The sequence below is a fragment of the Liolophura sinensis genome, chromosome 11, assembly GCF_032854445.1.
Source record: "Liolophura sinensis isolate JHLJ2023 chromosome 11, CUHK_Ljap_v2, whole genome shotgun sequence".
Lineage (NCBI taxonomy): Eukaryota > Metazoa > Mollusca > Polyplacophora > Chitonida > Chitonidae > Liolophura > Liolophura sinensis.
The window spans coordinates 22925784-22997872 of record NC_088305.1 but is presented as its reverse complement, the minus strand read 5'-3'; the positions used below and the strand labels follow the sequence as shown (position 1 = coordinate 22997872).

Sequence of the window (72089 nt, the reverse complement as noted above, 5' to 3'; positions counted from 1 at the left end):
TTATCGGTAGTTCTGTGACTTTTAGGGTATAAAGTATTTTTTTGCTCCCAGGCGTCCATTTTTGGTGTACAGGTGCATGCTTGGTATTAATATGCTGGAAACTGTCTAAACTTTGAGGAGGTATGAGCTTTATTGATGAAAGTTTGAAATTCTGGGTGAGAGGACACAAGGTGTGAGGTAGTGATGAGGCTGCGAGTGACGTCCCCTTGGCGTTGGTAGGCACCCCTCCCAGCTGCCAGCATAGAAAGGTCCAGATTTTGACGGTCAACCTATGTCAAGATTTTTATGGCTTGTTTCTCACATGCTGGGCCAGGTATGCACCAGAGCTTATTGGCCACATTGTCGCTGATGGAAAATTAATGGGGGTCTCAGGCCACATGCTTTGTGGATGTGTGGGCTAATCGAAACGTACACTAGTGACCGTCACACCACTTATCTCCCTTGCCGATGCCAGCCTCGGCGACCATGATCGCATTTCACCACGGTCGACTTCGTTCCGGGTAGGATTAAAGTACTGAAATTGATGGTTAATAACAGTAATACAGTATGTTTCGAAAGCTTAGATACCTGGGTACTGCTGTTCCGGGTTTTCTTGTATTGATGGTTTTCATTCCCGTCCCGTCCCCAACCTAAAGGTTTTACTGTGACTGGGATAAGTGACAAAATACCCTAGGCCCAAAAAACCACCCACTACATAAAAAATGGACAAAACGCCGACATCCATAATCAAGTCCATCCAAAATTGTTTTAGAGAGATATATGATGATGTCTAAACTTGATAAATAAATTAATGACTAAACAGAGTCGGTATAGGTAAATTTAGCATCAATATTGACAATGTTTATTCGTTTTTTTCAGAGTATCTTTTTATTACACCTGTGATAAACACCTACCTATATGTAATAGCTACTCCAGCTTAGCTGAATTTTGGATGTCTTTCTTTTATGACAGAATCATAAATTATTTTATTTAAGAAAAATCATCTTACATTATTTTTTTCTATAATATAAATTAGCCTTTTAGAATATAAAAATGGCCTATACTGTAATATTGAAAGCGAAAGAAAAACAATTTCAAAGAAAGCAAGCAAACGTATTACTTTGTTGAAAATTTGCTAAACGGATGTCATGACCAGTTCCATGGAGATATTCTTGTCTTCCGTTCCGCTGTAACATCTAATCACAGTTTTTCAACAGTTGGTGCAAGTCTGTGGTGGCACACTGTACCCTTTTTGCTAGGCGAGATCCAATGGCATTATTGGCAAGATGTGTTGTAATTACACATAAATCCTTTTGGATTTTTTCGATTACGCCCAATATAACCATTAAAAACTTGTTTTAAACACTTAGGAGAAAAATATTATTTTTTCTCTTTCTGCTTAAAATTTGTCACAGATTATATGTATGTTATCAGAAATTTGTTAATATCATCGAAAAGGTATATTTTTCAGAAATTAAGAGCGATCACAACACTTTCAGCCTTTTTTTTTTTGTTTTTTTTTACTCACATTTATACAATTATCAAAAAACGAATACAACTTCTATTTATTCAGTAGCGATATTTCGGTATAGGGAACTAATACCGTCATTAATTACAATGGTCAATTGGTTGCAGGCTTGGGTATTTAAGGCAACGCTAAGTTGTTGATTGCAGGATATGGACAAAGAGGAAACATACAACAAACTGACAAGAAGTGTATTTGAAGTTCCAACAAAAGAAGTCCTGTCTGTTATACCTGACCATTAATTAACACTTTCCCCTCCACCCAGTGAGGGGCAGTTTTGATTGGTTTTAAAACAACGGAACATGACACATTTCACACTTTCTCCAGGCCAACACAATGTGCTTTGTACCTTGCATTTTTTAATCTTAACTTAAATGCACTATAAGCAAGGGGAAATAATACAAAATAGATCCCCAAACATAACTGTCAAAAACGGATTTTCATTCTACACTGATATTAACAAGTGAAGATGTTATTAATGTAATAATTTTAAACATGACATAGTTTAACTAGAAATACGAAATTCTCCTGCCTTTGGGTACAAGTCTAAATCCTAACACATAACACTGAATATCGGAATCCCGATGAGATTGCATGTATATCAGAGCAGATATAATATGGCGTAGAATTATGTTCAGTTTTACAGCTTTTATGGGGTTTCCACATCCGATTTTTGGGCTTTTGCTTTAGTATAGATCTATTTTATAATGAAAGCAGTTGAGACTTCCATACTTAGTTGTAACGTTTACACTGGCAGTGGTTAATTCCTGAAGACAAAAAGCCATGAACACACAAAGAAATGAATGAAATAAATCATGCATGACCGCATTTAAAAATGAACAACCAACCATACAAAACTTCAAATATGAGTAAGTTGGGAGGCATATGGTTATAAGTTTTTCTTGTCATTTTCATTGGCATGTATTCAGGAGCATTTATTTCTGTATACTGAGATGTAGGCAAGTTTTTGAAATGTTTAAAATGTGGAATCCTTTAATCCCTCGACAACTTTCTCTTTCCACATACATGTATTAGAACTCTACAGTTCCCTTAATCATGCAGAAACCTCCATACCGGTACGTGGTTGTAAGTAGGGACTTTGACAATGGCTTTGGTGCAGTCGTCCTTTCTTACTGTGGTGAAAGATACATATGATGAAAATATAATACAATTTACACAAAATTAATCATGAGAAAAAAAAAAAATATATATATATATATATATATCAATTGTATTATATTTTTATCATATATATATATATTATATATATATATATATATATATATATATATATATATATATATATATATATATATAATTTAATTCAATACAAATAGATTTAAATCTGTTACCAGATAGGTTATGAAAATTACTTAAGATATTTCACCGATTTTTTTGTAAAACAAATAAGTACTTCATCTAATTACATTTGGACCCTCTTTTTAACTATTGATAGCAATAATTTGATCTGTAAATTTAATTTATATTTGCACATGTCACTTAGATTTTTCATGCAAGGCACTTTACAATGGGTTGCTTAGAATGTAAACCAGGATATAACACGTTACCACCAATGGAACGACCATTGCGCATGTCAGAAAATCATTACAGTTTAATGCTGGTAATCTTATAGATAATTGATATCTAATAGTATTCATACGTGATGTACATGATTAAAATAGAAATAGAGATATTTTACACGAGGTGAATTACCAATAAATGGTAATACCTTTGAATGTCATGAAATATAATAGCTTGTATTCAGTAATAGTACAATAAAGTATTGGAAAAACATTCATGGCAATGTTTTGCTTAATTTATTAAAACATTAGGTCAATTAACTAAAATTGCTGAAAATAGTTTATGAGAATCATTTAGTATGTCTTTTAGATTTTTAAATACATACCGCTAAGAAAATTTACTATTTATAGCAAAAGTATTATTTCGAAATTTAATTGTATTTTGGTTCAACAGATATTTTCGATCTTAAGGCTTTTTGTAAGCCCGGACAACAGCATGCTGGGCATTTATTTTAAACACACTACGATTTTAGAAATTTTGGACGGCCCTCATGACTGGGTATGCTGAATATATGAGACATACACTGGTTATCGTCACACCAGCTATCTTCCCTGCCTAAACCAGCTTGGGTGACCGTGATGGCATTTCAGTATAGTCGACCCTCTTCTGGGTTCTTCTTTAAAGCACTATAACCGATGGTTAATGACACAAATATAGTATGTCTAGAAAGCTTAGAGACGGGTCTTTCTACATCTGTTTAGTTTGGTACAATACAAGCAGACAAAAAATCTGGAAAATATATGAAAGAAATTATCACTTTGTATATGAATATAACTATTAAATTTTGCCTTAACTTGGCAACTAAAATTATTTTTAAAGTTATATTACATGAAAACAGTTTTAATCATTCCTTAAAATGAGTTATAATTACTTCTACATTATTTTGCCACATTATTCATTTAATAAATTAAGAATGTTCAACACTTGAAACTCATTTGGAAATATACAGGGAAATATTCAAATCAGTGTTCAAAATACCAGCACTCATAAACATTTTGTGCACGCCACAGTACAAGGGTATGTTAATTTAAGATAAAGCAAATAATTCTAATCAGACAAACCATTACATAAAGCAAGGTAATCCTTCTTATCATAACTGGACATGAGCACCTTAAGTGGCGGCTGAATTATACTCAGTTTTGTCCTACATTTTCCTTTCTTGAACAAAAAAGGCGCAGGTACTGACTTTATTTGCTCAAGTGCTTGAATACGAGCATGTGACGTGGATCTAAAATACCACTGAGAAGTCATATCATTTAGTTTTTCTACGGACTGTTGATTTATACATCTGCAAAAATTTCGTAAAATGATTAGCTGTTACATGCTTGTAAGATGTCACATCAGTTGAAAGGAAGGTTTGACTGTACATCTTTTTTTTTTCCCATGCAAATTTCTTTGAACATGAAATTTAAACCTTGTATTCCCAATTCTTCTACAAAATTGTCTGAATGACAATCAGTAAGGATGAGTGTGTAAATTGTTTAGAAGTACAATTCCATGTTCATGTAGCTTCTATAGTAGCTCCAGTGTATGAGAGGAAAGGCATTAAATAGAACCCCTCAATTCAGCTAAGTTATTTAAGAGTGAGCCAAAGATTTTATTATGATTATTATTATTTTAATAATAATAATCATCATAATGACTGGAGACTGCGTCTACACTGAGATAAAAATTTGGGTCAAGTGTCGAAGAATTGAGCTAAATCAACTGAGAAACTGAGTCATGAAAGGTTTCTGTGGGTTCTCCGAATGAGTCAACAATATAACCAGATGAGTTTCAAGGTTCAGCTGACTTGGACATTTGACTCTGAGTTTTCTGAGTTGAATTAGCTCAATTGTTACCTCAGATGATTGAGTCAGTTAACCCAAAATTTTCTCTCAGTGTAGTTTACTTTTGGTGGTTTCTGTGATAACAACTTGAAATGTGGGCTACCATTGTTACGCATGACACACGTTGGACAGGTGAGATTGTTTGTTGTACAGCGAAAATTCATTAATACAAATTCCTTTCAGTGAAGGTGAAACGGAAACATATTATTAAAAGAAAGCATATGTCCATAAATCCTCAGTATTTGTAAAACTAACGGCCGTGGGGGGTACTAACTATGTATACCAACTATTGTTGGGGCCACCAATCTTTCCAGGTGGTGGTAACCTAGACCTAATATATGTACTATATTTGATATATCTCAGGTATTAAATAAACCCACAAGATAAGTATTTTATAAATATGTTTGTGGATTCATTCTTTACCACATGTAGACTACAGTTCTGGTACCAAATCTGACTTCAGTGGTGATCATTGGCATATGTGTTTAGAATCAACAACAAAACTAAAAACTTCTATTTGTTAATTTAATTACTATTTAAGACCATACTCAAGAATTTTCCACTTATACGATGGCGACATTTTCCTGGGTAAACCACCGGCCCTTGGCTCGTTACTGATTTACAATACATGAAAAAATTCTCTAGACCAAAATTTCATTGAACAACGGAGGATTGAAGAGAGATCCTGTTTCAGGTTGCTTTAGCATGACGTATCTTACGACCACGTAAGAATCCCTAATTAAAAGTTGATTTACGGAGTTAGTCCCACCAAGCATGTCAAAAATAATTGTCTGTCAACAAATACGTCTATTTCCACCCCTGCTCAGAAGTAATTATGGTTTTATCTTGCGCGATTTCTTAACTCAGAATTGTTAATGTTTGGTCGCTCCGTTATTTGGTCGGACGCGTCTGTACCAAAATCTGTGTTGTCGAATTGACCAGATACTTCTAACAGTGTACCTGCTTTATTGATTCTTCATATATTATTTCTCACAAGTTCATTCGGAGACTGGTGTTTTAGGTTGTTTTGGACATAGATTTGGAAATCACCGATTTAAGACACTCATTTATGGCTTCCTCGTGGTATATGAATGTCAGATCCGACCCTTGCATTGAAGCAAATTTGACTACATTAAATTGAATGTAATTGTAGTCTTCACGCATTTGAACTAAACAATAACAATTACACAATGCAAATATGGCCCACCTTTACTGGCCACGCGTCCTCTGAGAAGCGAATATGGTTACAGTGCACACTGGTCAGGCTGTTGAACGAAAGCGGCTTTCGTGGCCTTTTTGAGCATTATCTACAGAAAAAAACTGTGTAGATTGACTGATATGTGTATCAGTCGTACATAGTTTGTGTACCTTCAACATTAAAAATACACAGATTGCCTTCCGCTGATACATAAATTGTGTGAATATGCATTTTTGCCACAACATTGTGTACAGCACTCGAACACAATTGTTTTCGTTAAAGTTAAACAGTTTGTTAAAGATTCGAACATCCGATTCGGCAAGTGGATAGGGTTGGAGATATTAACAAAGGTCTACCGTCAATATCCGGAGCCTTGGAATCCATCTTTCCCTCTAGCCACTTCCTAATTCAATTAAACCAGCCATCATTCTGGTCATGACAAGCATGTAGCTCCACTTATTCTGTGTTAATATGACAAGTCTCATTGTGACCTCGTCTGCACCTTCTTGCACATGCGCAGTATAGACACGCATGTCCCTCGCCATTCAGCAATTTACACTTGTCCAAAAGCTTTGTATAACTGAGTAAATCAATAGATTTTTCACCGATAAAACTCTGTCTCGGCTATTCGACTATCGATCATTTGAAACAGCCACATCAACTCATTTCATTTTAAACATGGCAAACGGCCATATGTGAATGTCTATGGCAAATCACAGCTAGCGGCATTTTTGCATTTATACACAGATCTGGCCCGGCCCAGCCCATATTACCTCATTTCACTGTGTTTCGTATCTCTAGTCAACAAGACACTCTAGCTAAGGTTTAAACCGAAAACACTTCATGTAACCTACATATATGTATGGAAGTCGCTAGAAGACATCTCGCTGCCTCGAACTTTCTAATACAGGGTGAGACAGGGAGGTGACCAGATAGCGAAGCGAGGTGACATATGCCTCGTCCTGTGTTAGAAAGGTCGAGGTAGCGAGGCAGCGAGATGTCCTATGTGATGTATAGCGGTACATACATACATACAAAAGAAAACAGCATCACTACTTACCCGGTAGTAATTTCTTTTATGTCTGTCGCAAAATGCATTTAATATTCATTTCAAAAATATATAAAACACATAGATCGTGCTAGTTACCCCTACTCCATCAGTTGGTTTTCATGTACATATAAATCCCTCATGCCCCAACCTTTTTCTAAAATTGTTTGGCTAGGGTCTGCGATAGCCACGCAGAGTGTTAGCTTTATTGATCCAACGGCTACATTTATAATGACACATAAACTGTGCGTAAAATGTGTACGGTACTTTGGGTACGGTACAATTAATAACCTATATTGTCCATAAATGAGTATTTCAATAATTATTAACGTTTTACGACTGACACATGTTCGTACATTTTCATTCCATACATGTAATTTTATTATAATTAATAAATACACAGGGGATAAACACCTTTGCATTCTGAATGCATTTAAAGCGATGAACACACTAGGCGGACTTTGGCTTGTTGGGGCGAACATGAATAGGCTGACAATCTAGGCGGATTTTTCCGTTGATCGTGGTCATTAGGTAATGTCATGTGACCTAGTAAACCATGTGACAGCTCAGCACAATTCCGTGTTGTTTGATTGGCCAGCTCGATCGCTGAAATTCGCTGGAGCGGAAACACCTCGCGGAGTGAATCGCCGGCGTATTTGTTCGTTGGTATCTGGACACAGACCCCCATTACAACTTCCGTTTTTCGGTAGGGACGATTGTAGTTCTGTGTATTTTAGGGTGTAAAGTCTTTTTTTGCTGCCAGCCTGCCGTTTTTGGTGTACAAGTGCATGCTTGGTATCAAAATGATGGAAATTGTCTAAGCTTTGGGCAGGTATGAGTTTTAATGGTGAAAGTTTGAAATTCTGGGCGGCGAGAGGACACAAGGAGACAGGTGGTGATGAGGCTGCGAGTGACGTCCCCTTGGCGTTGCTAGGCACCCCTCCCAGCTGCCGGCATGTAAAGGTCCAGATTTTGATGGTCAACCTATGTCAAGATTTTTACAGCTTCTTTCTCTCAGGCTGGGCCAGGTATGCACCAAAGCTTATTGGCCTCGGAATGTTTGGGACTAAGCTACAGCGCTAAACGTTAACATTGTCGCTTATGGAAAACTAATGGGGGTCTGTGGCCTGATCTGTCCAATTGTGCCAAAACATGTAATATGTCACTGTGTGCTCAGATTTCGCAGCAGCCTGATAATATTTGGTGGGTACATCTGCGATGTGGTTTGCATTGACATGGAACTTGATTGAGCAGTTTTAAGGCTTTTTAATTCTATATTTTCCCCACATATCCATTTTGTCTAAAAATCGGCTAAAACGCTCTGTGGTCAAGGGTAGTACAGGAGTATAAACAGACTGGAACAAACACAGACAATGTTTCATTGTTCCTGGTTTTTAAAATGTCTCTTTTGGGGCTGACATTTGATAAATAATGCAAAATTTGAGTGCTGCGAGTGAAATTGGAGTGTGTGGCTGATAGATAGGGTGGTGTGATTAAGGATGGTCAATAAGTCCTTGCATCACATATAAGGGCCCAGCCTCACACAGGTGGATAAAAACACATCAGCAGATTAATTTACTTGGCTAGAGTAGTAGAGAGGGCCAGTGTGCATTTAATTTACAAACCAAGTCAGGTTCCTCCCATGTGTGCCACCACACACTAGGTAAATGTGCTTCAAATCATCCTGCAGGTCACAAAACATTAAAAACAGGCATCTCTGCTGGAACACTGTCTGCTGTTTTGGGCATAGACTTGAAGTGGACAAGGTAAATTTTCCTCTTTAAACTTAAAAATAAACCACTGTAGGCATGTAGTTTTCATTGCATGTGTATATTCATTCCTCTGACAAGTTACATGTGCACTCACACAGTATGTGTGGCGTTGGAACAAAAATGATCAATTTCAAGTTTCTAGCATACATGTGAGTGTGATCTGTTGGAATATTGCCCTTGTGAAAATGAGTCTCTGCCCCACCAGGTGTCTGTTTTTCCACCAGAACATAGTATGCTGTTCCTGCGACATCTCAAGGAGTTTTTGTTTTAGTATCTGGCCCAGTGTGGCATCCACCTCCCTGGGCAACTGGGATTTTTTTTATGTTTCCAATGTCCTCACACACAAGTTAGAAATTAGACAGCTACATATGGCTTTCACATCCTAGTTTAATACCTATTGAGCTTTTGTCTTGGTTTCCCTCTTTAGATCTTGTCTCCCAAACATGGCGTCAATGAACTTTGCCTGGTTTATGCATATATTGAACTGGGATCTACCTAGGTGAGTGGGGTCTGCTAGCCGTTCAGCTTCCTCAAAGGCCTGACCATTCGGATGCAGTCTTCCACTCCCTTGGCCGACCTAGAATCCCCGTCATTGGTCCGGTACTACACCATGACACATACCCCTCCCCCTTCAACCGGGGAAACGTCACAGGTTTCTCATATATGTACGGACAGTTTGAATGTCCATTCCTCATGCCCACCCAGGAACACCCAGTGTGGAACCTGATTACGGATGTAATTTCTCACTGATTATTTAAGGATTTCTGTGTTGTTACAGGTTAAAAAGTATAGCTTTTCCCCTCTTCTTGGGTCCCTTCAACATGTCTTGGGAGGTTGCCTTGCTGACTGTCTGAATGACAATTCCAACAAAAGAAGTCCTGTCTGTTATACCTGACCATTAATAACACTTTCCCCTCCACCCAGTGAGGGGCAGTTTTGATTGGTTTAAAACAACGGAACATGACACATTTCACACTTTTCTCCAGGCCAACACAATGTGCTTTGTATCTTGCATTTTTTAATCTTAACTTAAATGCCACTATAAGCAAGGGGAAATAATACAAATTCGCCCCCTCCACCCACCCTTCAAAAAGAGGCCAACTCTGTCTAGATCCCCAAAACATAACTGTCAAAAACGGATTTTCATTCTACAGTGATATGAACAAGTGAATATGTTATTAATGTAAATAATTTTCAACACCACATAGTTTAACTAGAAATACGAAATTCTCCTGCCTTTGGGTACAAGTCTAAATCCTAACACATAACACTGGCATATCGGAATCCCGATGAGATTGCATGTATGTCAGAGCAGATATAATATGGCGTAGAATTATGTTCAGTTTGCAGCTTTTATGGGGTTTCCACATCCGATTTTGGGCTTTTGCTTTAGTGTAGATCCATTTTAGGATGAAAGCAGTTGAGACTATCCATACTTAGTTGTAACGTTTTACACTGGCAGTGGTTAATTCCTGAAGACAAAAAGCCATGAACACACAAAGAAATGAATAAATTAAAGTCATGCATGACCGCATTTAAAAATGAACAACCAACCATACAAACTTCAAATATGAGTAAGTTGGGAGGCATATGGTTATAAGTTTTTCTTGTCATTTTCATTGGGATGTATTCAGGAGCATTTATTTCTGTATACTGAGATGAAGGCAAGTTTTTGAAATGTTTAAAATGTGGAATCCTTTAATCCCTCGACAACTTCCTTTTTCCACATACATGTATTAGAACTCTACAGTTCCCTTAACCATGCAGAAACCTCCATACCGGTACGTGGTTGTAAGTAGGGACTTTGACAATGGCTTTGGTGCAGTCGTCCTTTCTTACTGTGGTGAAAGATACATATGATGAAAATATAATACAATTTACACAAAATTAATCATGAGAAAAAAAAAAATATATATATATATATATATATATATCAATTGTATTATATTTTATCATATATATATATATATATATATATATATATATATATATATATATATATATATATATATATATATATATATATATAATTTAATTCAATACAAATAGATTTAAATCTGTTACCAGATAGGTTATGAAAATTACTTAAGATATTTCACCGATTTTTTTGTAAAAACAAATGAGTACTTCATCTAATTACATTTGGACCCTCTTTTAAACTATTTATAGCAATAATTTGATCTGTAAATTTAATTTATATTTGCACATGTCACTTAGATTTTTCATGCAAGGCACTTTACAATGGGTTGCTTAGAATGTAAACCAGGATATAACCCGTTACCACCAATGGAACGACCATTGCGCAATGTCAGAAAATCATTACAGTTTAATGCTGGTAATCTTATAGATAATTGATATCTAATAGTATTCATACGTGATGTACATGATTAAATAGAAATAGAGATATTTTACACGAGGTGAATTACCAATAAATGGTAATACCTTTGAATGTCATGAAATATAATAGCTTGTATTCAGTAATAGTGCAATAAAGTATTGGAAAAACATTCATGGCAATGTTTTGCTTAATTATTAAAACATTAAGTAAATTAACTAAAATTTCTGAAAATAGTTTATGAGAATCATTTAGTATGTCTTTTAGATTTTTAAATAACATTACCGCTAAGAAAATTTACTATTTATAGCAAAAGTATTATTTCGAAATTTAATTGTATTTTGGTTCAACAGATATTTTCGATCTTAAGGCTTTTTGTAAGCCGGACAACAGCATGCTGGGCATTTATTTTAAACACACTACGATTTTAGAAATTTGGACGGCCCTCATGACTGGGTATGCTGAATATATGAGACATACACTGGTTATCGTCACACCAGCTATCTTCCCTGCCTAAACCAGCTTGGGTGACCGTGATCGCATTTCAGTATAGTCGACCCTCTTCTGGGTTCTTCTTTAAAGCACTATAACCGATGGTTAATGACACAAATATAGTATGTCTAGAAAGCTTGGAGACGGGTCTTTCTACATCTGTTTAGTTCGGCATAATACAAGCAGACAAAAAATCTGGAAAATATATGAATGAAATTATCACTTTGTATATGAATATAACTATTAAATTTTGCCTTAACTTGGCAACTAAAATTATTTCAAAGTTATATTACATGAAAACAGTTTTAATCATTCCTTAAAATGAGTTATAATTACTTCTACACTATTTTGCCACATTATTCATTTAATAAATTAAGAATGTTTAACACTTGAAACTCATTTGGAAATATACAGGGAAATATTCAAATCAGTGTTCAAAATACAAGCACTCATAAACATTTTGTGCACGCCACAGTACAAGGGTATGTTATTTTAAGATAAAGCAAATAATTCTTATCAGACAAACCATTACATAAAGCAAAGTAATCCTTCTTATCATAACTGGACATGAGCACCTTAAGTGGTGGCTGAATTATACTCAGTTTTGGCCTACATTTTCCTTTCTTGAACAAAAAAGGCACAGGTACTGACTTTATTTGCTCAAGTGCTTGAATACGAGCATGTGACGTGGATCTAAAATACCACTGAGAAGTCATATCATTTAGTTTTTCTACGGACTGTTGATTTATACATCTGCAAAAATTTCGTAAAATGATTAGCTGTTACATGCTTGTAAGATGTCACATCAGTTGAAAGGAAGGTTTGACTGTACATCTTTTTTTTTTCCATGCAAATTTCTTTGAACATGAAATTTAAACCATGTATTCCCAATTCGTCTACAAAATTGTCTGAATGACAATCAGTAAGGATGAGTGTGTAACTTGTTTAGAACTACAATTCCATGTTCATGTAGCTTCTTTAGTAGCTCCAGTGTATGAGAGAAAAGGCATTAAATAGAACCCCTCAATTCAGCTAAGTTATTTAAGAGTGAGCCAAAGATTTTATTAAGATTATTATTATTTTAATAATAATAATCATCACAATGATTGGAGACTGCGTCTACACTGAGATAAAAATTTGGGTCAAGTGTCGAAGAATTGAGCTAAATCAACTGAGAAACTGAGTCATGAAAGGTTTCTGTGGGTTCTCCGAATGAGTCAACAATATAACCAGATGAGTTTCAAGGTTCAGCTGACCTGGACATTTGACTCTGAGTTTTCTGAGTTGAATTAGCTCAATTGTTACCTCAGATGTTTGAGTCAGTTAACCCAAAATTTTCTCTCAGTGTAGTTTACTTTTGGTGGTTTCTGTGATAACAACTTGAAATACGGGCTACCATTGTTACGCAGGACACACGTTAGACAGGTGAGATTGTTTGATGTACAGCGAAAATTCATTAATACAACTTCCTTTCAGTGAAGGTGAAACGGAAACATATAATTAAAACAAAGCATATGTCCATAAAACTAACGGCCGAGGGGGGTGCTAATTATGTATACCAACTATTGTTGGGGCCACCAATCTTTCCAGGTGGTGGTAACCTAGACCTAATATATGTACTATACCTGCATTTGATATATCTCAGGTATTAAATAAACCCACAAGATAAGTATTTTATAAATATGTTTGTGGATTCATTCTATACCACATGTAGACTACAGTTCTGGTACCAAATCTGACTTCAGTGGTGACCATTGGCATATGTGTTTAGAATCAACAACAAAACTAAAAACTTCTATTTGTTAATTTAATTACTGTTTAAGACCATACTCAAGAATGTTCCACTTATACGATGGCGACATTTTCCTGGGTAAACCACCGGCCCTTGGCTCGTTACTGATTTACAATACATGAAAAAAATTCTCTAGACCAAAATTTCATTGAACAACGGAGGATTGAAGAGAGATCCTGTTTCAGGTTGCTTTAACATGACGTATCATGTTACGGAGTTAGTCCCACCAAGCATGTCAAAAAAATTGTCTGTCAACAAATACGTCTATTTCCACCCCTGCTCAGAAGTAATTATGGTTTTATCTTGCGCGATTTCTTAACTCAGAATTGTTAATGTTTGGTCGCTCCGTTATTTGGTCGGACGCGTCTATACCAAAATCTGTGTGGTCGAATTGACCAGATACTTCTAACAGTGTACCTGCTTTATTGACTCTTCATATATTATTTCTCACAAGTTCATTCGGGGACTGGTGTTTTAGGTTGTTTTGGACATAGATTTGGAAATCACCGATTTAAGACACTCATTTATGGCTTCCTCGTGGTATATGAATGTCAGATCCGACCCTTGCATTGAAGCAAATTTGACTGCATTAAATTGAATGTAATTTTAGTTTTCGTGCATTTTAACTAAACAAGAACAATTACACAATGCAAAAATGGTCGACCTTACTGGCCACGCTTCCTCTGAGAAGCGAATATGGTTACAGTGCACAATGGTCAGGCTGTTGAACGAAAGCGGCCTACGTGACCTTTTTGAGCATTATCTACAGAAAAGACTATGTAGATTGACTGATATGTGTATCAGTGGTACATAATTTGTGTACCTTCAACATTAAAAATACACAGATTGCCTTCCGCTGATACATAAGTTGTGTGAATATGCATTTTTGCCACAACATTGTGTACAGCACTCGTACACAATTGTTTTCGCTAAAGTTAAACAGTTTGTTAAAGATTCGAACATCCGATTCGGCAAGTGGATAGGGTTAGAGATATAAACATAGCCTACCGTCAATATCCGAAGCCTTGGGATCCATCTTTCCCTCTGGCCACTTCCTAATTCACTGAAACCAGCCATCATTCTGGTCATGACAAACATGTAGCTCCAATTATTCTGTATAAAAATGACAGTTCTCATTGTGACGTCGTCTGCAAACTTCTCGCACATGCGCAGTATAGACCCCCATATCCCTCGCCTGTCAGGTAGTTACACTTGTCCAAAAGTTTTGTGACAGATTGTTCATCCGTTAAACTCTGTTTCGGCTATTCGGTTATCGATCATTTGAAACAGCCACTTCAACTTATTTCATTTTAAACATGGCAAACGGCCATATGTGAATGTCTATGGCAAATCACAGCTAGCGGCATTTTCGCATTTATACACAGATCTGGCCCAGCCCCACCCATATTACCTCATTTCACCCTATTTTAGCCAACAAGACACTGTAGCTAAGGTTAAAACCGAAAACACTTCATGTAACCTACATATATGTATGGAAGTCGCTAGAAGACATCTCGCTGCCTCGAACTTTCTAATACAGGGTGAGACAGCGAGGTGATCAGATAGCGAAACGAGGTAACATATGCCTCGTCCTGTGTTAGAAAGGTCGAGGTAGCGAGGCAGCGAGATGTCCTATGTGATGTATAGCGGTACATACATACATACATACAAAAAAAAAAACAGCACCGCTACTTACCCGGTAGTAATTTCTTTTATGTCTGTCGCAAAATGCATTTAATATTCATTTCAAAAATAAATAAAACGCACAGATCGTGCTAGTTACCCCTACTCCATCAGTTGGTTTTCATGTATATATAAATCCCTTATGCACCACCCTTTTTCTAAAATTGTTTGGCTAGAGTCTGCAATAACCACGCAGGGTCTTAGCTTCATTGATCCAACGCCTAAATTTGTAATGACACATAACCTGTGCGTAAAATGTGTACGGTACTTCGGGTACGGTACAATTAATAACCTATATTGTCCATAAATGAATATTTCAATAATTATTAACGTTTTACGACTGACATATGTTCGTACATTTTCATTCCATACATGTAATTTTATTATAATTAATAAATACACAGGGGATAAACTCCTTTGAATTTTGAATGCCTTTAAAGCCATGAACACACAAGGCGGACCTTGTTGGGGCGAACATAAATATGCTGACACTCTAGGCGGATTTTTCCGTTGATCGTGGTCTTTAGGTAATGTCATGTGATCTAGTAAACCATGTGACATAAACAAAAGTTCACAGCTCAGCACAATTCCGTGTTGTTTGATTGGCCAGCTCAATCGCTGAAATTCGCTGGAGCGTATACACCTCGCGGAGTGAATCCTCGGCGTATTTCTTCGTTGGTATCTGACATGTTTGAAACAAGCGAATTTCGAGCAGACAAGATCGGCGCGGACACAACTGGCGGATTTTTAGAAATTTACAAAAAAGGGCTGTACGAGCGAAAAAAAGAGCGCCTAGTGTGTCCCCGGCTTTATCCTGTGAGGTGTAAGATGATATAAGATGCAAAGCATTGAGCGGACTCAGTGGATTATTTTTGCTTTTCATAATACCAATATTGATGGTATTCAACCATCTTTTGTAGTATTCTACATGTGTTCATAACTTTTATGTTGACATGAAAAAAATTGCTTGGTGATAGCTGAATACAATAAATATTGCTTTAATAAGAGCAAAAAAAGATAATTCATTACACATGAAGTATCGCACGGGTTGTCATTTCCACATTCACAAGAACAATATTAACGGTATTCAGCCTTTGCTGTGTTATATGCTCTACTAGTATATATACTTTTCATTTTGATAATATCATGATGTCTGTAAAGACGTATATATGACATAGTGTTTGTTTGAGGTGCCAGCGCATTGTTTTCTTGTTGTTCAGTGCTCTTGTTGCGACCATTTCCAACATATGTTTCGTGCTGAAAGCTCAGTTTACCTCACTCCTCACGCTGCAGTAACCTCATCTTTAAAATTCCCAATAATTTTTCTCTCCATGCTCTCTCCTTAATTTGTACACCTGCTGTTCGAACATTTTGAAAAGATTAATAATGTAGATAAAATAGTAGACTATCCCAATGAAATAATTTCAGTATAATGATTTATTTATTTAGTTGATTGTTGTTTCACGCCGTACACAAGAATATTTTACTTATATGACAGCGGCCAGCGTTATGGTGGGAAGTAACTGGGGAAAGCCCGGGGGAAACCCACGACCATCCGCAGGTTGCTGGGAGACCTTCCCACGTACTTCATTATGATGAATTATGACGTGTATTATCATCATTTATATAATAATAATAATAATAATAATAATAATAATAATAATTATTATTAATATTGTTGTTCTTGTTGTTGTTATTGTTGTTGTTATTATTTTTATTATTATTATTTTTTTGTAATTGTTTTTTACTGGACGTGGATAATCGCTTTTTTGTTCTGTCTCATAGTAAAAACAAAGGGAAAATCTTGCCAAAGTCGCAGTAGCTATACCTCAACATTTAGCTGCTGAAGCGAAGAAGAAACCCCTTGAAAAAGCGATTCATGAAGTGGTCAGACGCCAGGAAACGGTCAGGCGCCAGGAAACGATTAGACGCCCGGAAACGAAACTGGATAACATAAAGGAGGCAATACAGGACTGTTATGTATGACTATTTAACGTTTTCATGTACTGTTAGTCTGCGGACCTTTGTGAACGCATAACAGGCCCTGTTATATGTGTACAGCGCGGACCGGATCAAAAGCACCTTGTTCAATGCTTCGTTTATTTCATTGGCTGTTAATTCTGTGTTTAAGAATAGTTGAATCCACCTGGAACGTATATAAGCCGTGTTTTCTGTGCAGAGGGGAGGAATTTTTGCTGCATCCACTGGGAGCCAGGAGAGTGTGCGACGCTCTCGTATCGAGTCCATTATATTGATATGAGCTGGTGATGCCAGTTTCGTTTGGGAAGACAGATTTCTATGCCGGCACCGTTTGTGTACCACAGTTGTACTGATGTCTGGTTTAAGTGAATTTCTGCGGAAGTCACGTTTATTGGTGTTCGGATCTTTATTATGATTATACAGTGTTGACTGTGTAATTTGTTTAACACGCTGAACTCACCTGACCGACAAGGTCGTCACGGACTCTAATCTGAAGTTTTCAGTTTTGCAAAGGACGTTCGTTCTGCCACAAGGTGACGTTACTCTACGTCTCTGAACGGCTCGTTTGTGAGTTTCTGCGGGAGCTGTGACTGTTCTACAGTGGATTATACCTCCATGCCTGGATTTACCCTGTGTTGTGCTCTGCGGGTGTGATGTCATTCAAAGGCTTGACTGTTCCAGTTCTGTGTAACCTGTGTACTGTGTTCGCGTTCGCTAACCTAGCGAAATACCTGACTGGGACAGTTTGTGACTTGTGTGTTTATCCCATGGTCTTTACGTTGGATCTCCTGGAATACATTCCTTGGGATGCAAAGGTGAACTGGAAACTTTTAAAGACCGGTAATACTGATGTGTATGTTTTTTATGTTGTTGTTGTTGAACTGTCTGTAAAACTGTACGTCTCATTTTATATATATAAAGCATTGTTTAAATTGTAATATTGAGTCACTGAGTCTGTTTTCTGTTGCTGTTTTTAAGACCGTAAGAAGGACTAAAACAGTCTTTTGCAGAAAATTGAAACGACGCCCAGAGCACAGACCGAAAGTTCAACTGTGGAGACACAGAGTGACACCAGTTTTTGAACCAAAGCCTTGTCTGGACCTTCCGATTCTTGTCCATCACACAGTGAAGATGATTTGGAAATTACTATGTAGCAGAAGAAGAAACCTGCCCCAAAACTCTTATTCTGTTTTTGAAGACACTTTGGTGGAGAGTGAATTTTACAACAATTTTAACTGAGACTGTCCACTAAATGTCAGAACAAGTTTGATGCATTATAGTAATAATAGGGGTACTTTACAACTCTTATGATTATGCAAACGTATTACGAAATATATGACATAATTTATTACATATGAATATAAAGCAAGGCATGACGCAACATATTAGAACATCATTATGGCGATATGTAAATATATGAATGTTATGATCGCGTAATAAGTTCCAATCGCATACTGCAAGGGGAGATAACTACTATCGCAGAGCGTGCCAAAAAAAAGTTTGGGTCACGTGATCTTGAACCGGGCGAAAAGTTTGGGTCACGCGATTCGGAACGGGCCAAAAAGTTTGGGTCACGTGGTTTGGAATGTCCAATCGGAGCGAGCTCTCCTACTTCCCGCGTTCCCGAAGCCGACAACTTCCCACTTTCCAGATTTAGACTTATAGCGTGAAATAAATATGACGGTCGTGACGTGGAGTGTTGTTCAACGTATTGCACAACGCATTACACAACGTATTACGGATGTTGTTACCGACATCATTCGACCAATCACCGCTTGTTATGAATTTACCCAGCCAATCAGAGGTGGCGTCTTAGAGCTAACCGTGTGTATAAAAGTCCCAACATATTCAAAGTTCGGCGGTTGTTCGCGGTATTTTTCTACCTAGGACGACCCTGCGTACTATTTCCTAGAACCATAGTGTTCTTTAAATTGTATGCAGCATTTCACCGATCCAGACACTTAACATATCTCCATTCATGTTAGTCTTCCTGGAAGTGAGGACTCCTTTAAACTGGTGAGTAGGCCGTTAACTTTATTCCTTTTATTAGACGGTTTAGACCATCTTTGTTGCTGATTATAGATGATTTAACTCTATTTTAGTTAATACATAGCCACCTTTGAGACTGACTACTTCTCTGCGATGGACAAACGTTGCTCGTTAACAATGTGTAAGTTAGCGTCATGTATTAGTGAAGAAAAAATACGAAGTAAATGTTTTCTGTGGTCTAGTTTTCAAGATAGCTCGTTTTTAGAGGTTTTGCCCATGGTATGCTTTCAGATTTGCATATGCATACATATACACATGCATACATCCCGTACTAAATAAAAGAATATCACTATATAGATAGACATTATAGGTAGTCATGAGATTTACATAGGTAGATGGATAGGTATAAAGATTGTCGAAAATAACTCGGTTGTTTTTTTTTTGTTTTTTTTTCACAGCAGAGCAACACATCGCAAAAGCACCAAGGGTAAAGGAAAAGCAAAACGCTCGGCGATAGCGCAACAGAAGGCACATCGGAACATCGCATACAGACAGGGAGTGGTGATAGTATCGGGGAGCAGAGCGTATTGGGGGGTGTGGGCATGAGTGGGTTGGGTGGTGCTAAGCCAAAATGATTTCAACATTCATGAAAAATGAATATCTTTAGGAAGAAATATGGAACCTCCGAAGTTATATACTCCTTAAAACTTTCGTCTGATGTTAATAATAGTACAGGTATATCTAATATGAAGCTGTTAACGAATGCTCTGGAGGCTGTATTAAGTAGATCTTTAGACGGTGTACACGATGACGATCTGGCCCGCATTTACATTTTTCACAAAGGTATGGACACCCCACTGGTTTTGAGTTTAAGAGCGGAGAAAGACATTTCACCTCGTGATTTGTTAGATCTCATAGAGAAAATGTTGCAGTCTAATGAAACACTGGTTTTTAACGAAAGTTTTGAAATACACGTGGGTGTTATTAGACTCATTAGAGGAGGCATGAGAAAAAAAATTACCAATATCACGGAGGCAAAATGCGTGAAGAAAAGTGTAGTACAGGTGGCTAATAAGGATAACATGTGTGCAGCCAGAGCGATCGTCATAGCTAGGGCTTATATGTTGAATGACCCAGATAAGAAAAGAATAGCTTTCTCGAACAAAGCCCTCCAAAAGAAATTGAGCTTTGTCAAAAGGCTGAGGTAGATCCGACAGTGCAGATTGGGTTAGATAAGATGCATTTATTCGAAAATGCGACCCATACTCAGATAGTAGTGGTCGACGCTAATGCGGCCAATGCTATTGTGTATCGGGGAATAGTCGTGCGACCCAATAAGATCTACTTACTACACCACAACGGGCATTTTGATATTATCACTAGAATGCAGGCCTTTTTGATCGGTCATGCTACTGCGAATCATATAACACACTGTCTGTGCATAGATGCAATGTCATATGTAGTATGTGTTACAGTAGAAACTGCCACGTTACGATACTTGTAGATTGCGATGTGTGCAATAGGTGCTTCCATAGTGAATCCTGTTATGAGAAGCACTTGGAACGTGCTTGAAAAAAAATGCTGCGAAGAAAGAATATAATTCCATATGCAAGACTTACTGGTCTTGTACTAAGTGTCGCCGGCTTCTCCGGCGCGACATTAGACCGCCTTGTAAGCATAGTTGTGATGAGAAATATTGTACCAGGTGTTTAGTGTATCATATGGGTGACCATAGGTGTTACATGAAGCCATTACTGGTGAAAGAAAGCAAAAGTTTATACATCTTCTGTGATTTTGAAACAACGGTAGAATCATTGACGACATGTCTAAAAGTGACCTAGACCAGTTCGTGAGCTGCTACAACGGACTGAAGTAAAAGAATTACGTGTTTGATTTCCTAAAAGAAATGTTGGACTATTGCCGTTTTGACGTGACCATTCTCAGGCGGTGTTGTTTGAAGTTTAGGGAACTGATTATGGATATCACCACCCCCGAGCCCACAGCGATAGACGAGGAGAGTGTGTTTGGCATTGATCTATTAAAGAGCATTACTATCGCGGGTCTTTGTTTTGAGATTTTCAAAGCCCGCTTTCTAAAACCGTGGGAGGTGGCATTAGTACTCGCAGAGGGCATTGTTGAGAGAGACCAGTTCTCACGCCAGTCCATTCAATGGCTGGAATGATTAATGCACAAGGATAGGCAGAATGGGGGGGGGGGCAGTTGGACATCCAGCATGCATTGAATAAGGGTGAGCATAGGATAGGGAAAATCAAACTCGATGGTTACGATTCCTGAATTTTTAGGATGCGTAGTACATTCTTGTGTTCCATGTATTGATAAGGACGCTATTAACCCCATAAACAAGAGAAATAACGAGAGTGTGTACAACGATACAATGGCTGGCATTCGTAAGCGGGAAGAACTGGGTCTCAACTGTATCTACGTTTGGGAACACGAGTTTAGAGAGGAAATGGAAACTAACCATGAGCTTAAGGAATTTGTAGCGTCTCTGGATGTGGTGAGTAGGTTAGATCCTAGAGATGCGTTTTTCGGTGGTCGGACAAACTGTACAAAGTTACTTTACGAAGCAAAGGGCGACACGAGTGTCAATTACGTGGATTTCACGTCACTCTATCCTTATATATTAACAAATACGCCGAATATCCTGTTGGCTATCCCACCATCATCACCCGTGACTTTGGTGATATGCATAAGTTTGTGGGTTTCATTAAATGTAAGGTTGTCCCCCCTAGAAACCTGTACCATCCGGTTCTCCCGCAGTCATAACAGGCTTATGTTCCCCCTGTGCAAGACATGTTGTGACAACCTTATCCAGACTTGTAAACACACGGATGAACAGCGTGCTATCACGGGTACAGGAGTGTCATTTGAAGTACAAAAGGCCTTGCAGAAAGGTTACAGGCTAGTCAATGTATATGAGGTGTATCACTTTCCTAGAACAACTAAATATAACGGTAAGGATGACGCTACAGGGTTGTTCACCGGCTGTATTAACACATTTTTGAAAATTAAGCAGGAATCATCGGGATGGCCTGCATGGGTTAAATCAGAGGCCGATAAGGACGCTTATATCGAGCGGTATGAGGCCCACCAAGGCATAAGGCTGGATAAAAACAAAATCCAGAAAAATGCCGACCTGAGATCAGTGGCGAAGCTAGCCTTAAATTCACTTTGGGGTAAATTCGAACAGCGCAATGGTCTTAGCCAAAACTGTTTTATTAGCACGCCAGCAGAATTTTATCAACTGCTCAATGATCCGGAGAATGACGTGAGTGATTTTCACGACGTCAACGAAGAAATCCTGTTATTAGACTTGGAAGAGTGCAAAAGAATACATCCCTACTGGGTCTTCTTCCAATATATATATATCGCCACTTTTACCACTTGTTTTAGCCTTTCGAAATTATAAGAAGTGCTGGAAAAGCTAGATTCCCGTTGCATATACCATGGCACCGACAGCGCCATCTATATTACTGAACCGGGGCAATCCGATCTTCCATTAGGTGATATGTTAGGTGATTTGACATCTGAATTTGCCCCTGGAGATTCAATCAAAATTTTTGCTAGCGGAGGGCCTAAAAACTACACGTACAAGACTAGGCTGGGTGAGACAGTCGCCAAGGTACGTGGTTTTACCCTCAACGCCAAAAACTCTAGAGTAATCAATTTTGATACTCTATGCGATATGGTGAAAAAATGTGATGAAGCGATGTCCCTGCTCTGGAACTGGTGGGGTTTGTGAATTATGCAGAAAGACCGTGTTTAACGAGCGGAAAATCACGAGTGACAAAACACGTGTCAGAATTCTCAACAAGCCTGAGAAAAAGGACTATGAAATCAACTATATTAAGCGGGTGATAAAGCCCTCGTTTAACACTGTCCCGTACGGGTATTGAACACAAGACCACCACCACCCCTCCCTACCGCCCCCTCTCGTATGACACATCTGACATCTACATTTCGTGTGACTAGTATCATATACACGATGTGCAGCCGTGGGCTAGAAACCCAAAGTTTTTTACAGAACTAGAAATTGGGGGTAATTAAGACATTATGATCTTACATTCGATTTGAATGTATAAGTATATTTATATATGTATATGGAGATATATCTATATGTGTATGTAGCGTTTATGGGTTATACCGCTTAAACTTTGTGTTATGCTGTACATATGTGTATATGTGAAAAAATGTATCGAGTGATGGAAACGAATAAAACACATAATTGCCTGTTTAGAATCATCTGACTCTCTAAAACACGGAGCTATAATCGTAAATAGGCATTTAAGTGTTTAACGAACGACTATAAACTGAACTAGAAGCGGATGTTGGATTTTTTACATATGATATTGTAGCGGTTCAGATGTTGTTGGTATTTGTCTTATGTGCTTTTGTTTCTTATGATGTCTTCTCAAGCATGCAGGTACCTATGAGTGCGACACCATTCAATCACTTTAATCCTGTTTGATATTTAACGTGCCGAGCGAAGCTTGTTAAATGAACAAACGAATCAGGATTCTTTCCCCTGAACTCGGAGACGCCGCTACTATTTGGATCCGATTTCATAACATTCCCTGAACTCGGGCTATTATCCAGTATGAGTTACGCATGAGATTTGAAATTCCTCTACGAAATGAAAGTTCTCCAACAACAGATTTTCAGTGAATCAGATGATGAATGTTTATTATGACGAGGGAGGAACCAGCAGTTGACACAAGTACCAAACAGTTGAGTATCATATGATACAGAGTCTCAGTTAAGTGTCATATGGTACAGAGTCTCAGTTAAGTGTCATATGGGACAGAGTCCCAGATGAGTGTCATATGAGGCAAAGTCTCACAAGACTCTTGTCTCAAATTATGATGCCAAAGTTCAGTTGATTTATTCTGGTATATAGTCCACTGTGGTCCACTTTTGATATCTCAGATAATTCCTACTTGCATGGCACTGGAGCTGGATTCCCAGGTTTCGTGAGACTGGAGGGTCCCAGAATTTTGGGACTGGGAAAAGTCTCATGAGACTCCTGCTTCAAATTATCGTACCAAAGTTCAGTTGATTTACTCTGGTATATAGTCTCTGTGGTCCACTTTTGATATCTCAGACAAGTTCCACTTGTTTGAGCCTGGAGCTGGATTCTTAGGTATCGTGAGACTGTAGAGTCCCAGAATTTTGGGACTGGGAAAATTCCCAGATTTTTGACACTATTCCCAGATTCCTGGGACTGATTCCCACCAAGTGTCAACTGTCTCTGAATTCCCGAACTGGATCACAAATCACTTTTCCTGACACTGGGACTATTTCCCAATTCACGGTACAAGAATTTTCCCACTCTTAATAAAATAGCTACTTACTGCGAATACTTATCAGCAATTTGGTGACTACTCTCGGCAAATTCCAAGGCCATCTGCAGACGCTGAAAAATCCGCCTATTTATACATTTCCACATGGTGTGGGAGGAGCCATGAACCGAATCAGGAGACTCTGATTGGTCACAAGAGACATTTTTGACAGTTTGTAAACACAGATGACACGATGACGTCATCGCGATCGCAACCAAGAACTCCAAAATAATGGCTTTGTTTTGAAGCCAAAATGTAAATGTCAGTGTCTGAAAAGTCTATATTTTTATCCATATTACTCAAAAAGTATAAGCAATTTCCACACAAGGGTATTAAATGATAAATTCCTTTTCAAACTGTGGTGGGAAAATCCTGGTCCGCTTTCTAAAAGCCTGTAAGTGCGGGTTCTACAGACACCCGAATGACCATAAATGTACAAAAATGGCGGCAACACAAACTTCTGCTTTCGAGGTTGAACTGAGGACAATGCATATCATATTTTATGTGTGAAACAGGAACGAAAATAGAAGGTAAATACTTTGCAGATAAGACAATGGCATAGAATTTCGTAACTTCTACATTAGCATCATTACATTGCTGAGAAATACTTATAATTATCCCAAATATGTAGGAACGCCGATACTACAACAACAACAACAACATCACTCGTCCATGAAACAGATAAACGTAAGTTTAAAACTTCCTACGAGAATAAATGAACGCTATATTGTCAAAATATTGACTTTGTAAATTAATTAGTATGGCCTCAGATAACGATCTTAACAAAACTTCCGTGAAAATTCATTACTTCCTTAAATTCCGCTACATTATCCCCCTCTTTCTAATTATTCGCCCTCGAATAATATAAGATACAAGTGCAACTGCAAATATGAAACTGTAACTTTCATGAAACTGGAACTTTTGTAAAACAGTAACTCAAGGAATGAAAACTTCAGACAAATATCATTATACCTACTACATACATGTAACTACGATACCCTATGGATATAGACTACAAGTAGACATATATACATGTTTCTCCAAAATATTTCAAACTCTAACAGCAGACCAAATTCTAAAATACTCACTGTTTATCATTGTATTACATATATTAAGAAATCATCAAATGGTATGGTATCACAAAATGTCCTAATGATTTTCCTTTATAAGAAATGTAAATGTATAATTATCAAAAAAAAAAAATTTATTTGTTACACAGCTCACAAGCACATTTACTCTTAATTACCTCTTGTTTTACAACCCGTCCATCAGGATACGTTGTAGTTGTTATACTATGGATGTGATTGAACAAAAACCTCGGTGTGGTCTGAGTGCCAGTCGAGAATTTAGGCTTGACGGCACTGATGGGAGATAACACATTGGTGATGGTGGCGTTAGATGAAAACACATTGGTGGTACTGGATGATGACGCAGTGGTGGTTTTGGACCCAGAACCGGAGCAGCACACAGGCAGAGAAACAGGACATGACTCGACAGGGATCGAATCAAAAAGGGCTGATAGGGAAGACACGGAAGCAGATGATGACTGACTGATATCTTCTGGTAACATAACTTCTCCAAACAGGTCCGCTACTTCTGCCCTCATCTTAAATGGTGAAGCTGGCTGGGAAAGGGGTGCCACAACAAGAGGTGATGTGGTCACAATATTCGCAACCGGTGTGCATGTGACATTGGTATGTGCAGCTTTTGATGAACTTTCATCCAGAAGAGGGGTTCCAGGACTTAAAACCTTCACTCCTGAATCCCTCAAGGTGGCCTCCAAGGGCTTGATGAAGGGCTTTGGTGCTTTACTTGCCTTCTGCACAGGGCAAGTGGGTTGTCTCACCCATGGGGCCTTAGCACAGGACTCAAAGTGCTTGTACAATTTAACTTGGTTCTGGAAATGACTATTACAGAAATGGCACCTCTCTCCTCTTCTGGAACCACACACCTGCTTGTGTCTGTACAGACTTGACTTAGACCGGTAGCTCGTTCCACAGTTACAAGCAAATCCAGGAAAATCACCGGAATTCATCATGTTGATCATGGAACTGTAGACTTGAGACTGGAATAAAACACACATATACGTACATGTAAGTAAGTAAAGTCAGTTATCATTGTCTGTTCACTTCATTATTGTGGGTTTGGTGATTTACAAGGAATAATCCAACGTTTGAATTCTGTTCCCTCATAGTACTTCAGTCTATCTGTATGAGCCAATTTAGGTTTTGAATTGCGAGTTTGTTGTAAACGATAAACCATGTCATCTAATTTCCCTGTTATTTGATATGGCCCAGTCCAGCTACAAGACAATTTCGGTGTCAAGCCTTTCTTGCGTGAGTTGTCATATAACCAAACTGCATCTCCAATGTTGAAAAGTTTCACTGAACTTCACTGAATTTAGGCTTTAAGGTGACTTCTCTTGTAATAATACTGTTTATTGTCTTGACTGTGTAACCCATTTTAGTACACCAGTTACAGGTAATTCTAGAAAGAGCATCTGCGTTCCCATGCTGCTTTCCAGGACGATGAATAATGTCAAAGTCAAAGGTGCTTAACAGTCCCAACCATCTGGCCATTTGACCTTCAGGTTCTTTGAAATTCAGAAACCATCTCAGGGCACTATGATCCGTACGAATAGTGAAATGACGACCATGTAAGTAATGTTGAAAATTTTTTACATAAGTTACTACAGCAAGTAACTCTCTTCGAGTAACGCAGTAATTCCTTTCTGCTTTACTCAATGTTCTGCTGGCATATGCTATGACTTTTTCCTCCCCTCCCTGCATTTGGGATAAAACTGCTCCAATGACATTTCCACTAGCGTCAGTGTCCAGAATAAAATCACCATGTGAACTGGGAAAAGCTAGGATTGGTGCACTACACAATTTTTGTTGCAAAGTTCTGAATGCAGTTTCACACTCTTCAGTCCATTTGAAATCTTTATCACGTTCAGTTAGCTTATGAAGTGGTCTACAAATAGATCCAAAGTTTTTAATGTAACGTCTGTAATAAGATGCTAGTCCAATGAAACTTCTAACATCAGTGACACAAGTTGGAGTTGGCCAGTCTTTAATAGCTTGAACTTTCTCAGGATCTGTTGAAACCCCAGCCTTGGAGACAACATGCCCCAAATAATTCACTTGATTTTGGAATAAGTGACACTTTTTCGGTTTCAACTTTAGATTTGCCTCCTTTAATCTATCAAACACTTTCCGAAGATTCTCAACGGCGTCATCAAAACACTTCCCAAAAACTATAATGTCATCAATGTATATGAGACATATTTGCCATTGATATCCATCAAGGACTAATTCCATCAAACGCTCAAAGGTGGAGGGTCCATTACAGACCCCAAACGGTAAAACTTTAAATTGCCAGAGACCACTCCTTGTAATGAAAGCAGTTTTCTCTTTTGATGACTCATCTAACTCAACCTGCCAATATCCACTGGCCAAGTCCAGTGTCGAAAAACAAGTGGCACCATGTAAAGAATCCAGGGAATCATCTATACGTGGCAACGGGTATGCATCTTTAACTGTCACACTATTTAGTCTTCGAAAATCGATGCAAAACCGTGTACTACCGTCTTTCTTTGTAACCAGAACTATAGGTGATGCCCAAGGGCTGATTGACTTCTCAATTATTCCTTTCTCATACATGTCTTTAATTTGTTTATCTGCTTCTTCCTGTTTAGTTGGAGACAATCGCCTGGCTGGTTGTCTCAGAGGTGGAGCATTGCCAGTGTTTATTGAATGTCGAATGTCCTTCGCCCTGCCCAAGTCAAAATCTGATTCAGCAAAAACTTCTTGATAATCTATCAACAATTTCTCCACTTTGGCTTTATCTTCAGTACCTAAATCCTTGGTACTCCGTTCAAACATGGGAACTAAAAAGTCCGGTAAATCCCTCTGCTCCAAGCAGACCTTAACACTGTTCACAGTGTTAAATACCTGGTCATCACATGACCTATTCTCAAAGTGTTCACATCCCCAGTTCGAAAATTCAACAGTGTCCAACACTGGACTCAACATAGCCAAAGTTGTCCCTTTATAGATTATCTCAGTTTCTTTCCCAGCATTCAAAATGGTTACAGGAAAAACATCATTCTCAGTGTCCACTAAAGTTTTACCAACTAATAATTGCGGATGTTTTTCATGGTTGAAATAGGGTTCACAAATAGCCCATTTCCCAACAGTTTCCTGACCAGTATTTGACTTAAGCGGTACAACAATCTGTTCTCCAGGGGGAAGACTGATAACGCTATCAGTAATCAGTCGACAACTCATAGTAGACCTCCACAATTTTTCACAGAAAATTTGCTGACCACAACAGGTAAGACATCCTCTTTTGGGATGAATTCTACAGTCAAATTTTGATAAGAAGTCGATTCCAAGAATCGCATCACTCTCTATGTTCACCACAGCAACCTCTATCATAGTAGGTTGAGACAAGATACCAATATCAAGTTCAGCTGTGCCAAGAATCCTCAGAGATGACTTATCTGCACTATACAATGTGAGACCTGTGGGTTTCAATGATGGTCTGTCTTTGACTGGCAAATTGAAATAAACATGTTCAGAAATTAAAGTTACACATGAGCCAGTGTCAACGAGAAATAAAACTTTACTATTGCCAACATGTCCAGAAACATACATTCCACTGTCCACATTTTCCAACCCTACTTCAGTAATAGACGAAACTACATTGTCTACACCTACTGGTTGGTTCATAGTGTCATCTGTAAGGTGTGATATGCTTCCATCAGAATTTAAAACTGTAATTTCCTGCGGTTGTCGGGACTGATTGTTTACAACCGACCCCCGTCCCTTTGGCTCGGCTGCACACCGTTTCCCGATTGCTGAACTCCATTCCCATTCCTGTTTAATGGACAGTTCCGTTTGTAATGTCCAGTTTTATGACACAGGAAGCATTCCATGTCCTTTAGATTGTGTTTCCCAGATCGGGAATAATTCCCACTCCTCTGAGCATAATGACGATTTGACATCTCTGCTAATTTTCTCTCTAGTTCATCAATTCGTGACTGTAATTTTTCATCACTGTCCCTGGCAGAAATTTCTCTCACATTTCTACGACGTGAAACATAGTTTTCCCGATGTTCTTCAATTTTCCAATAACCCTCAATTTCTAATGCCAGTGTCACTGCATCTTGTAAAGTATTGGGTTTACTCTGTTGAACCTGCATTCTCATTTTATAATCTTCCAGCGCATCAATGAAGTGAATTTTAGCCAGTCTATCCTGGTGCTCAGGCGACATACCAGGATATGCCATAGTGGAGAGTTTACGGATGGCCTGCCCTAACTCTCGGAGACCCTCCCTTTCACCACGCCGCCTTCCCCTTAATTCGGCTAAATACAGTTCAGCTTGACCTCTGGGACCAAATCTGTCATCCAGAGCAGTGACTAAGCTATCACAATCACGTTGCTTCCTTTCAGATAAAGTACAAGCCAATTGTCTGGCTGCTCCTGTTAAATGGGAAAACAAATAATCAGCCTGTTCATCTTTACTCCAACAGTTAATTCTGGATATGGTCTTGAATACTTTCAGGTATTCTTCCCAGTTAGAATCACCACTAAAAACCTCAGGTTTCAGGTGCTGACGATTTCGGCGATACATGTGGGGTGCATCGCCATTACCAACCCCACATGGAGATGACCTTGGATGCCTATCATTAATGGTTTCAGCTCGACGGCGAAATGATATGTCATCATCACTGTCCGGGTATACATAAAGATCTGTATCACGTTCCATGACACTGATCCAAAGAGTTCCAGATAATTTATACAACTGTAACAGGTTTGTTCTCTGAGTATGAGTCGAGAAAAATCCAGACCGCTGCCACCAGTTGTAGCGGTTCAGATGTTGTTGGTATTTGTCTTATGTGCTTTTGTTTCTTATGATGTCTTCTCAAGCATGCAGGTACCTATGAGTGCGACACCATTCAATCACTTTAATCCTGTTTGATATTTAACGTGCCGAGCGAAGCTTGTTAAATGAACAAACGAATCAGGATTCTTTCCCCTGAACTCGGAGACGCCGCTACTATTTGGATCCGATTTCATAACATTCCCTGAACTCGGGCTATTATCCAGTATGAGTTACGCATGAGATTTGAAATTCCTCTACGAAATGAAAGTTCTCCAACAACAGATTTTCAGTGAATCAGATGATGAATGTTTATTATGACGAGGGAGGAACCAGCAGTTGACACAAGTACCAAACAGTTGAGTATCATATGATACAGAGTCTCAGTTAAGTGTCATATGGTACAGAGTCTCAGTTAAGTGTCATATGGGACAGAGTCCCAGATGAGTGTCATATGAGGCAAAGTCTCACAAGACTCTTGTCTCAAATTATGATGCCAAAGTTCAGTTGATTTATTCTGGTATATAGTCCACTGTGGTCCACTTTTGATATCTCAGATAATTCCTACTTGCATGGCACTGGAGCTGGATTCCCAGGTTTCGTGAGACTGGAGGGTCCCAGAATTTTGGGACTGGGAAAAGTCTCATGAGACTCCTGCTTCAAATTATCGTACCAAAGTTCAGTTGATTTACTCTGGTATATAGTCTCTGTGGTCCACTTTTGATATCTCAGACAAGTTCCACTTGTTTGAGCCTGGAGCTGGATTCTTAGGTATCGTGAGACTGTAGAGTCCCAGAATTTTGGGACTGGGAAAATTCCCAGATTTTTGACACTATTCCCAGATTCCTGGGACTGATTCCCACCAAGTGTCAACTGTCTCTGAATTCCCGAACTGGATCACAAATCACTTTTCCTGACACTGGGACTATTTCCCAATTCACGGTACAAGAATTTTCCCACTCTTAATAAAATAGCTACTTACTGCGAATACTTATCAGCAATTTGGTGACTACTCTCGGCAAATTCCAAGGCCATCTGCAGACGCTGAAAAATCCGCCTATTTATACATTTCCACATGGTGTGGGAGGAGCCATGAACCGAATCAGGAGACTCTGATTGGTCACAAGAGACATTTTTGACAGTTTGTAAACACAGATGACACGATGACGTCATCGCGATCGCAACCAAGAACTCCAAAATAATGGCTTTGTTTTGAAGCCAAAATGTAAATGTCAGTGTCTGAAAAGTCTATATTTTTATCCATATTACTCAAAAAGTATAAGCAATTTCCACACAAGGGTATTAAATGATAAATTCCTTTTCAAACTGTGGTGGGAAAATCCTGGTCCGCTTTCTAAAAGCCTGTAAGTGCGGGTTCTACAGACACCCGAATGACCATAAATGTACAAAAATGGCGGCAACACAAACTTCTGCTTTCGAGGTTGAACTGAGGACAATGCATATCATATTTTATGTGTGAAACAGGAACGAAAATAGAAGGTAAATACTTTGCAGATAAGACAATGGCATAGAATTTCGTAACTTCTACATTAGCATCATTACATTGCTGAGAAATACTTATAATTATCCCAAATATGTAGGAACGCCGATACTACAACAACAACAACAACATCACTCGTCCATGAAACAGATAAACGTAAGTTTAAAACTTCCTACGAGAATAAATGAACGCTATATTGTCAAAATATTGACTTTGTAAATTAATTAGTATGGCCTCAGATAACGATCTTAACAAAACTTCCGTGAAAATTCATTACTTCCTTAAATTCCGCTACAATATTTATTAACTAGATTATACATAGACATATTCGGTTAGGACCATTTACCACCCGATCGTCAGATCTGTTGAAATCTGTCTCGGGTTGTATTCAACGGATTTGAGACACAGGGCTCTGATGTGAAGCTTTTCCTAGGTAATTCGTCCTTTACAAAACTATATAGCGTAGGGGAAGTTGTAAATATCATTTTTATCGGCGAAGTAATCAAATATCTGAACATCATTATCGTCACAGTCTCCATCGAATTCGGCTACTATGGTTTCCATAAGCTTACCTCTAAGGGACTGTAAGATAAAGTAGACGCAGTACTGACCACATACTGTGGAATGGAAGCTTTGTACACGTTTATCGTTAAATGTCCATGGTCTTGTGTTGTTATTCATAAACTCGTGAAACTCATAGTGTATCTGCCATATGGGTCGAAGGAAAATCCTTTGTCTTTTGAGTCAATGTACATGCCCCCCCCCCCCCCCCAGTGTTCACCAGGTGCGTTATCCGGGTCTGTGTTACATACATAAGCCCTCTTTCCATTGTTCTGTTTCTCGGGCAGTGTATTGCGTGAATAGACACCTTGAAAGTAGCCTTTAGTGTAATTATCACTCCTCAGTATGTTCTCTATCTGGTAGTTGTTCATTATAATGAATAGTCAAAAAGCACATTTCGACTTTTATCTATGTTGTCTATGTTATCGAATTCTGCGTACACTATAACGTTAACGGTACTAGGCAATGGCACGGCGAAACGCATTTTTAACCTGATATTACCTTTCTTTATGAGATCAAAGTGATCACCGTCATTAAGTTCCGGTGACAAGTCAAATGCGAACAATGTGTACCCTCTACTGTAATCGGTTCTCGAAATGTTATTGCCTTCATCTCTGCCTAACTGTCCCGTGGCGGCAAACAAGCCGTGGTAAGCTCTCAGATAGTCATGTCGCTTAAAGTTTAAGGTGTACACAGGTGTCGGAACCTGCTTTTCATTCACGTATAAACAGAAAAATGATGTGTAATAGTGCCCGAATAGAAATGGGTTTTTAGCGTATTCACCGTTAAAACCACCTGAATCCACCATACCTATGATAATGCGCTTAGGTAACTGTCCTATATAGAGATTCTCCTGATTAACGGATAGATTACCTCTGGGAACACTAAACACCTTACAATCCACACGATTGATTGGGTATCGGGCTGGGGATCGTTCCAGCGCTTTCATATGCGCTATCTGGACGTGTGGATTTATTTTCACTTTACGTACAAAAAATGGTATTTTCTGTATGGCTATCTTAAATGTGGGATTATCATCATTCGTGATGATGCAAATTGCGTCATTACTTCTTACCAGTTTAAGTTTCCCATCGACACCATTTATCAATAGCTTTGACTGGTGTAACATACTCAAGTGTGGCCGACGAATCATGTCAAAGATACGACTGTGGTTGGTAAACTGGTGGCGAAGTGTCAGTCCGTCATTAGCATTCACGCTGTTTAGCTGTCCAGCGGTGTTTTTGTAAAACAATCCGCACGTCAGCTGCAACTCTTTAGCTTCTCGGCCGTAACTCATAAGGGCTTCTATCATTGCCCTGTAGGGATATGTGTTTGTAGGCATTGACAAAATAGCGTCATTTAGGGAAAGCTGCATCTGTGAAAACATACTATGCAAGGTATAATTGGTAGGCCCTACTTCTCTTTCACCACATATAAGCGTCCCATCCCCATTAACTAACCGGGCACGGACGTAGAGATACGAACTCGCTAGGTCTAGATAATGGTCGAGTGAACCACTCACATGAAATTCGATCGGGCCTGAATCAGTGACTGAAGAGACTGGTTGGTACTCTAGCCATTGGGAATCTTCAACACTGGTTTGTTTGGGTGGGATTTTAAAAATATCTAAATTGTCATTTCGTGCATAAACACGACATGGGGTGAATTAGACTCATCGTTAACCACTGAAAATATCTCTCTTAGAACCGTTCACACGCCTGCCTCTCACTCGACTGACTCTTCTACCCGTGGCTTTTCTCTTTATAGGCTTTTTTCCAGGCTGATCAAGACGATGCACAGCATTGTTTATGATAGACCTACCAGCTTCTCGAGTTCGGCGTTTGGCCGACTCTTTAAAATTCTCCCCACCTACCACATCCCCCGCTATTTGTAAACCCGTGTGTAAGGCCTGCTTACCGACTGTTTTACCTACTGATTTAAAACTGGGTACTACTGAATTGAATAAGCCTCTTATAACATTCTCCAATCCATGCCCTCTCTGCACGCTAGCACCCGCGAAGAAGGGAAGCCCCCCCCCCCCTCTTTGGAAATCGTAGTAACGTTGGTAAAATTCGGCATCTGAATAGGGTGACATTCTCATATAAAATTTGTTGATCTGCGTTTTCTGAAATGTAGCGACACCACCACTTCCCCACGTTCCAATGGTATTTTCTTCCCTGAATCGTCTCTTATATCCACTTTTACGGTGAAAAATGAGTTATTTTAGAGGGGAAAATACTTGACATGTTCGAATGTGTGGGCTATGGACTGCCCCGGTTTACCCTGAACAGGTACGTTTCTCATCAGGGGCATGAGCTTATCTCCGACTATGTGTGGCTGAACCACATCGGAATGTATGTAAAGAGAATCCATACTCCTATTAACGTCTAATGTAGCAGAGCTCATGTGTATCCCCGGTGCGCACTTGCTATCCGTAAATCTCAGTATTTCTTGCAAAGCATCGTTGAGCACTACCTTCGCATTATCATTAGCTATCAACACAGCTTTCTCATTAAACTTGTCGTAGCGCAGATTTATACTGTCTTGATGGGCTGTTCGAATTTCATTATTGAGTGCTTCTACGAAGGCTATGCCCCAATTATAATATCCCTCTCTCACTGTGATTTTCACTGATTTGACATCGTCGTCAGTTTTCGAAAAACAAATAAGCGATACCTCGTCGGATTGTACATTGCACCATGAAAATGGGTAAGAAACTCCACTATTCCTACTTCCCACTGCCCGTGAAGCTCTAGTGGACGGGGTAATCTAGTGATGTAATTCGTGAGTGTATTATTCGGAAAATAATCTAATGAGCTGTTCGACGGTATAGTCAGGTAGAACATATCGAATTATAACTGTATTAGAGCACACCTCTGCGATTGTGGGTATTGGTTATCTTTAATGTAAACAAAAAAATAGAAAACTTAGAATTTCGACCACTTCGGGCGTTTGGTGCTAATTACTCTAGGTGTATAGGCATCCCGTCTGCCAGATCTAGTTCTGGGAATGGTCTCGACCGATCTAGTAGATCGCGTTGTACCCGCGGGACTAGGTGTGAAAACTGGTATTTTAGAGGGGCCTGGGGGGTATACCCGGTTTGCGTTCATGCATGTATTCCCACTTTTGTTTGTTCCCCACTAACTCCAGGGGGACGTTAATGTCTTTCAGGCCTTGAGCAAATGTCTCCCACCCCCTGGGAGTAAACTGGCGTCTATGTCTCAGCACGTCATTAACCAAATCCGAAATGATATTGTCAGGTATTGTATTATCTTTATATATAAGCTCGACTCTGTCATTCCATGACATCAGAGAGTTGGACTTTATTCTCTCAAAAAGTAGTCGGGCCTTTTTATACATGGTTTGCGGTGCACTCTCGACTATTTCACGCTCGATATTACTCCGCACAGTTCATTCACGGCGTTGTCAGTTGACCTGTCTTGTACAACTTTAACGGGTAGGGGGTTAATTGACGATGTTCTCTGGTTTTCAAATGTGAGGTATTTCTGTAACGCATCATTGTACATTCTAACTTTTTCACGCTCCGTTATATTATTCCGTCTAAGCACAGGCCCCATGTCTCTGTCTAGGCTCTTCATCATCGATAAAGTGCTATTGATAGGTATTTGTTGTTGTTGTAACGCCTGCAACAACTTGGGCTCTATTAAAGCCATGTTTTTCACGTGCTCCATGGTCAATTGAATACCTTAGAAACCATAAGAGCTAGTATGGAGGCCAAGGGTGCTAACAGCGCTCCTAAAAATCTACCTTTCTGCAGTATGCGTTTCCTTCTCTTAATGCTCGTATTTTTCTTGGTCAGGTGTCGCAAGCCCGTCTTGTGTCGCTGTAGTTTCGATTTGTGAGCCTTATTCAACGGTACATTGCCTTTTAAGATATTCGAGGCGCACTCGCACAAACTATAGATCAAATCCTTGTCAGCCCCTCTTAGTATTGTTTTCACGAGTTTCGGATTAGCCTTAGAAAGTGCCTTTAAAGTAACAGCTTGCTTACGCAGTCTTGTGGACATGATGACTCATAAAAAAGTGATGATAATATCTTGTGAACATTTCTTTTTATTATATTTTCGGATACACATACTGAATTTGACCTGGATAAATGTTTGTTCGAAGCCTCAAATGTTCAGGTGTGTCCTGTTTAAAGTCCACCAGAAGATAACCGTGAGGCTGCTAGGTGGCGTCCCTATAAGCTTCCTGTATAAACTGTGTGTGTCCAGGGTACATCTGTTTGGCGAGATGCATGATCTGCGAGGCGTCTCTTGGATTTTTAAACAACACGAGGTAATGTGTGTTTAGATTGATAGTTCTCTGTTCTTTGTTTTTACTGAACAGGTTTTGTGTTATGTATATAACACTTCAGGAGCAGTGATGGGATTGTTTTGTGAAAAGCTGTGACACTATCCTGGCAGTCTCCATCATCAAATCGTCTATGACCAATAGCTTGTTGCCAGGTGCTTCGATGTCCTGTAGGCAATTAAATCTTTCCATAAAATCCACGTTTTTGCACTCCGCATATCCTTTTTGCCATACACCATAGCACCATATCACTTTGTCCGGGGGTGGCTGGATTATAATAGACGCGTCACGGATAAGTCTCCTGACGAATTATGATTTTCCACATGCACTAGGTCCAGATATGATAGATGTAAAGGGAGGTCTTAACGTAACGTCCATCGTTACCTACTGATAGGTTTAATACCGTTCTGCAGGTTTATATAATATCTCCAGATCTGTTCGCACACCTCATCTGGCGAATTATTGCATACAGCCAGTGTATACGCATGTAGTACGACTAATCTCCTGTGGTTGACAACACCATCACTAAACGTCTCGTTCAATACTGTTACGACCCAAACTGTCTGTATTATAAAGAGATGGCTTGTTCAAAATACACGACAGTTTAGCCGCACAAAAAAGTAACCAAAACCAGCAGATTTTATTTTTCAACAATTTATTAGTTTTAACAAGAACAGATAACAAGACTTATACAAATACTAAAGTACTTAAGTTTAACAAGAAAGGATAGCAATATCTATACAAATACTAAAGTACTTACATGTACAACGGTGTCAAGTCCAAACGGACGCATATATTCCACAATTCCACAAACAGAAAACCACACAGGCATAAATGCACGGAGGCAATATTCACAAGAGGGGAAATCGACAGTATAACTGAGTGTATGACGAAATATACACAAAATTCCACAGACAGGGCCCGTGTACTAATAAGCACTGTGTACACAAGAGCACAAATTAAATGTACAAGTTCAGACTGAAACGTGCTCGGTGGAGATAGGATACAACAAAGCCAGAGGCTATAAAGACATCAAAATTCAGCACAAAAGGCCTACTAAAGTAACACACAGCGAAAGCATTAAAGGCTCTCAATAACTCTACTTTCTCCTCCTTTGACCTGTTTTCATAGGTCTTATATAATTTTCCTAACTTTTTTCTACTTACAATGTATGTTAAACAATAATATATACAACATTGTAAAAACACACGCAATTAAACATGTTATACACAACTTATACACGTGACAAGCAATCTGCAATAACTTTATCCTTTCCTTTAACATGTTTGATTTTAAGATTGTATTCTTGCAACAATAAACTCCACCGTAACAATCTCTGATTCTTTCCCTTAACTTTCTGTAGACACACAAGTGGATTGTGATCAGTATTGACAATCACAGGTTGTCTCGAAGCTGTTACATAAACTTCAAAGTGTTGCAGAGCTAAAATAACAGACAAACATTCCTTTTCAACAGTTGAATAAATTCTCTGAACCTTATTAAGTTTATTGGAAAAGAAACAAATTGGATGAACACCAAGATTGTCTTCCTGGAGCAAAACAGCACCTACAGCAACATCGTGAAAAATGTCATCAGCTCTTGATGGTACATCCGGAAACAAATGTGAAAACTCATAAACAAGTTCAGACAGTTGTTGTTGCTGAATGGACTCCAGATGTTGCAGTTTAGAATGAAGTTGTCACAACATATGGACCAAAATATTTGACATCAAAGAATTTACCAGGTACAGGTAACAATACTAAAACTTTCTGACCAGGTTAAAATGGCCGAACAACAGATTTCTCATCATATCTACGTTTCATATTCTTCTGAGTACATTCAGATTGGCTTTAGCCAATTCAGATGCTCTGACAAGGTCAGCACGAAAACCAATACATAATCTAAAAGATTTACATTACTTATGTCATCATTGAGAGACTGTTCCTTGTAAATTAACAATGGTCCTCTAACAGTATGTCCAAATACTAAATCAAATGGACTGAAGCCCAATGATTCTTGTACTGACTCTCGAACAGCAAACATAAGAAATGGAATACCTTCATCCCAGTCTTTCTCTGTGTCATAACAATAAGTCTTAATCATGTTTTTTAATGTTTGGTGAAATGTTTTAATTGCACCTTGACTTTCTGGGTGGTAGGCAGAAGACTTGTTTAATTGTTTAATGCCTAACTGGTACATAACTTGCTGAAAAACACCAGACATAAAGTTTGAACCTGATCAGACTGTATGGATTTGGGTAAACCAAAGAGAGTAAAAAACTTTGTTAAAGCTTTGACAACAGACTTGGTGTTTATATTCCTTAAACGAACAGCCTCGGGAAATCTGGTTGCTGTACCATAATAGTTAACACATACTTGTGGAATTTTCTAGAATAGAAAATTCTTCAACACTTGTTGTAAACAAACTGGCCCCGAACAGAGCGTATTCTGGAACATTCTAAGGCAGAGGCAGACAGCAAGCCCTCAACTCAGCATATGTAAACAGTGGCAAGCTAAATTTAGAAGCTAACGGCAGTTGTTCACATAACAATACTGCCTTGTACGATTGAAGGGTATGTGACCATGGGACACCATGTCCAGCAGGTCATGTTTTCTAGGCCTCCTCACAAAAAACTGACGGAAAAAAGGGAAGGTCACCAGCATGTCGCACGTGAGCCCAGCCGTCAACTGTGACTAGGATAACTAGTCATGTATTTTTAAGGCCTTGTCTATGATTCTCACGTGTTCTTTCAGAGCTATCCATTGGTTAATTCCCAGTCCTATACCTATCCTAGTAGGTTTGTCGCTCACAAACTTTCTGATGTCAATACGTGGGCTATCTCTATACATGCTCGCTGTTAGTCTCACATTCTTTCCAATGTGCAAACCTACGGCTTTAGCGCACGTAGTTATGTTAAAAGGTTTTAAGGTAGTATTTCGAGGCGGTGGCATACTACTACAACCACACATGTGATTAACACTGAGTGTTATGGTTGTAGCTATGACAATAACCAATGACAGACTGATCAATAAACCACCAGCTGCTTATTTTTACCGATGCCTAGCCTCCACGTTGGTGTTGATACCTGCCATGCCGCCTGTATGAATGACTGCTTAATAGTATATCACTTTTTTTTATAATGTTTTCAACATTTCTTTAAAATTGAAACATATGAATTAAAAGTGGAAGGCCAGCCTTTCCATTTGACTTTATAATAAGTCCCGCCCCCCCCCCCCCCCCTCCTCGGCGTTTTCATTCTAGGATTTTTTCTATTTTATAATACTCATTATCCTTTTTAATAATTTGCTGTAGCTCTTGTTCGTAAAAGGTACCACGTAATACGTCGCCATTTAAATCACGTAACTAATACACAGGGGGTGTTCTGGTATGTCGACTGTGAATTTTGATCAGTCCACGACAGTATATAGCCTTTATAGAAATGGCTTTCACCTTACTTAGCCTAACGCTATCACCCACATTAAATTTAAGTTTGGATTTAATCTTTTCGGCGGGATACAAGTTTTTGCGTACCATGTTTTCTGCAAGTTTATTCACTTGTTCGGGAGCCATTTTAATACTTCTGTGAAATGACTTGTTATAGCTGGATATGAAGGCGGGTAAGACATCCACATATCGTTGTTCTTAGCTGTGAAGTATTTATACACTTTTGACTTTAAAGTCCTATTGAAACGCTCTACAGTACTGGCGTGCGTTTCATTGTGTGTATTAAAGTGGTAAACTTCATTGGATTTGAAAAATTGTTAAAATTTTCTGTTAAAAAATTCAGATCCACTATCGGTTTGGAGATACACAGGCTTTCTACCTTGTTTGAGTATTTTGCCGAATGCCTTCACCATTGTTCCACCAGTCTTATCTTTCATGGGAATAGCCCAGCTGATATTCGAAATACATCTATACACGTCAATAAATACTTATGCCCTCTGTTAGATTGGGCCATATGACATATGTCCACCAGATCAGCTTGTCACTGGTCGTCGATCTTATCCACCTTAACTCTGTTTCGCTTATACCTCTTTGCAGCCGGTTTATGCAATGTATACGCATCTTGTGTCTTTAACCACTCCTTGATTTCTTTTTTAGATATGGTATACCCGTTCTCCCTGACTGCCCGGTACAAGGCCTGTTTACCACCGTATGATGATTGGCTTGCGGGGGTATAATACAGTTTCTGTAAGATCTTATCAACCTCAGATCGTGACGGATCCATGACTATCTTTCCAGCTTACTTCGGAACGAATGGTGGGGAACTAGTGAAACGCATCGTATAAATAACAAACGACAGTAAGTACATTTTCAAACTGTATTCTGAGAATATAGACACATGATAATAATTATAAATAAACATTAGGCACAGTCTATTCCCTCGTCTTTCAAGTGATCATTCATGTCACCTTCATCTGTAACCAAAATGTTCATAACTTCAGACTTTAAATTGTCGATGAAGCATCTCGTCTTCAGGTAACAATCACGCCACACTTTATCTTCATAACTAATCAAGAATATAGGACGCACGTACACATCCGTCGATTTGTAGAGGAGGCATTTCACCTCCTCGATGAGGGCATCTTCATCCAGAGAGGCAAATGCATTTTGAAACTGTTCATCAAATGCTGCTAAGACGTCAATGCCTTCGTCTCTCTTCAGGCAGATGGCTTTCACAACCGCGTCCTTGTATACACCATTTACAGTTTGTCGCAAGAATTGGGGCCTTTTGCTGCGAAGGCCCCCACCACTTACGAAATAGTCCTCATCATCATTGTCTATATCACCTTTCTTTATTTTCTTTCTAGCCGGAGCATTCGGGACGGGTGCATTCATCCCCATAGGCATGAGTGGTGTCCCCTGGAACATACCGTCACTCTCCATATAGTCTCTCAGCACATTGATGATGTCTTCCGACACTTTCTTGAGGGCAACCCAGGCTTGCACGGAGAAGGCCACGCCTTTCATAGTAGGATACAGCAGTCCCCTCCTACTCCTCTCCCACTTTCTGATATGTACCAGTGACACCCTCTTTCAGTCTCTGTACGACATGTGTATGTCTTCCCCCAACAGCAGAGGTTGAGGAGTGGGTTTGCCATGACTCGATGTGCATGTCAGTGGTTGACATGTAAAAGATGAAACGTTCCCACGTCCTCTGGGTCACGGTGATGGCTTTGACACTCTCCCTGCCAGTTGTATCACCCTTCTTGCTCAGCTCCACGTAAATAGTTGTCCTCTCCTGGAAGACTCTAGCGACGAGATCTCCATAGACTTCGTAATTCATAATGTCGCTAAAACTGGTGTTGTTGTGGTAAAGACGAGTGTTGTTGTTGTAGAGACACATGTTGTTGTCGCTAAGACTGGCGTTGTCGTTGTAAAGGCAAGCGTTGTTGTTGTTGCTGCATCTGCTGTTATCTGTTGAAGCTGGATGCTGATATGATTTTTGGCGCGCATTATACAGCAAAATGTCACGTGATTGTTTCCATACCAGAGGTCTGCGATTGGTCTTAGCAGGTACCACGTGATCATACCCTTGCTTCAGGTTCTTACGTAATAAATTATGTCATATATTGCATAATACGTTGCATAATCATAAGCGTTCCTGAGTAGGCCGTATACTACTCCGATTAACAAATTTGTTTTCATATGTGCTAGGAGCGGTGATTTGTACGTGTGTCCCATCAATAGCCCCAACAATGCCTGGAAATTGGGCAGCAGCGTAGAACGTTTCCTGTTTGTGACGCATTTCGCGAGCTGTCAGTGGAAAACGAATGAACTGAGCAATTAGCTGGTTTGAAGATAGACTTCTTACGGTAGTTGTGATAGCCCTAGATACAGTCGGCTGTGAGACCCCCATGTCATCACCATTGCATAGCTGCATTTTCCCAGTTGCCAAAAAACGAAGAGTAATCAACACTTCCTGCACTGGAGTAAGTGCACAGTTTCTATTCTATCCAATTACAACGTCATCCCTAACTAGTGATTCGATATACCGAATTCCTGCAACATCCAAACCAAACCTTTCTAAGAGCTCCCTATCATTATATTCGTTCAAATAATCTCTTCTTTCGTTAAAGTGGCGTCGATTTGGTTGAGCGGCCGCCATGTTGCTGTTGTTTAAGAAATACTTAAGAATTTAAGAAAAAGATTAAAGTGATCATAGGCACACATAGAATTTAAGAATTTCTTAACAGTTAAGTTTTTTTTATGAATGGGACTTAAGTATTTTTAACAATTTAAGAATTTTTTAGCGTTAAGAAATGCTTAAGAATCTTTATGAATACGGGCCCAGACTGTTTTAAGGCTGGGTATAGAGGGAATCAGTGAAATTGGCCTGCCCGTGTGTTTCCGGTCTGTCCACCCAAGGTCTGTCCCAGGATCTCACCTGTGAACAGTGGAAATGGTGGATCTGGAGCAGTTTGCAGGGGTTTAACACAGCAAAGTTTAGGATGGAAACGCCCAAATAATCACATTTTCCGAACTGTACGCGTTGCTGGCGAAGTCTACCTCTTTGAGGAAGTCTTTGGAAATAGCTGAGTGTACGAAGAACAGAAACGCGTCGTGAGAATCCTGGTACCTGCTTTTCTCTTCGCAGTAAGACGCAATGGGGTAATGACATCCTTTTGGCATCGGGACGGGGTACCTTCGGGTCAGAGCATACATAACTTTATTCTCTCTAAGGTAGTCCAGATCGAGGCTCTCGAAACCGTCGCCCAGATAATTGTCGGCGTTTACAACCATCACGAAACGGCGCAGGAAAAACTCGGAGACAAACTCGAACATTTGCCTGTAGGCTGGGTTGTCGGACGTGTCATGGACGAATACTTTTGTCATGTCGACGCCGTACTCTTGTCTCAGTTTGGCGTACAATTGATGAGGTCTATGACTCAACAAGTGGACCGACGCCACTAAAGGGTTATGTACGTTTCGAAGTAAACTGTAGACGTATTCACGCTGTCTTCTCAGGAGATTGGACCGAGAAACATGAGAGTAAAGAGAACCGGCAATTTCCTCACTTTCCATGAGAGGGAAAACGCAAATTATGTCGAGGAACGGTTTTAGCAAAAGGTTGTGCTGATAGTACGGCTGAGTCGATTGGTTGTGCTGAAACAACGGCGGTGCCGCTTGGTTCAGCTGTTGGAACAATTGTGCTGATCGAAGGGCTGGAATGGAGTCGTCACATATGGCGGTGAATGAAAAAGTGCCTTGGTAAATATAAACTAGAATGAGTCCGGTGATCAATGTGGTACAGATGTATACCACCCTCTGTGGAGTGAGCTGAAACATCACAGAAACATGCGATATAAAAACACCATCCAGTTCACTCGACTTATAAGCACAGTGGCAAGGCATAGGCTGTCTATGGGATAATGGGTATAATATAGATTTATAGCATAAAGAGTAAAACCAGAGCAGCGATGACAGTGTGCTAGTTAGCAAATGGTCCCACGTAACCGGTAAAATGGGACCTCTTCTTAAATTTACCTTATTTAGGGCCCTGTTCTAACTTTTTAGGTCGATTCAGTTAAATCATCTTAATGCGTGCCTTCATTGGGCGCGCCCCACAAGGGCCTGGGTGGCTGATGAGTGGGGTGGGGGTGGGGGGTGGGGGTGTAGCGTGAGGTTCAACACAAGCATTGAGCTCATCTTACGTTACAGCGATAGCCTTATAAAAATATATGAACATGTCACGTAAATCTTTTTCACAGTAAAATGCTTGATAACTGACTCATTTAGCGTGAGCCTCTGCCCAAAAGGCAAATCTGACACAAATCTTAACATCGTGTGGGTTCAATTTGCAAGCTCTGCGGTCTTTTAGGATGTATGGTGATGTATACTATCAATGGGGGTAACCCTGGTCCTTATGTGTTTAACTTAAAACAATAAACTTTTCAAAGAAATGAAGTTGCGAACTTGAAAGCAATATACATGTAATATAAATAAGGTGTTGCTATTAAAAATTACATGTGAAAAGCAAAACATCAATTATGCTAAAACAATACTTTGCTCAATGTAACACGTTTAACTGACTAGAAGTATTTACATGAACATCTATGCTGTCTTAGCCATATCACCATTATCTAATGGGGCGGTCCAGGTACCGTTTTATTACACAGCATCATACCTACTTGTCAATGAGTTACGATATAAACAAAAACTAACAGGATAAAGAAAAACTAAGAGGAAAATAAAATCACATCATGTACAAGTATGCACAAGACTGTTTGAAAACATTGCAAGACATGCACTACTACACGCAGGTGCCAATAAACCATGATAGTTCATGACTACAATCAGACAATTTAACCATCTTACACCAAATGCTGCCTATAGTTGCTGACAGGACCCCACTGGGATGTCTCCTATGTTTGTCCCAATAGCATAACTTAATACAGGTGTCATATGTAAGAAAGTCAAACATAATGTTACATTCATTATTTATCAAAATACGTGGGTCTGCATTACACTGACAGTAATCAGTATTAATGGCCAACACACTAAACCATAGTAATTTACAGTTTTCTTATTTTACATTATACATATAGTAGTATACACACTATAGGTTCTGGCACATGCCCCCCATGGGGGCCCTCCCCATAACAAATAGAGGTCCCCACCCCCATTCCCGCTTCCCCATAACCCCCCTCCCTTAGGCGCCTCCCCAGCCAAGGCATACTCGCTTATTTACAAGTCTCGCCTACACACACACATTGATATGAGGCGACCTAGTTGGCATTTATTACATAAGGATTATAGTCTATATATAGGCTGGCTGTATTGCACAACAGGGTGTGAACTGGACTGGAAAGGCCTTCTTTTCATCGATGTAGATGTCAAATCGCGTGAGCTGCTCTGCGTGGGTCCTACACACACACATTGATATGAGGCGACCTAGTTGGCATTTAATACATAAGGATAATATATATATATATATATATATATATATATATATATATATATATATATATATATATATATATATATATATATATATAGGCTGGCTGTATTGCACAACAGGGTGATTCAGATGATTTTCTCCCCACTATAGGGCTTAAACCACGGATTTTTATAAAAAAATAAATGTGACAGCCTTTTTCAGCGTGCCTTGTTTGATAAGATCCAGTATTTTTAGGAGGATTGGAAATATTTTGTTTATGCGAAATAGTCTTTCCAATTTAGCCTATGTTTCGTGGGTCGTGGGATATAGCTCAGTCGGCTGACAGAGGTGGGAAAGGCGCTGTGTGTAAGGGATGTATTCATATACTACATGTATAAGGGGATGTTTGCTAGCTCAAATCCGGATTTCGTCTCCTGTATATGTAGTATATGAATGCGTTACCTGCATATGGCGCCGGGCTCTACGCACTTCTAAGGAATCTCTGCAACTTTCGACAGTTTCGGGGGGCAGAGAGGCCTTACCAAGGGGTGTTGTAGATGGCCCAAAGGTAGTGGGATGTGTCAGCCCCAATTAACGGTGGGTCGCTAGCGCAAAAATCCGGAGCCCGCCGTTAGGGTGGTGATTAATTGGTAACAGGCTGAGCTATAAACCAGGTCTTTTGCTTTTTTGGACCATGGGTTCGAACCCCACACTGGGCAGAATTTTTTTTACCCCCGGGCACCAGGCTAGCCAGACACCCGTCCACTCGTCCAACTGGACGGGCAATCCAGCCAAAGGGGGTATTTTTGACGGGTAAAATTTTGAATCAACAGCCCACAGACCAGTACACTGTTTCAAAGTGTATTAATATTATATGTATGTATACTAGATTGTGAATATTTTTCTAACATGTAAGTTTACAAAGTGTATTCATATATGTATTCAGATGACAGAAATGATGTTTGACATGCACTACTGTGCCCAGAGTTAATTTCTCGACATAGATAGTACATGTATTTGAATTGTTTCTTGTTTTTTGTATTTTACAAAGTTTGTTTCTACTTACTGTGACTTAGGTGCTCAAAACGTATGGTGCCACTACTCTTTTAGTGAGTGACAGTCACAGATTCAGTGGTGATAATTTTGCCTGTTCTCAGTCTCAGAGCGATGTATACTGTATTCTGATTTGGTTCCGCTGAATGTGAAGTAGTGTAACAAGTTCCCCCTGGGCACCTCCCAAGAACATTATTCGGAAAGAGCGTTTTTCAGCTCTTGTCGAGCTAGTTTTCGGCCGCGATATATAAGCTGTTTTTTCGTGCTTTCATCGATCTCTACGGCGTTGAATACCTTACGATACTTAGCGCGTATCTCCTGCTTCAGATCAGAGTAGTTCTTGAGCTCCTGAAAGACTTGCTTGAACTCTACGTCCGAAATAACACCATCAGATAATGCCGTAGATACCTGCGCACGGATGCTGTTAAGTTTGGTCTTGGCCAACAGCCGTATATTGTTATGTTTCTTGGCCTTTGCGTGAAGTCGGCGGCTAACGAATTTTCAGGCGGCATTTAAGACACCGCAAGCTAGGGCCACAGCTTCCATAGCCAAGACAGCAGGGGCTGCAATTATTGTTGTGAGTAGTCCCACACCTGCGACCCCTAGTCCCAAACCGGCCGTGAGCATGGCCGAATCAAGGGCCTCGGCGGCTAAGACACCGCGCCGGTACATTTTGTACAGGGCCCGGCGGAGATCTCGCTCAGATTCAAGCTGCCTCTGTATTTCGCTGATATACTGCAGGCGATGGGCGTGCGCCACGCCCTCCGGGGGGTTTTCAACCATCGGCGCGGTCAGGGTCAAAGGATGGCCATCCGTCGGCTCTTCATCCGTGATCGTCGGGTACAGTCGCCCCATATTGTCCGTCCTATGAATCAATAACGTCGGTTAGCTCTAAATTGCCACCGGGTCTACTAACACGAAAGCGGCGAAGGCCTATACCGCACTCTAAATGGATTGCATCGAGATTTAAAACGCCCCCTATGACGACTCGTATATCCTCGAGAGAGCTCCGGATGATTGGGTCGCCCTGGGCCTGTAATTTGATCATCAGTCTGAGATCCTTTGTATCGTGCCCCGCAGGCCACCTTATTTTCACCCCGGTAATCAAAGTGCAACGGCGCTGTTCGGCCGCGCCAAGTATGAGGTCGAAGATAAGTATAGATCTAGGGTTTAGTAGTAGTGCGGCTGGTACGGATAATGCGATAAACGACTCGTAATGACGTCAGCGGAGATTTTTTTTTGAACTGTATTTTCACATAAAATGTGGCCGTACAATGTTGTTCTGCAAGAAACAAAATATAAACATTACAGTTACACTGATCACAATTTTCTCTGTGTGTAGTATATATCACTCGATATAACTCTATAACTTTACATTACTGAGTGTGTTATGTCTCCATCATTACCACTTAGTCTGGCTTTACGCACCCTCCCCCCCCCCAGTGGTGGGTCAATATTCATTCCAACTCATTTAACCACATAAACAGTAATTAGCAACATAGTTCTTCAGTGCATACATAAGTTCAGAGCAAATACAAATTAACTGAGGTTAGGCTTAAAACCATATTACATCAAAACATGTCAATAAACAATCTTCGGCTACACCGTTTGTCATATGAACACAAGTCTGTCATGGAGTGTCCATTTGTCGTTACTTTGGAATGTTCGCTTGTATAAACTTATCAAAACATCGTAATATTTACCACCACGTTAAGCAGACATTTTGATGCGTACTCTACCTGAAGAGTAAATCTCCCTGGGGTGGATGTACAAATGGATGCTTCAAATCATCACAGAAAATAACGTGTGACTTTCGCTTATGGAAGTAAAATCTGCTTCTAACGCAAGAGCAAACAAAGGGCAATAACTGCTGCTTGATATGCTGTAGCTAGTATATTTAACAAACCCTCCCGGGGCGAACAAAGTGTTTGTCTCTGGGCTAATCTTGCTCTAGGATAGGACAACACTTCTGTACGGAACGCTTGTACTCCCCGTACTGTGTCTTGACTTTAACATTACGAACAATTCCATCCTGGCCTTGATAGGTTTCAACAATACGTCCCAAGTTCCATTTACCACGTGGAACGTTGATCTCTGTCAACAAGACAATGTCATCCACTTGGAGTTGTCTCCCTTTCCTCTGCCACTTGGATCTCTTTGTTAAGGTAGGAATGTACTCATGGACAAACCGTTTCCAAAACTGTTGCACTAACATCTGCACGAACTCGAATCTCTTGCGAAGGTTTCTTGTTTCCTGGAAAGGTCCTTGATGAACTGCAGGTGTGGCTCTGCCCAGCACAAAGTGATTTGGTGTAAGAGGCTGAATGTCATTCGGGTTTTTCGGAGTAAATCCTATTGGTCTAGAATCCACCAAACATTGGACTTCGGCGAACACTGTTGCCATTTCATTCCAAGTTAAAACTTGCTTTCCAACAGCTACTTGTAATGCTCTCTTTATCTGTCTGATGAGGCTTTCATAGAACCCTCCTTGGTGTGGGCTTAATGGAGTAATAAATTTCCATTTGACTTCATGCAACGACGCAAAGTCCATGAGCTGCCTTCGTGCTTCCTTGACCAAAACCTTCAGCTCCTTTTGTGCTCCAGTAAATGACGTTCCGTTGTCGGAGATGATGGTGTGTGGCCATCCATGATGAGATACAAATCTGCGTAAAGCTTGCAGAAACGCTTCAGTGGACAAATTGTCCACAATTTCCAGGAGTACTGCTCTGCTAGTCGCACAAGTAAATATAGCTCCCCACGCCTTCTTGGACTGGTTTCTTCCGTACTTCAAGAAAAACGGGCCAAATAAGTCAACACCTGTCACTGAGAAAGGTGGTTCGAAGGGGCGAAGTCTGTCAGAAGGTAAATCGCCCATCAATGTCGAATGAGGCGGCTGTCGAAGTTTTCTGCACATGGTGCACTTGTTGACGATGTTCTTTGCAATCTGTCGTCCTCGGAGAATCCAAAATTCACGACGTGAATCGCATCAGGTTCTCTCTGTTCCCTCATGACAGGATTTGGCATGGAAATCTCGCATAATCAGCTTTGAAATATGATGATCTGATGGAAGCAGTATTGGATGTACACTCTCGTAAGGTAATTGAGATTTCTTCAGTCGACCACCAACTCTGATGATGTCACTCGTGACGAAAGGACTCAAATCAAGAAGTCTGGTTTTCCAGTCATCCATATATTGTTGTGCCTCTTTAATCCAGTAAAGTCTTGCCTCTTCTACTTCTGAACTATGCAACGGGCCGTCCAGACGGTCTTGTGATCTTCGCCGAATGTTATGGATAAATCTAAAGCAGTATGACGTCACACGCAACAGGCGCTGCCAACTGGAAAATCTCTCTGCATCGACCACGGGTTTCTTCTTCTGAACAACACAGATATATTTAACAGTTTTGCACTCTGTGTCCACTTTTACGGTCTGTGATGGTTCAGTCGGCCATATATCTTTGTCCTCTTTCAGAAATGATGGTCCATGCATCCATCGACCGTTGATGTCTGCAGTTGCTATTCCTCTACTGATGTCATCTGCAGGGTTGAGATGTGTCGGTACATATCTCCAGTGTTCTGGGCGCCATGTGCCTTGAATTTCTGCTACACGCACTCCTACGAAGGGCTTCATATTGATGGATTCTGTGCGTAACCGATGCAATACGATTTGCGCATCTGTCCACAAAGTCACAGAAGATGGCTTGACCTTGAACTATCCCAAATGGTCTTTGCTAAACGTGAAGCTATTAGCGCCGCCATTAGCTCTAATCGTGGGATCGTTGTGTGATGTAACGGCGCAACTCTTGCCTTGGCTAAAATCAGTTGAACTGCCGATCCTCTTAGGGTCTTCCATTTCAAATAAGCGGTCGCTCCATATGCGTTTTTACTTGCGTCCAAAAAAACACATGCATCTCTGACGCGCCATGAGCATCTTCTGGTTTAAGGCATCTTGGAAAGTCCATTGCGTTAAGGTCGTTAAGGTCCTCAATGTCACTGAACAGTTTTTCCCATAGCTCAACCATTTCACAAGGTAGTTCATCATCCCAGCCATACGTTTTGTTCCTCCAAATGTCTTGCATGGCGACTCTAGCTTTGATTGTGACACATGAAGCTACTCCTGAAGAATCATAAAGAGTGGACATCTTAGAAAGAATGTTTCTCTTGGTGAACTTCTTCGGGTGTAACGATTTTACAGCAAACTTCAGAACGTCAGTTTCTGGATTCCAAACAACTCCCAACGTCTTTACATCCTGGTCGTTCAGGTTTATCTCTTTTCCAGACTCAGACGGATGATTAGGAGTTGGTGTGTCTGGCTCATTCGGTTTCACGTTGTCTGGCGGTCTTTCAGGTCTGCTCCTCTCTAGTCTGTTCTTGACTGATGTTGGCGAAACAAACCACTCTTTGATCTTGAAACTTCCTGTGTCCAATGCACCTTCCAGATTTTGGATGCGTTCTACAGCAGTGTCTGTGTCTTGGCAAGAATGGATAATATCATCCATGTAGCGGTCTCTCTGCAGGGTTGTTGCAACATCTGGTTGATGACCTCGGTGCTCCTCAGCAATTCGAAGAAGAACGTAGCTGGCCATATCTGGTGACGGTTTCGCGCCAAAAGTGACACGTAACAGTCTGTAAACTGTAGGCTCTCGTGCGATGTCAAGATCCCTCCATAAATATCTGTGGAGATGGGTTTCTTCCTCTGGAAGACAAACTTGCAAGTACATCTTAGAAATGTCACCTGCGAATCCCACTGCGTCCTCTCTGAATCGAAGCAAAACTCCTAGGAGGTTTCCTATCAGACAAGGTCCCTTGTACAGAAATGAGTTTAACGATGTCTCCTTGTACGTACTTGCAGGGTCGAACACTACTCCCAGGGGTGTGCTTGCCTTGTCTGGTCTATACACGCCATGATGTGGTAAATAGTTCACCGGTTTGATGTTAGACTCGTCCTCAGTTACAGGACAAAACCAGCCATTTTTCTCATAATCCGATATGGCATCTGAATACATTTTGGCCTTCACTGGGTTTTTCAGCAGCGACTTCTCTAAAGATTCAAGTCTTTTCTTTGCCAAAGGATAGTTGTCTGGTAGATCAGCAGGGTTTTTCTTCCACGGTAATCCTATGGTGTAGCGATCTCCTTTTTTCACGCAGGATGCTTCCAGTAGATCTAGTGCTCGTTTGTTGTCTCGTGACATAGTTGATCGTGGACAGTCACAGTCTGGGGCTTGAATTCCCAAGGCTTCGAAATCATAGAATTGTTTCATTTCGATCTTCTGTACTAGGTTGACGGAACAAACTGATGGTGAAATATCCTGATTTGAACCCATAATGTACCATCCAAGTGGTGTCCGCTTGGCTACAGGCTGATATGGCAAACCTTGACGTACTTCGCTTTCCACATGTAGGTGACTGTAATGTACTCCTAAGATTAAATCTACTGGTCCGGTTTTGTGTGGGTAATCTAGACCTGACAAGTGAGGAAATGTCCTTAACCATGTTCTATCCAACGCTGGGACGCTAATCATAGTTCGATCCACTTCATGAGCTTCTACAGCATGCTCCTCACCACCACACAATGGAGAAATCCAAAACTTTAACCTACGGCTATGCGGTTGGTCAACTTGCTCCCCTCCAACTACTGATAGGCTCAGTCCTTCTCGTTTACCCTGCAGGCCTAGTAACTTAGCAAAGTCTCTCCTTATTATGGTGGTTCCTGCTCCGCTATCCACCAATATGTTTCCCTCTCTGACTCTCCCATTTGTAGAACGGAACTGAACTCTCACAACCGGCAAAATGCTTCCTTTGTCTAAGGGAGCCGTTCCACTAACACTGAGTGGGTCTGTGTGTAATAATGGATGGTGAAGTCTGTTACAACCGTTTTTGTTACACTTACGCTTGGATCGGCACTCTCAGGTCACGTGACCTCTGGTCAAGCACGAGAAGCAAAGTCTGTGATCTTTGACCTGCTGTATTCTTTCTTCAACTGAAGAATCTTCAAATGTTGGGCAATTTACAAGCCTGTGTGACTCTTTACACATGTAACACTCTGGCTGTTTTTTCTGTTCTTGGGTACCATGGACACCTTTACTACCATTCTGTGCCTTGGAGTCTGACCTTTGACCTTTGTACTGGTTTGTCTCTAGGTCACCAAAGTCAGGGTCAAATTCTGCAGCAACCCTTTTCCGTATAAACTCACTGACATGATCTAAGGTAGGTAATTCACCTCTCTCACGAATTTCTGTCACTGTTGATTTCCACTGGCGAATTAAATAATCTGGCAGTCGTCTGATAATCTGTCGAAGAGTGTTATTGGTGTTAGCATCTGCAAAGAAATTGATTCTAAGCAATGTGGATCTGACATTTATCAAATCAAGTGAAAAATCACGTAATGATTGACGGTCATTTACATGGATGTTAGCACCCTTAACTAACTTGCTGACACATGCTCTGGCTATCACAGTTGGCTGTCCGAACTGTGATTTCAATGTTTTCAGTGCAGTCGCATACATTTTCCCTGATGCACCAAGACCTGTAATAGCTTTGTTAGCTTCACCTGTAACATGAGATTTAAGCTGAGCCATTCTTACATCATCTTTCAGATGTGGCTTATCATGTACATATGTTTTAAATCTTTCCATGAACTCAACATATGCTAATGCACTACCATCAAATCTAGGCAACTCAATTACCGGCAAATCTCTGCTAGCTTCTAGTCTGTATAATGCCTCCGTGACAGACAAAGAACTCATGTTTCCATTTAGATTAGTTTCTTCAAATTCAAATTATCAACCCATGAATCAAACACTGTGGAGTGTTGACTGTTCATGGATTGGATTGTATCTGTGTTAGGGCTTCTACTTGACATGGAAATGTTCATTCTGGGTGGCGTGAAGTTGACATCTGGCTGTTGTCTGGTCGCTGCTGTTTTCGCCCTGGTGGTCACACTGGGTCGCTGAACACCCTGGATACCCTTGATGTAGTGTTCTACAATCTCTTCTATGGTCATGACATCATTTTCAATTTCAGCCTCCCACTGGTCCAAGTGGGCTGTTCTGCCATCACTGATGAATTCATATAGTTCATTGTGGTAATCAAGGGCCTGCTGATAGTCTGCTTTCATCGACTCGATTTGTTTCTGCAGTCTTCTGCCGTCTGCCTCACCATCAATGTTCCTTTTAATTATATTGATGGTACGTGTGATTTTACATCTGAGAGTCTTTCTCTTATTTCTCACAAAGGTCTCTTTGTCAGCATTACCACTGTGGCCTGTGTCTTGCCGCACATCTGTATTTTCTGCTGAAGCCTGAAGATTCTCCATGATTCGAATTTCACAAAAGCCACCAAGCAAGTTCGTCTCCTAAGCTGCCTCTCAAGTTGGCACAGGTATCAGTTGAGACTTTCTCCTGGTCATTAGAAATAGTCTTCAGAAATTTGGTACGGATAATGCGATAAACGACTCGTAATGACGTCAGCGGAGATTTTTTTTGGAACTATATTTTCACATAAAATGTGGCCATACAATGTTGTTCTGCAAGAAACAAAATATAAACATTACAGTTACACTGATCACAATTTTCTCTGTGTGTAGTATATATCACTCGATATAACTCTATAACTTTACATTACTGAGTGTGTTATGTCTCCATCATTACCACTTAGTCTGGCTTTACGCCCCCCCCCCCCCCCTCCAGTGGTGGGTCAAGCAGGACGCCGAGGACGCTTGGGCGTCGTTCATTGCCGACAAATCCCAAGGATTCAAGCAGCCGGGCGTAGAGCGCCTAAACGATTCCATCCGGACATACGTGTGGGCTATTCTAGGCGCCCAAGCGCAAACAAGGGCGCGTATTCTAGGCACGAGCACAGCCTTCGACGCGCAAAAACAGTTTGCCGCCAACGTTGAAGACACTATTTCCTCTCCGATCGACTTTCCGTCTGCTATCAAACGCTACCAGGACGTGCTACAGTATGCCGGGAGCGCTGTAGACTTTGTGTATGACATAGGCCTATATATGCCCTCCAGCGACATGCTTCTGCAGATCGGCCCTGTGGCGAACTACAACAACAAAATCGTCGTGGCCACAGAGGACCAGAAGCTAGGCGCCAATGAGGGTGTGAACGCTAAAGTGCCGCCCACTTTGCACAAGCGCGCACCTTCCCACGGGATCGTTAAGCCACAAGAAAGCGTCCCACCTTCCCACGTTAAGCTACAAGAAAGCGTCCCACCACCTTCCCTCGCTGAGCCACAAGAAAGCGTCCCACCACCCACCGCAGGAAAGAATCAAGATGCGGAGAAGACAGCCATCGCCGTCGCTGGAGTTGGTATCGGCTTACTGCTTCTGTGGACTATGCGTTAAATAATTGCGAACAGCCACGAGCATTAGGCCACCTACTGCGATGACTAGAGCCCAGACATTATCGGCCAGTCACCCAGCTGCTTTCCCGAGAAGGTTCAGTAGCCAGGACACGATACTGCCAATAATACCCGGAATCGCAGCGGCAGCCTTCCCAGCCAGCTTGCCAAGGGCGCGCGCCAGGGACTGGAGATGCTTTTTCACCCATTCTTTAAGACCACGCCGGTCGGGTGGAGGTGGTGTTGGCTGGATGCCCCCGCCGGACCCGCCAGTCAGCGCCAACTTCATCGCTAGCCCCAGTGTCGAGATCGCCATACCAATTGCCGTGAGAATGGAGACCACAGTTATTCCCTGCTCCCGGAAGAGGGTGCGGACGCGCTCGGCTAGAGTGGTATCCTTGTGTAGGATGCAATCGATCGTCTGCTTGATGCGGTGTATTTGCGTGCGCAGGGCTTCGGCCGTTAAAGAGGCTGCTTTGAGCCGGGGCGCCCTCTCGGCCTCGAGCTTATTTATCCTACCTTCGATCATACCCCGCAAGTCTTTATTATCTTCATTATCATCATCAGGGACCTCCCCCAACTTCCGTTTTTATTTTGCGATGTCCTTATCTAATTTTGACAGCCTAGCGGTGTTATACGCGTGTTCGCCTTCCAAGGTCTGCAGTGCAGACTCAGAAGCCTCAGAAGTTCTCACATGGGAAGAGGAGGGTTGGGAATCTCTTGTGTGGGAAGAGGAGGGTCGTTTATTGTTTCAAGAATCCGATCGACCTCACCATCCGTCAAGCGTGTTTCCAGTGTGTGGACTGCATCAGCGGCATTTTTCGCAGCTTGGTTTAAATCCTTCAGCTCTATGGTATCTGCCTCGGCGGGCGCGGCACCGAGTTCTGAACTCGCTGTCTCCAGGGCTGCGACTGCTGCCGGATGCAACGATGGCTGTTTACTTCTTTTCCAGTCTAAAAAGCCCAGCCCCCTCCTAACAACATCAACCCCCCAGTTATTGGCGACTGTAGAGAGGGATAGCGGTCTACCTGTTAGTTTGTTGATGATGTCCACCTTGGGGTAATTCCTGAGTCGCAGTTTTCCTCCTTTGGCAACCTCAAACTTCTCGTAATCGCGATAGATGGGGATAAGGCTGGGATCCGCCTCCGCCAAGGCATTGTAATAATCATCCACGGTTGACAGCACCAACTCTTGTTGAAGGGTTCTGACTTGCGAACCCTAGCTTTGTTGCTCGGGAACCACCCCGATCGGGACACCTGCACGGAGAGTGGTCTGTTCAACGACGTCGTCTTTGGCGTAGTCCTCTTGGGCATTGCCCTCTTGGGCATTGCCATCTTTGGCTTCGAACGGATTATCTAAGTTTAAGTCTGCCATAATCCTCGTATTGAACATTGCAAGGCATACCTTCAATACACACAATGGATGCATACGGACGCAAGCTAAACCCTTTCAGAACACTCCGTATGCCTCGGGGGGTACAAGGTGTACGGCAGTCCTTGGTCGTCACGAACAACCCGAGTACGATCGACCAGAATCAACTCTTGGTCCGCTTCCCCAACCTCGGCCCAAATGACGTCATTGTGCCCGGTACCGTGCGCTTGGCCTTCTCGATCACGATCAATTCATCCGACCCGAACGCCACAGTGGTCAAGAATCTCCGACGCGCAGTAGTCAAGAAAAACACGATCAGAATCAACGGGAATGAGGTAATGTCCATCGACGACTCTGATGTGTTTCATTGCTACGGCGACTTATGGCTGACCAAAAACGAACGGAGGAATGCGGCCTACCAAGGCATCGGCAGCGAAAACATGTTTAAACTTCGAGTCGGAGCGGAGGACGCAAGTGACGACAATGCTGGAGAAAAAGATATCGCTCGCGCCTTTGGCAGCCGGTTCCACATCCCGCTAGACTTTGAGCCTCTAGATAGTCACATGCCATTCTACCAGAGTGCCTTGGCCGACCGACTGGAGTACGAACTGACGTTCAACGATTACAGCCGGGTCATCAAGACAACAGACGATGACACGACTTACACCATCGACAACATCAGCCTTGAGTTCGATATGGTCACCGATGAGAAGCTCGCTAGACAAATTCGCACCCAGTTTGCCGGGGGCGTCTCCATTCTGTATGATCGCGTCCTCCGCCACCGAAAGTTTGTTTAGGACAAGTCTGATACTCTCTGGAACATAAACCTGAACACTCCAGCAAGAGCAATGAAGGGCATCCTCATGCTGTTCGAGGCTAAAAGAACCCCGTGGGGGAGGAGGTCAGAATCCTTTTACAACCCGAAGATCACCAAAGTAGAAGTCACAATAGAAGGGGTCCCCAATCAGCTGTACAGCCAGGGCATGCGGGCGTACCAGCAATGGGGCGAGGTCCAGAGGTTCTTTGCCAGCTCACCCCTTAAGAAGCGGGACCCTGAGGTAGCCAGGGTCGTAAAAGACTTAGGCCTGGCAGACGTCTCCCTGGAAGAGTTCTTGACGCACAAGCACGCCTTCTGGCTTGACCTTCAGCCAAGCGACGATGGTGAGCTGCATGGCAGTGGGAGGCGCGTTCAGAACGCCAGCGAGGGGATTACGATACAGGTGAGAAAAGAGAGAGAAAATCCCGGCGTGTTGAACGTATATCTCTATGTGATTATGGACGCAATGCTGCACATCCTGAATGGTAGATTCGTTAACGCGCTTTATTGATGACGCCCACTGCGCGATTATCTGTGGGCAGACTAACTGCGGCAAAACAGTCTTCGTGCTGGACCTGCTTGAGGGTCCTTTCCGCGGTTTCTTTCATCACATTGTGATCCTGTGCCCCACTCTTAAGCATAACGAGGCGTACCGGCGGCGACGGATACTGTCTGACCCTGAGGTCTATTGTTTTGATCCCGGCGAGCGGCTAAACGAATGCTTGAGAGCTTTCTACAGATTGTTCGAGGGTGAGCCCACCCTATACATCATCAATGATTGTAGCGCGTTGGAGGCGATGAAGAAGAAACAAAAAATGCTGTCATTTATGGCTTTCTCGGGCCGTCATGCAAAGCAAAGCGTCTGGGTCCTCACTCAGAAATACAACGCCGTCCTGAAAGACTTTCGCGAGCAGACAAGGTGGGTGGCTTTATTCCACTGCAAAGATCGGCACTCGTTCAACGAATGCCTGGAGGAGAACCACATCGTCGAAGCCGAGAGCGAAATGGCAGAGGTTGGACAGAAGCTCAAGAAAAATCCGCATTCTAAGCTCCTGCTAATGACTGATACGCCCGCCACATATAAGATTATATATTAGACTTAGTCGCCCGTACGTATTAATAATGGATACCGACGAGCTTATAGACGAGATTCTGGGCGAGGAGGAGGAGGAGGAGAAGCCCACCCAACAGCCCAGCCAACATGCACGGCAGCTCATGGATCGGCTGGCGGCACTTGCGGTGGGTGGGCTGGTCAAGTCTGGGAAAAAGACGTAACAGTCGCTGAGATAGACGCCATGAGCGACGAAGACGTTGAAAGGCTGCACTCCCGGTTCGAGGCCAAGCTCGGTGCGCGGGTGGTTAACGGTCTCGGAGGTATATTCTTGAGATCATATGTAAGGGCGGCCAGCTGGCTCCTACCAATCCCACCCGAGAATCAACCAAAGCTCATGACACAGCTCGCCACCGACCCATTTGTTGAACAGACGCTTAGCAGTGCTAGCTGCTGGCTATACTACTGCTCTGGCAAGTACTTAGCACCAGTAACCATGGCGCTGACCACTACTGAGCACTGCTGATTTAAACACAACAGCTGTCCTAGAAATGATGATCCAGAGGAACATGAGTACAACGAATCCGGAAGGCCCGAAGGAAGTGGAGGGGGTGACAGCCGATTTTACGAATGACGGCCCTGCGAAGTATCCCCAAAAAGTCGATGCGGGTTGAGCGGGTGCTGCAGCGAGAAAGGCCAAGGCTGAAAAGCTTAAGGACGAGCTTCGCGAGGCAAAGGCTGCTTTGCTTGGCGCAGCTGATTCCACCAAGAAACAGTCGAAGGAACCGGATTCTACCATGGCGTATTAGGCGTTGGCAGCCTTACAGTGCTAGTGTTGCTACGCGTGTGGCGCAGCCGCTATACAACACGAGGTGCAGATACTACACCCCGTGCAGATATCACTCCGCAAGAAAAGAATCTCCATTTGAATATACGACGCGACCCTTTCTATATAGATCAGCATGTCTACTCCACCCAGTGACGGAAAAGTGCTAGTCAACGCGGTCTACCACGCCGCTGTGGTCTCTCTTCTGGCTACTGGGTACGCTCGTCTCGGACAGATGTTCCTGAAAGGAGCCCTCCCGAAGCTGGACTTAACACCCCCGTGACGTCGGCATGGTCATTGCAGATGTAGGCCTGGCCATGTTTTCGAAGGACCTGCTAATTAAACAAGGGCTCCTTCCTCCCAATATAATCAAGTAGTAATGGCCTCCACCGCAATGATGATGGGTGGCGCCCTCGTAAACGCTTAGGCCTTCAGCGGGAGCAACTATATGTTTTCGATGCTGAGGAGTTCCGGTGTGGACGAAGGGCGGAGGCGCCATGACCGCGCTGTAGAGCAGCTCCAAGCCGCCCAGGAAAAATGGGCCCGAAAGCGCACTGAGCGCTTGGACTGGATCAATGATGAACTCCGCCGCCAGGGACACGCCATCCATACGTTCCGGGATGTCGACGCTGCAATCCGCGAGTATTCTGGGGTCTCAAGCAAAACTCTTACACTCGACACACGCGACGCGCTGCTGGGCGCAGAGGCACAGCTCTCCGATTTCTATGTGCCTAGTGAAGATCAAAAACACCGCGAGATGACCTTCGTCATCCTGGGAATTTGTGTGGTTGGGGGTGTGAGTTACGGAATCGCAAAACTCACCAAGTATTCCGAACTGACTGTGCCGCCATTGAGCTCCTCGCCGGGCACGAGGTGGTTCTGCACGCGACGTTCTTTTTAGTCGCAAATCTGTTAGAGGTCTGCTAGAATACCTTGATGACATGGCTAGTAAAGTGTCTGTTCGCCTGGCAAATATCTACTACAGCCCTCGTGGGTACTGGAAGGGCCACGTGGCCATCTGGAAACTTGCCACTGCGGCTAAAGTCTCCGAAGATGTGGTCCGGGCCTGGCTGAAAAAGCAGGCTATCTGGCAGATATACCTGCCTCGTCCCCGAAAAATACCGAGGCCTATGCTTGATGTTTCCACGCCGAATGACATCCACCAAGCCGATCTTCTATTTCTACCACATGATCGGCGAGGCCGGAAGCTGTATAAGTACGCGCTGACAGTTGTTGATGTCGCTTCTCGCTACAAGGAGGCGGAACCTCTGGCTACTAAAGATTTCAAAGAAGTCGCTGATGCTCTCTCTCGCATTTACAAGCGAGGACCCCTGAGATGGCCGAAGCTTCTCCAAGTTGACACTGGGCGCAACTTTATGGGTGCGGTGAGCAAACTGCTGGCCAAACACGATGTCACAGTCCGACGAGGCCGTGTGGATATCCACCGAGACCAAGGCATAGTGGAGCCTTTCAACCGTACTCTGGCTGAGCGGCTCTTTGGACATCAGTACGCCAATGAGATGCGCCTTCCTCCCAAACACCGGTCTACTGAATGGGTGGCTCGGCTGCCATCTGTTGTGGCCGCTATGAATAAAGAGACAACGAGACTGATCGGTAAAAAGGCCAAAAGACGCTATCAAGGCAAAAGGGGTGCCTCATAAGCCTTCCTCGACGGTTCCAGGTCGTCCCGTTGGACTTAATAAGCGGAAGATCCCCGAGGGTGTTGGCGTTTGTTATCTCTATCAGCCTGGAGAGCTGGAGGGCGACCGCCGACGCGCGACTGATCCTGTCTGGTCTCTAGAGATATATCGGCTTGGGCGCTCTGTCACAAAGCCTAATGAACCCGTGCTGTACTATCTAGACGATACGTCGGATGGTCCGCGACGGGGTTTCGTTCGTGAGGATTTGCTTATAGTGCCTCCTGATACTCAACTTCCCCCGGATGGGGTTCTAAGGTAGTTCCTCGAAGTCCCGTCTTACCGTCAAGGACGCGCATAGCCATACGCCAAGGTGTGGACACCATCTTCGGCTATCCAGCGCTTACTATCGAAGGGGGACAGTGAGACCTTATTCAGGTGCTGTCCGTAGATATGGTGGCGCTCTGATCGCAGCACGTCCATACCGTTTCGGAAGATCTTTTTCTCGAAGAGGGCCTCTTTGTACTGCTTATGACGGATGCCCTTTTCCACAACTCTCTTTTTCACACCTTTGGCCTTCTTAATGTTGGCTCCACCTGCCTCCAGAATGGAGTACATCTTGGGGCCCAGACCAATGTATTCGGTGATCTGTCGCCCCGCGCACTCGTCCTTCATTTTCCCCAAGACCTTCATATTTGCTACGCTGTGCAGGGGGTGGTCTTGTGGGTAATCTGAGGTGTCGTACAGGTTTGCATTCTCAGCTATATCCCTATAAACATCCTCAGTCTGAATCTCGAGTAGCTGGCATCGCTCTCCGTACTGGGCCTTCATGTGGTTGTAGTAGAAGTCGTACATCAGGTGCTTTGAGAGATCTAGAATGCTCATGCCCACGTAGATAGGTCTGTTTAGGACTAAACGGGTCTTGTGCATCTGAATCGCTGTGAGGTCATCATCAAATACGTTCGCCCGTGCAAAGCTCGGGCTGGCTATCAAGTGCCGGATCTTATCGTCTTCTCCAGAGCGTACCAGTTTGACGTCCACACGCTCCCGATGGTTTTTCCTAAGGCCGAGTTGTTCTTTAGCTTGTACAGGTCCTTCTCGAATTTACTCGCGGCCGTTTTTCGGAGCTCGGTGTTCATCCTGATATAGGGTTCCGTCCAAGGGCTCTGGGCGAATCTCAGGGCCCGGTGAACCTTGTTCAGGCGCATTCCCAGAGATAGATACAGCTGTAGGTTCCGGTAGTGCAGGACGTACCGTTCCTTGTTGCGGAGGTTGGGGACCACCTTTTCGACCTCGGTAGATCTGCCGAGAAGGCCGTGCTGATAGTCTGACATCCACTCCTTTTGGACCACCAGACGCTCCGGGGCTAATGGGTAGCCGTTATGTGCGTTAGGTAGGCCGGCCGGATACTCTAGGTCGACCTCGAGGATGAAACCAGAAGGACTGTCGTGGGGTGGGTAGCAATCGTTTCGCCGAGACGCCGCGCGTCATCTACCCACTGGAAGCCGCCCGTTGGAAGGAACTGACTCATAGCCCAGTCATATAGATTATTGGCGTCTAGGTATTGGATGTAGCTGTTTGGACTTTCGGGGTTGTATCCCTCCACCTGCGGATTATTGGCTTTGGCGTATCGCTTACTTACCATGGAGATACCTCCTTGCAACCCCTTCTCAATGAAGAGATGTTGGTCGTAGTCGGTTAACAGCTCCAGCTCTACCCCGGTCTTCTTGAACAGCGCATCCAACGAGAGACCTGGGCTCGTAAAGTAGTGTGCAGGGTCCAATCCATACTGCCGTAAACAAGTCTTTCGGAAGGCCTCAAACACATCGGCCTACAGGAGCACGTCTGTGCGGCAGTAAAGGTCTGTGTAGTCTCCCAGATTGGTGCAGTTAAATACCTTCCATACCTGTTGAGCGTGGATGTAGTCCTCATCGCTAATGCCTCCGACTTTGAGCTTACTGTAGAAAGCCTTTTTGGGTGGAAGGCTTGACTCGTCGAAGCGCTCGCAGGAGTCCATATACTCATAGGGTAGACACCTTTACGCATGAGTAGCTTTCGTTTTTCTTCGGCAGGCTCATGCCGGGCTGTGATGTGGAAAGCCTCAGGTTTGTTGGCCTCTACCAGATTGTCAAGGGAAGTCGGTAAGAATTGAACGCTGTCGATGAAGCGGAGCTGCCCCAGCGAGAAGGAGATGTACTTTTCCGTGTTGTTGGGGATGCAGGAGATGCCGCCCTCCGCCTTACTTATGGCTTGCATTAGGAGGTGCCCATCGTAGCCCCGTAGGTTGTGGAAGACTACTGGTATGGCTGTCTTGGGACCCAGCCGCAACTTTAGGTTGCATGCGTTATGGGCCGCACCTCTATACTTGCCGGTGATATGGCAGTGATCGCGCACAGAATCGGCGCCTAGAGGCTTCTCACACACGTGGCAGGTTGCGGCGTTTTTGTGGGCCTGCCAGTTATGGGAAGTCATATTCATGGCTATAGGGTTGGCTAGAACATTTTTGATTTCCCGCTTCTCCTGTTGGAGAGCTCTGAGGAAGTGTTCCGTCGCGTTAGGGCCTCTGTATTCCACGGGGCGTTTTGTGCGGCCGTCGCAACGCACCACAACATAGCAGTAACTGCAGGGCTCGTGGTGCTGAGTCTTTTGAGTGCTGCTCTCTGTGGGGCTGGGCGGCGGGCCTTTAACCTTTTTGGTCAGAGCCTCGAAGTCGGCATAAATGATGAACGGTGCCGGTAGCTGTTTGTGGTGGTTCTGGAAGGAGAACTTGTTTTCCCCCTCCTGAGGCATTTCCACCCTCACCGCTGTCTGGCCAATCCCTCGGCATTCCGGCTTATGCGCCTCGAGCAGGTCCTCCCTTGTGTAGCCGTGTAAGCAGCGCTCGCAGAAGTGTTTGCGATTTGGCGCCTTACTTTCTTGGAACAGGAGACGGTTGAGATTTTTTATCCACGTATAATGAAATTTACCTGCATTCCCAATCAGCAGCAGATTTGAGAGATTGGCGTGGGGGCGTCGATCCCCCCAAAGTCAAGACCATCATTGGTGGGATACTTTGTTGGTCTCTGAGGGTTCCGAGCGGCTGGAAATAATGCAGACCGGAGTGTCCATCAGAGGCAGTCGTCGTCTTTGTTCTTCACACTGATGACTGCTTTCTTGTTATTCACGGCTGAAGGTAAGGGGATGTAGGACCCGCCTCTCAGTGGCTGATACCTTGCAATGTCAAGCCAGAGTGTTTGCACGCTATTGACAACCCACCCTAACCCTCGCTGTGTCCATTTTTCCAGCACCTCCTGGATGGTGGGGAAGGCCTTATCTGGAGCCCCGTCAATGTCACCAGCCTTCAAGAGGGCCTCCTGTTTGCTGTGGAGTACTGGGCTGGTATACTCTTCACTACCATCGGCGTTGTCCTTTCGCAACTGAACCCTGAGGCCTAGTTGGAACTTAACCCGGTTGAGTGCCAGGATATCTTCTTCTAGCTTCTGGCGAATAATGGTTCGTATTTCTTCTAAGAAGGCTTCTGGGTCCGTCCAAACACTTTCGGGTACGTTTATCTGCCAGACCCGGAGGAGATTCCTTATGGCCCTTCCGGTGTTAATGAATTCTAGTTTCTTTTCACCCTGTATTCCGCCTAGCAATTCATCCAACTCCTCGTTACTGAGGAAGTTCTTGACGTCTTGCTTCAACTGCTCGTTACTTCGGGGGTTCTTGACGTCTTGCTTCAAATCCTCGTTACTTCGGGAGTTCTTGCTGTCTTGCAGCCGCTTCAACTCAGCCACAGCTGTTTTATACCTGCCGAGGATCCCCTGCAGTTGTTCCAAGGCAATGAGACACCGTGGGTACTTGGGCAGCACACCTAATAGCGTCTCAAACTCCTCCCGTAGTGCTCGCGCTTTTTGATGGTGCCTCATTGCACGCGCCGATATCATCATTACACTAATAACAACAACTCTCTAATTGTAAATTTCGACAGCCGCCAGCCGTTTGAACTCATCCAAGAAAGTCTTGAGCATCCGCTGTCTTTCACGCGTCTGGACCCTATTATATCTGCACGCCATGCAAAGCCGAAATCAGTTTTTAACACCCCGACCACAGCTAATACATGGCAGTTTACCAAGACCCTTGCGCAGGCGGTTTAGGTGAACCCAACAGTACTCCCCCAGACAACTCTTACCACAGAGCTCCGTGGAGCCGATGGGTAGCCACCGGCAATTATTATAACCCTTTGGCATGTTGTTGTTATACACACAATTGGTGTAGAAGCATATCTGAGCAATGGGTATGTCTAATACAACCCCAGATCGGGGGTGGAGACCTCCATTTGTTATGGGGAGGGCCCCCATGGGGGTCGTGTGCCAGAACTTATAGTGTGTATACTAATCATATACTCATATGACCAAACTGGAAAAGCATTGTAAAGAATGCAATTTCAAGTCAAGGGAGGTAACTTATACAGTGCAAACACTCTAGACATCAAATTGCCAAGATTACAAACCCTGTTAGCACTGTACAACCTACACAGTACAGTATTTAACTACCTAAGTACTGTTAACACTGTCCCGCTATCTTACAATTTATGTATAGGATGAGACAGAGTTAAACATCCAATTGGAGCTACAATATGTGGTTTTGCTTACTGAGAGGAAACCATTACAGCCGTGTGCGATCCCACACAATCGATCAGCTGTTCGAGTACACTTAAACATTTCATAACTGCTTAGATTACACACGCTAATACTACCTTTGTTCATGTTACCAAGCTTGGTGAAAACTTAGGACATAATTCAAACTTACACACCTGTTAATCTTTGTATGAATAACTGACACTTACTTAATTCAGCTGATAAAAAATGGCGGACAATGAGCAAGTGAATCATGGGTACATACCGCTCAAGTTATCTGATAAACAATAAACCGCAGAGAATTTTGTGTAATGTTAACGTCTTTTGACGTAAGAAAGTGTAAATAAAAAAAGGCTCGAAGCAACGTCTCCATTCAGACAGTCACGCTATTCAACTGACCATATGACCTTGAGCAGTCCCGCAGTTATATTATTTTGGTAATATTAGCCAATCGCTATGCTGACCACAGACCCCAATTAGTTTTCTATAAGCGACAATGTTAACGTTCAGCGCTGTAGCTCAGTCCCAAACATTCCGTAGCCAATGAGCTTTGGTGCATATCTGGCCCAGCCTGTGAGAAAGAAGCCATAAAAATCTTGATATAGGTTGGCCGTGAAAATCTGGACCTTTCTATGCCGGCAGCCGGGAGGGGTGTCTATCAACGCCAAGGGGACATCACTCGCAGCCTCTTCACCACCTGTCTTCTTGTGTCCTCTGGCCCAGAATTTCAAACTTTCATCATTAAAACTCATACCTGCCCAAACCTTAGACAATTTCCACCACTTTGATACCAAGGATGCACCTGTACTCCAAAAACGGCAGGCTGGCAGCAAGAAAAGACTTTACACCATTAAATACACAGAATTACATTCGTACCGAAAAACGGAAGTTCTAATGTTGGTCTGTGTCCTGCTGCAACGTTCATGAATATTAATATATAGGAAGCTGAACATGTGATGTAAACATACACATGTGTTATGATGTAAACAAATGCTCGTGGCAAACTATGACAATATCACATCCCCCTTCTTTTGGAGAAAAGCTAGTGGTATTACATTCGTTAACAAATTTTGCTTCTAAAGATCAGCCCAAGTATATATTTCAAATGCAGCCAATTTCAATTTAAAACAAAATAGAATATATTGCAAACTGTAATTATTTGTAGGGTCAGTTTGATACTTAAAACTTGAATTGGAGTCAATGTCAAATGATTTCCGTGGTCCACCGGGTTTTTAAAGCTAAACACAAATTTATCCGTCCATTAAACTTTCATAGCAGTGTTGAAATTAATATTTCATGTCAATACTTCAATCCTTGTCGGTCAGATGGCAATAATGTCAATAAATTTGTCAAATAAAATTACAGTGCATTGTCAATTTCTTTTAAAACAATGTCAAGATCACATAATTAGGAACAATTTAATAAAGCAAATAAAATCAATCATAGCACTTTGAATCATCCAAATCTAGGAATCTGAGTGATGGAAAATCTGAACATATCTGCAAATGTATCACTCATTGAGACGCCGAAGAATGATGGAATCCGTTGAAATGAATGGAATGCACACATTGATCACATGATTCACAAATTCACTGTTGGAGCTGGAATTTTCATTCTGACTGAGATCTGTAACTGTGAGCAACACAAACTATGCTCATAAAACACACACACACACACACTTCCACTTTATCCATTTATAAAATCAGCCAAAATCTTGGCCTTAATATGTCGACCAAAACGTGAGGACTGTGAAGTTGGTGATGTGTGAGGCGGTTTCGGAGTCTCAGGATGAGTTGGGGTTTCTAGCGGTGGTAAGTTTGAAGTGTCACCCGATTGAATTGATTTATTTATTTGTTTGATTGGTGATTTAGCCCATACTGAGGAGTATTTCATTTATTATTTACGACAGCTCCCAGGCAGCAGTATGATGGGAGGAAACCGAATCAGGCACATGTCATACCCACAACCATCCGTTGGTTGTTGAAAGTGAAAATACGCGAGGCTTACAGCCAATTTCCAGAATGCAGGACACATCAGTGAAACCCCAGCAGTAATGTGCTGGAAGACACAAGAGATGTGAAAGGTGTATAACTAATGACTTGCAAAGAGAAGCAGTCAGCTGATCTCAGTGATGTGCTGGAAGACGCAAAGACTGTGAAAGGTGTACAGCTAGTAACTTGTACAGAGAAGCAGCAAGCAGTTCCCCGTGACGTGCTGGAAGACACAAGAGATGTGAAAGGTGTATAATAATGACTTGCAAAGAGAAGCAGTCAGCTGATCTCAGTGATGTGCTGGAAAACGCAAGGACTGTGCTAGGTGTACAGCTAGTAACTTGTACAGAGAAGCAGCAAGCAGTTCCCCGTGACGTGCTGGAAGACACAAGAGATGTGAAAGGTGTATAACTAATGACTTGCAAAGAGAAGCAGTCAGCTGATGTAAGTGATGTGCTGGAAAACGCAAGGACTGTGTTAGGTGTATATGTAAAGCACATGGATTAAGAAAGACAGAAAAACTCATTCGAACTGACTTTCTTTTTTGTACCCATGGAGATGGTCACTGCATACAGGTGGTACAAAGAGACAGAAAAAACCGAGAAAACAAGCATATCAGAACGACATTTAGTACTTTTACCCTATTATTGAGTAAAATGGTGATATATGTATTACACATTGCTAGCTGTATTTGGTACTTCTCTTACGTATGACTCCTATACTTTTTACAGTGTATGATCATAAATCTCTGAAGCTGGTTCTGTGTAATATCAGTGGGGGTAACCCTGGTCCTTATGTTTTAACTTAAAACAATAAACTTTCCAAAGAAATGAAGTTGCGAACTTGAAAACAATATACATGTAATATAAGTAAGGTGCTGCTATTAGAAATTACATGTGAATAGCAAAACATCAATTATTCTGAAACAATACTTTGCTCAATGTAACACGTTTAACTGACTAGAAGTATTTACATGAACAGCTATGCTGTCTTAGCTATATCGCCATTATCTAATGGGGCAGTCCAGGTACCGTTTTATTACACAGCATCATAATAACTTGTCAATGAGTTACGATATAAACAACAACTAACTGGATAAAGAAAAACTAAGAGGAAAATAAATTCACAGCATGTACAAGTATGTTCAAGACTGTTTGAAAACATTGCAACACATGCACTACTACGCGCAGGTGCCAAGAAGCCATAATGGTTCATGACTACAATCAGACAATTTGACCATCTTACACCAAATGCTGCCAATAGTTGCTGACAGGACCCCACTGGGATGTCTCCTATGTTTGTCCCAATAGCATAACGTACTACAGGTGTCACATGTAAGAAAGTCAAACATTATGTTATATTCATTATTTTTTTTTTTTTTTTTTTTTTTTTGATTGGTGTTTTACGCCGTACTCAAGAATATTTCACTTATACGACGGCGGCCAGCATTATGGTGGGTGGAAACCGGGCAGAGCCCGGCGGAAACCCACGACCATCCGCAGGTTGCTGGCAGACCTTCCCACGTACGGCCGGAGAGGAAGCCAGCATGAGCTGGTCTTGAACTCACAGCGACCGCATTGGTGAGAGGCTTCTGGGTCACTACGCTGCGCTAGCGCGCTAACCGACTGAGCCACGGAGGCCCCACCTATTCATTATTTATCAAAATACATGGGTACATACAGTAATCAGTATCAGTATTATCAAACTAAACCATAGTAATTTACAGTTTGTTTAGTTTAAATTAACCATATTATCATATGACCAAACTTGTAAATCATTGTAAAGAATTCAAATTTAAGTCAAGGGAGGTAACGTATACAGCGCAAACACTGTGGCCTTATAGTTGCCTAGGTCACCAACCCTGTTAGCACTGTACAACCTACTCAGTATAGTATTTAACTACGTAAGAACTGTTAACACTGTCCCGCTATGTTACAATTTATGTATAAGATGAGACAGATTTAAACATCCAATTGGAGCTACAATATGTGGTTTTTCTCACTTAGAGGAAACCATTACAGCCGTGTGCGTTCCTACACAAACCATCAGCTGTTCGAGTACACGTAAACATTTCATAACTGCTCAGATTACACACGCTAAACTATCTTTGTTTATGTTACCAAGCTTGGTGAAAACTTATGACATTATTCAAACTTACACACCTGTTAATCTTTGTATGAATAACTGACACTTACATAATTTGTCAGGCGAGCTTTCCTTGTCAAGCTGACAATACCATGCGGTTTAACGCTTATGTGATCCACATTTACACAGCGTGTGTTGTGGCACACGTGTGAGCAATTAAGCTTGGGATCTAATGTTACGACCCAAACTGTCTGTATTATAAAGAGATAGCTTGTTCGAAATACACGACAGTTTAACCGCACAAAAAAGTAACCAAAACCAGCAGATTTTATTTTACAACAATTTATTACCTTAACAAGAACAGATAATAAGACTTATACAAATACTAAAGTACTTAAGTTTAACAAGAAAGGATAGCAGTATCTATACAAATACTAAAGTACTTACGGTGTCAAGTCTAAACGGACGCATATATTCCACAATATATATACCACACAGGCATAAATGCTCAGAGGCAAATTCACAAGAGGGAAAATCCACAGTATAACTGAGTGTATGACGAAATACACAAAATTCCACAGACAGGGTCCGTGTACTAATGGGCACTGTGTGTACAAGAGCACAAATTAAACATACAAGTTCAGACTGAACAAGTGCTCGGTGGAGATAGGATATAACAAAGCCAGAGGCTATAGAGACACCAAAATTCAGCACAAATGGCCAACTAAAGTAATACACAGCGAAAGCATCCAAGCTCTCAATAATTCTCCTTTTTCCTTTCACTGTTCTCTCCGTTCTCCCTGCTTTCATAGGTCTTATATAGCCTGGTGGAATTGTCTAGAATAAGAAAATTCCTGAACACTTGATGTAAACAAACAGGCACCGAACTGAGCGCATTCTGGAATATTCTAAGGTAGAGGCAGACAGCAGGCGCTGAACTCAGCGTATGTAAACAGTGGCAAGCTAAATTTAGAAACTGACGGCAGTCGTGCACATAACACTAAATAAAGCTCTCCCTTCCTGGCCATATAAACAAGTCAACTAAGGTGTTTTTTCTTCCACAAATGTGTGATGGAGTCATTGTAGGAGGCAATGCCATATCAGCCATCCCTTGTCAATGCTCCAGTCCACAGTCAACAGGCTCCGTTTTCACTATAAACACTGAAATTTTCAATTTTTGTAGCAATTTCTGCTCCGAATGTCTCCATTTTCAAGCGTAGGAATACTAGAACGTTGCATGTTGTTCATTTCAGAATGCCTATACACATGTTACCCTACACTGAGGAGTATTTTGCTAATTTTACATAAAAATGGATATTTTCAGTAAATAAATAGCCTCAAGAAGCTATAAAATGGGTCAATCAATGCAAAACACATCCCAGACATACCCACCAAAAATAATTAGGCTGCTGCAAAATCTGAGCGCACAGTGACATATTTTGGTGACTTTGTCAGTACAGGCCTCAGACCCTCATTAATTTTCCATAAACGACAAAGTTAACGTCTAGCGCTGTAGCTAAGTCCCAAACATTCCGTGGCCAATTTGCTTTGGTGCATACCTGGCCCAGCCTGTGAAAAACAAACCATAAAAATCTTGACATGGGTTGACCGTCAAAACCTGGACCTTTCCATGCTGGCAGCTGGGAGGTGTGCCTACCAACGCCAAGGGGACGTCACTCGCCGCCTCATCACTACCTCACACCTTGTGTCCTCTCGCCCAGAATTTCCAACTTTCATCAATAAAGCTCATACCTCCTCAAAGTTTAGACAGTTTCCAGCATTTTAATACCAAGCATGCACCTGTACACCAAACATGGCCGTCTGGGAGCAAAAAAAGACTTTATACCCTAAAATACACAGAACTACAATCGTTTCTACCGAAAAACGGAAGTTGTAATGTGGGTCTGTGTCCATATAGTTGCCAAGGTTACAAACCCTGTTAGCACTGTACAACCTACTCAGTACAGTAATTAACTTCATAAGATCTTTTAACACTGTCCCGCTGTCTTACAATTTATGTATAAGACGAGACAGAGTTAAACATCCAATTGGAGCTACAATATGTGGTTTTGCTTACTGAGAGGAAACCATTACAGCCGTGTGCGTTCCCACACAATCGATCAACCGTTCGAGTACACGTAAACATTTCATAACTGCTCAGATTACACACGCTAAAACTACCTTTGTTCATGTTACCAAGCTTGGTGAAAATTTAGGACATAATTCAAACTTACACACCTGTTAATCTTTGTATGAATAACTGACACTTACATAATTAAGCTAATAAAAATGTCGGACACTCAGCAAATGAATCATGGGTACATATCGCTTAAGTTATCTGATAAAAATTAAACCGCAGAGAATTTTGTGTAATGTTAACGTCTTTTGACGTAAGAAAGTGTAAATAAATAAAAGGCTCGAAGCAGCGTCTCCATTCAGACAGTCACGCTATTCAACTGACCATATGACCTTGAGTAGTCCCGCAGTTATATTACTTTGGTAATATTAGCGAATTGCTATGCTGACCACAGACCCCCATTAGTTTTCCATAAGCCACAATGTTAACGTTCAGCGCTGTAGCTCAGT

General features: G+C 41.8%; 4 protein-coding genes across 4 annotated transcripts in view; all 4 read right to left on the bottom strand.

The window, feature by feature from the left end:
• Positions 1-14661, bottom strand: part of LOC135477957 (uncharacterized) — a 17341-nt gene extending 2680 nt beyond the window's left edge. The window contains exon 1 of the mRNA XM_064758195.1: positions 14560-14661. Within this exon, the coding sequence (XP_064614265.1) occupies positions 14560-14649 (90 nt within the window). The 5' untranslated portion in view covers positions 14650-14661. The remainder of the gene's footprint in view (positions 1-14559) is intronic.
• A 34037-nt stretch (positions 14662-48698) lies between these two features.
• Positions 48699-49673, bottom strand: LOC135478203 (uncharacterized). Its single transcript, XM_064758475.1, has one exon. It carries the CDS (start codon positions 49671-49673, stop codon positions 48699-48701), a length of 975 nt encoding a protein of 324 aa, XP_064614545.1.
• Positions 49674-50613: 940 nt separating this feature from the next.
• Positions 50614-52020, bottom strand: LOC135478202 (uncharacterized). Its single transcript, XM_064758474.1, has one exon. It carries the CDS (start codon positions 52018-52020, stop codon positions 50614-50616), a length of 1407 nt encoding a protein of 468 aa, XP_064614544.1.
• Positions 52021-52665: 645 nt separating this feature from the next.
• Positions 52666-53337, bottom strand: LOC135478201 (uncharacterized). Its single transcript, XM_064758472.1, has one exon. It carries the CDS (start codon positions 53335-53337, stop codon positions 52666-52668), a length of 672 nt encoding a protein of 223 aa, XP_064614542.1.
• Positions 53338-72089: the final 18752 nt, after the last annotated feature.

Bases quoted from the DNA above. Each gene is read 5' to 3' on its own strand.
- LOC135478203 (XM_064758475.1), bottom strand. From the start codon at position 49,673: ATGTGCAGAAAACTTCGACAGCCGCCTCATTCGACATTGATGGGCGAT.
- LOC135478202 (XM_064758474.1), bottom strand. From the start codon at position 52,020: ATGAAACAATTCTATGATTTCGAAGCCTTGGGAATTCAAGCCCCAGAC.
- LOC135478201 (XM_064758472.1), bottom strand. From the start codon at position 53,337: ATGGCTCAGCTTAAATCTCATGTTACAGGTGAAGCTAACAAAGCTATT.